Source organism: Gossypium arboreum, chromosome 1 (assembly GCF_025698485.1).
Source record: "Gossypium arboreum isolate Shixiya-1 chromosome 1, ASM2569848v2, whole genome shotgun sequence".
Taxonomy (NCBI): Eukaryota; Viridiplantae; Streptophyta; class Magnoliopsida; order Malvales; family Malvaceae; genus Gossypium; species Gossypium arboreum.
In genome coordinates this window covers 67,573,059-67,645,147 of record NC_069070.1, presented here as the reverse complement: position 1 = coordinate 67,645,147, position 72,089 = coordinate 67,573,059, and positions in this window count along the sequence as shown.

Genomic DNA, 72,089 nt, shown 5'->3' with positions numbered 1-72,089 from the left:
GATGAAACCGAACATGCCGAGCACCGAGGCTAGTGTTGCAAATTTTACGAGATAAGCGAGCTATACGCAAAGTTCAAGAAATGTGAATTTTGGTTGAAAGAGGTTAGCTTTTGGGGCGGTGGTGTCCGATCGGTGTCGGGTGGACCCGAACAAAATTTTGGCCATAGTCGATTGGAAACCTCCGCGAATGTTACCGGGTTAGGAGCTTTTGGGGCTTGCCGATTATTACCAACGATTTGTAAAAGGTTTTTCGATGATAGTCGCACCGATGACGAAACTACTCCAAAAAGATGTTAAGTTCGAATGGACGGAGAAATGTCGAAAAGTTTCAATCAATCGAAAACTTATTTGACCGAAGCCCCAATTCTAGTGTAACCCGAATCGGGCAAAGAGTTTGTCATTTATAGTGACGCATCCCTACTTGGGTTGGGTTGCGATTGATACAAGAAGGGCGAGTTGTGGCCTATGCGTCGAGACAATTAAAGCCACATGAGAAAAATTATCCGACCCATGATCTCGAATTGGCTGCCATCGTACCCGCCTTAAAGATATGGCGACATTACTTATTTGGTGAGAAGTGCCATATGTATTCGGATCACAAAAGTCTCAAATATTTGATGACCCAAAGAGACTTAAATCTGCGACAAAGACGTTGGCTTGAGCTATTAAAGGATTATGAGCTGGTCATTGACTATCACCGAAAGGCTAATGTGGTTATGACGCCTTAAGTCGTAAATCACTATTTGCTTTACGAGCGATGAATGTACACTTGTCTCCGTTTCTACCCGACAATGTGTTAGTAGCGAATTGAAAGCCAAACCATTATTGATACGTCAAATTCGTGAAGCTCGTAAAGTCGACGATGAGTTGGTTGCAAACGGGCTGAGTGTGTTCCGACAAGGACTCGAATTTCAAATCGATGATGACGATTGTTTGAGGTTCAGAAGTCGTCTGTGTGTTCCAAAAAATTCGGAACTTATTTCAATAATTCTGAACAAAGCCCATTGTAGCCAAATGGCAATCCACCCAGGGAGTACGAAGATGTACAATGATTTGAAACGTCGGTTTTGGTGGCATGGTATGAAACGAGAAATCTTTGACTTTGTTTCGAGATGTTTAATATGTCAACAAGTGAAAGCGGAGCATCAAGTGCCTTCAGGATTACTTCAGCCGATCACGATACCCAAATGGAAATGGGATCGAGTAACAATGGACTTTGTGTCTGGGTTACCATTGACTCAGAATAAGAAAGACTCGGTCTGGGTCATTGTTGATAGACTGACCAAGTCTGCTCATTTTATTCCTGTCCGCACGGATTTTTCGCTTGATAAATTGGCAGAATTATATGTCTCCCAAATTGTTCGATTGCATGGGGTACCTATTTCTATCGTGTCGGATAGAGACCCAAGATTTACATCGCGATTTTGGAAGAAATAGCAAGAGGCTTTGGGTACCAAGTGCATTTTAGCACCTTTTCACCCCAAACCGATGGTCAATCCGAACGGTAATTCAAATACTCGAGGATATGTTGAGATGTTGCATCCTTGAGTTTAGTGGTTCATGGGAACGGTATTTACCTTTGGTTGAATTCGCCACAACAATAGCTTTCAATCAAGTATTAAGATGGCACCTTACGAGGCTTTATACGATCGTAAATGCCGTATCCCATTATTCTGGACTGAACTTAGTGAAGGAAAAATCTTTGGGGTTGATTTGGTTAAGGATGCCGAGTAAAAAGTTCGAGTAATTCGTGAAAGTTTGAAAGCTACTTCGGATCGCCAAAAGTCGTATGCAGATTTGAAAAGAAAAGACATTGAATATCGTTTGGAGACAAGGTATTTCTCAAAGTCTCACCGGAAGAAGGTGCTTAGATTTGGCCGTAAGGGCAAATTGAGTCCGAGGTTCATCGGTCTGTATGAAATATCTGAACGAGTTGGGCCAGTAGCGTACCGATTAATTTTACCCCCTGAGCTCGAAAGGATCCACAACGTTTTCCATGTCTCGATGCTTCGACGATATAGGTCTGACCCGACACACGTAATTACTCCATCCGAGGTCAAGTTCACCTAATTTGAGTTATGAAGAAGAGCCGTTCGCATTCGATGTGCGAAGTAAAAGAGTTGCGTAATAAGAAAATCCCATTAGTGAAGGTGTTGTGGCATAAACACGGAATTGAAGGAGCCACTTGGGAACTTTAGTACTCTATGAAAGAGCGATACCCGAGCCTATTTACTCGGTAAGATTTTCGGACGAAAATTTCTTAAGTGGGGAGAGTTGTGACACCCTAAATTGACCCTAGTCGGAAAGTGGTTTCGGACCACTAAACCGAGTCATAAAATAATTAATTGTTATATTCTATGCTTACTATGTGTGTGCATGCATATGTGGAAGTTTCATTCTCTAATTTTACCAATTTTGTGAGAAATTATTAAATAGGGATCAATGTGAAACATGGTGAAATATGATAGGCTAATTTTAAATGGCTTATTAGTGCATGTTAACACAAAGGTGGAGTTGCATGTCAAATAACCCATTTCTTAAGGTTAGTGGCCGCCATGACATGATGATGGGCAAAGAAAACATGTCCTAGACATGTTGGCCTAGTGCATTATGGAAGGAAATAAAGAAATGAAAAAAAAGGAAAATGATGAAGAAAATGTGTGTATGGATACTCTTGTGCCGTGACAAAACAAAGAAAAAAAGGGAAGAAAATTGGTTGTTCATCCTTCCTCATTTTTGTTACAATTGCCATGACTTGAAAAGATGAAGGAATAGGGAAATCTCCTAAAGCAAATCGGCATTCTTCTTTAGCTAGCAAGAGGGTGATGAAAACAAAGCTTGGAACTTAAGCTCTTCTTGGCCGAATGTAAAGAGGAAGAGGGGAGAAAGACTTTCGGTCATGGAAGGAGAAGAAAGGTTAGTGAAAAGTGTTAGATTTGTTTTGAAATTCAAGCTTGTTTTAGGTTAATCATCTTGCTTCTTACTTAACCCAAGCCAAAAGAATCTTGAAATCTTGATGGAGGTATGGTACATTCGTTTATGGTTAATGGGAGAATAATTTGATTTTAGCCTTTAAACCTTGAGGAAGAAATTGTTGTTGCAAGAAGTTGAGCTTATTGATAGTATAAATTTCTAATGCACCTAAGGTAATAGCCGAACATGTAGTGGTTTAATGCCTTGAACAAGTGTCGTTTAGATGTTCTAAGATTGTCTAAATTAGATGTTTAATCATCTAAGGGTTCGCATGGTGCATTCTTGAGAAGAGTTTGATTTGAAATCATGAGATCTTGTTGACTTGTGTTTAAGTTGTAATCGGCCATGGGCTATGGGTGTTTGCTAATCCGGTTTTGTTGCATAGGTGTTAAATACCTTGTATTGGGAATTTGATGAATAAGTAGCAATAAATTAAGATGAGATTGAGTAAATTTTTAGCTTAGTTGTGTTAAGTATTCGGCAATAATCATAATAATGTATATGAATGCCGTATGTTTGTGTTTGATGGAGAGGTGAATTGTTTGATTTAGCTCTAGAGCAAAGGGGGACTAAATCGGACAAAGGAAAGGAGAAAGCAAACGAGTAGCCGAATTGGAACCGTTCTACACTACATAATGTAAGTCATTAAGCATATATTTGGTGTTGATGTAAATGACCATAATATATACGCAATTGTGTTTAAATGAGTTGATGTGTAAATGAAAATGTATGTGTATGGAATGATGCCATTGTTGAATGTATAAAGGCAGCAAAATGCATAAGGTATTGGTCTCGGCACTAAGTGTGCGGGTATAAATGGACACGGTGACAAGATTGGCACTAAGTGTGCGGGTTTAAAATTGTACAGCACTAAGTGTGCGAGTTTGATTATATAGCACTAAGTGTGCGAGCTGAAAATATATAGCACTAAGTGTGCGAGCTGAAAATTATATAGCACTAAGTGTGCGAGCTGAAAATATATAGCACTAAGTGTGCGGATTCACTATATGCTCTTGCATTACAATTGGCACTGAGTGTGCGACATTATCGAGTTAATCCCGGACAGCGGATCGGGTAAGTACCTTGAGGTCATGATGAATAGGCAATACGTTCATGCTCGGGGTTGAGCTTGGTAAGCTTTAAATCTATGTGATGATTGCAATTGTATGAGTGTGGTGTGAATGAGTTGGTGTGTAAAAATGCCTCAAATATCTTATTGTATAGAATATGAAATGTGGATGTATGACTTGGTATGAGATTGAACCGAAAGGTCCGAGGAATTATGGTATAGTTTCGATATGGATGAAGTACCTAGCCTCGTTTATTGTTTGATGTTGTGAAAATTTTATTAATGGATGGTTGATGAATGCTTATGACTTACTGAGTTATAAACTCACTCGGTGTTTTCTTGTCACCCATTTTAGGTCTCTTGGACTCGTATTGTTGCGTGCTCGGAACCGTCGTTGAAGTCATCACACCGGCTGGAAATCTTTTGGTATTGTCTTCGTAGTTGAACTAGGAGAACATTTGGCATGTATAGGCTATTATGTTTTGTTGAATTGTGGGTTGTAAACTTTAAGCCATGTGAAAATGGCCTATGTGGTCGTTGAGTGGGATGCTAGAACCTATAGCCACGAGTCTTAGAAACTTTAATTTTGATAAGGTGGCCATAATTTGTGTCATGTATGATGGATGATTAGTAAGGCCAAGGAAAGATTCATGAAATTGGCATAGTCTCTGCAGTAACTGTTGCGGACAGCAGCAGTGATATGAGATTGAAAAATCACTAAAAATAGTAGAAGTAGAATTAAATAGTGAATAAATTATGAAATTGAACCTTGATGAATCTATTTTCATATGGACAAAACGAAACGACCATATGAGCAGTATACTGAGAGATATTAAAGTTCTCGTGAAACAGGGCCAGAACGGTTTCTGGATCCCCTGTCTCGACTTTGAAAATTTACCATAAATTATCCAGAAGGAATTAGAAGTCGTGCCTTATATGTGAAGATTTCCCTTTGAGTCTATTTTCATTAGAAACAAACTACATGAGCATTGAATCCCTGTACGAGAAGATATCCAGGTCGTAATGCGCGAAGGTCAGTGTAGTCGACCCCTGTAACATGGGCGACTTTAACTAATAAACTGTACCAATTGGCCTGACCAAAACTTCTAGAAATAAATCCAGGGATGGATATATGAGTCTCGTTTCATATAAAATTTACGGAATTGATTTTCGAGTTCTGGAACTCGAGATATGATTTCTAAGGTGACAGTGATGCAGTTAGCTAGCCTGCCTGGAACAGAAATCAATTATTTCAAAGAGAGAAATAAGGGAAGTAAGCCCGGTAACACCATGTGGTCAAATCCGGTGACGGTCACGGGTTTGGGGTGTTACATTCTGCCTCTGAATAACAAGCAACCATCAAACCCAATCTGAAATTTTGAATCAGGATTCAACTTATATTGTTCTCGTTTATCTTGTAATTCATCATCACTCTTCTGAGCTTCATAGATTTATTGCAAGAATATTGGTCTAGCTTTTAACTCAGCTGCAATTGAACCATCATCAGACAAAGATAACCGAGTGTTCATTACTCGTAAAGAAAATAGAGACTTCCTACTCAGAGCATCTGCAACCACATTGGCTTTTCTAGATGATAGTCAATAACCAGATCATAATCTTTTAACAACTTAAGCCATCTACGCTATCTCAGATTCAAGTCTTTTTGCGACATCAGATACTTAAAACTCTTATGATCAGTGAATATGTGACATTTTCACCAAACAAGTAATGCCGCCAAATTTTCAATGCAAATACAATAGCTGCTAACTCCAAATCATGTATTGGGTAATTTCTTTCATGTGGTTTTAATTGTCTAGAAGCATAGGCTATTGCTTTGCCTTCTTACATCAAAATGCAACCTAAACCATTCAAGGATGTCACTATAAATCACAAATTCTTTACCCGATTTAGGCTAGACTAGTACTGGAGCTTAAGTCAACAAGGCTTTTAATCTGTCAAAACTCTGCTGGCAATTATCAGACCACTCAAATTTCACATCTTTTTGCAATAAACGAGTCATTGGAAAAGCTATCATTGAAAACCCTTGAACTAACCTCCATAATATCCTACTAGTCCTAGAAAACTTCTGACCTTGGACACATTCTTTGGTGGTTTCCAATTAACAATAGCTGAAATTTTATTCGGATCCACCCGAATACTTTCTAGAGATACTATATGCCCGAGAAAATCAATTTCCCTGCAGCTAAAATTCACACTTACTGAATTTGGCAGATAATTGTTTCTGATGCAGAGTTTGCAACACAATTCTCAGATGATCAGCATGTTCATTTTCATTTCAAGAATGTACCAAGATATCATTAATAAATCCACCACAAACCTGTTTAGATACGGTTTGAAAATTTTGTTCATCAAATCCATGACTACTGCAGGTGCATTTATCAAGCCAAATGACATTACAAGAAACTCATAGTGCCCATACCTAGTTCTGAAAGTTGTCTTTGGAACATCTAATTCTTTTACCCGTAGCTGATAGTAATTGGAACGAAGATCAATCTTCGAAAATATAGTGGCACATTTCAATTGATCAAACAAGTTATCAATACGAGGTAGTGGATACTTATTCTTTATTGTAACTTTGTTGAGCTGCCTGTAGTCAATACACAACCTCAATGACCCATCGTTCTTCTTTACAAAAAGAACTGGTGCACCTTAAGGTCAAAAACTAGGTCGAGCAAAGCCTCTATCAGTAAGTTCTTGCAACTGTGCTTTCAACTCTTTCAATTCGGTAGGAGCCATTCTGTAGGGTGCTATGGATATCGATGTTGTTCCTGAAACAAGATTTATAGAGAACCCACTTATCTAACTGGTGGTAAGCCTGGTAATTCCTTCGGAAATACATCAAGAAATTCACAAACAACCAGTACTGATTGAATATTTGACTCAGATACTTTACTATCCAACACATATGCAAGATAAGCATCATACCATTTTTTGATATATTTCTGTGCTGGTATTGCTGAGATTACATTAGATATAACATCCAATTTATCAGATTCAACATAGAGTAACTCACCATTCTGACACTTCAACACAATGTATTTTTGTTTACAATTCACTACTGCATCATGTTGAGTTAGCTAGTCCATTTCCAAAATCACATCAAATTCATCAAAAGGAAGTAGCATTAAATCAGTTGAGAAACAATAATCTTTTACCATCAACAAACAATATTTACAAACTTTATCCACCGTAACATACTGGCCCAGGGGATTTGAAACTTTAACCACAAATTTAGTGAATTCAATAGGTAAATTTTTAACAGACACTAATTTCGTGCATATGTATGAATGTGTTGAACCGAAACCAATCAAAGCAATAATATTAGTATCAAGTAGAGAAAATGTACTATAATGACGTCTGGTGTAGAGGCATCCTCTCTTGCACATATAACATATGTCCTTGCCGGTGTTCTTACTTTAGATTTAACTGTTGAATCTTTTGTAATACCTCAGCTACCACTGACATTGTTGGGGTGACGAGGTGGTCTGCCTCTCAAGGCGGGACTACTCGGCTTCGAAGTTTGATCAGTATCTTTTTCAATTCTTTCTAGAAAATCTTTAAGGAAATGATAAAGAGAACCACATCTATAGCAAGCCCCACTTTTCAAACGTCATTCCCCAAAATGAAATTTATTACAATTTTTACACCTTAGTTTGGGGTTACCAACACTTCCAACACTTGTTACACATGGAGACGAAGATCTCAGATTAGAGCATTGTGAGCCTCGTTCTTTTCCAGAATACCTCATAAATGTGGTAAAACGATCATGGTATTTCTTTGATTTCTTTGAAGTAAATGCTTGTGACTTCCCCATAAATCTTTTATTAGAAATCTGGGCTTCTCTCTCTACTTATCTCTTCTATTTGCTTAATTCCTCAGCTTTGTGTGCCCGGTTAGCCATACTACAAATTCTCTTAATTCAAGAATTCCTATCAATAGCTTGATGTCTTCATTTAATCCTTCTTCAAAATGTTTGCACATATCAGCCTTAGTCGGGACCTATTCTTTGGCATTCTTGCTTAACCAAACAAATTCCCGCTCGTATTCAGATACAGTCATGTTTCCCTATTTAAGATCTAAAAATTCTTCCTTTTTTTGATCCAGAAATCTTTAACTAATATACTTCTTTCTGAATTCTGTTTGGAAAAACTCCCATGTATCATTTTCCCATGGCACAATAGAAATCAAAGTATTTCACCACTGATAACCTGAATCTTTTAATAATGATACGGCACATTTCAAACAATCAGCTGGTGTACATGATAATTCATCTAAAACCCTGATAGTATTTTCCAACCAAAATTCATCCCTTTCCAGATCTTCTTCAGCAGTAGCTCTAAATTCTTCAGCTCCATACTTACGGATTTTATCTATCGAAAGCTTACCAGTTCTAGCAGGTTCAACACCTTGTGGCATGTTAGGAACTGGTTGAGGACCAAGAGGGGGAGGTTGTTATACAACAGAATTTGTTCTCAAGTATTTAGTAAACCACTCATTCATCATTTGAAAGTAGGCTTCTTTAGCTTCCTCACCTCGGCCCTTAGATGCGAGTCTTCTACTACTACTAGATATAGCCCGTTGAACAGAAGCTTGAGTAGTGCTCTCAGCTTCCACAGATTCAGCTCTAGCTTGGTTGGATGACATTACTATATGAAAAACACATTTAAAAATGGTCAGGAGATATCACACTATCAAAAATTATATAATGGCATGTATAGCTAAACTCATACTAAGAATTGACTAAACTGTAGTTTTGATACCAATAAATGTAACACTCCTAACCCGTATCCATTACCAAAACAGGATTATCGAGTATTACTAAAATTTTAAAAATAATTATAGGTAATTTAAGACATTTACTATTCATATTCGAAATTAATCATATCGTCCTTTAGATGGACCCTCGAGGCCTAATTTAAGTATTAGAAACAAGTCAAGACTAAATCGGGAACTCATAAAATATTTTGCAAAATTTCAAAAAAAAAATTATATACAGAGGTCACATGCCCGTGTGAGTAAGCGGCTTGACTCACAAACCAAGTGACTTGCCCATGTCTCAGGCCGTGTAGGCATTCGTTACTATTTTCCAGGGTGAATGATACATCTTTACCTCTTGTCGTTACTGTTTTCCACCGGACATTGTGTGGTTTTCGTGTCTTTCCTTCCCTAAGAGCAGCATAAAATTCTTGGACGAGTGGAATAACAGCATTATTCGTTGGGGTTATGCAAAAATGACCCTGTCTATGGTATCACACTAAAGACTAAACTTCATTGCACAAAACCATCGACAGTTCGAATCCTCTTTCTTGAATAAAGATTTTTCCTTGTAGTTTAAGTAAATATTTTTCGGCATTATAATTTTGGAATTTTAAAGGATTCAACACTACCGTGGTTCTTGTACATTATCTTTCCTAGATTTCCTAGGAGGCATATTTAGTACAAATCTATGCTAGAACCTAATGAAATATCAAATAATGTTTCAACTAGAATAGTGAAAAAGAAGTTTAGAACCCTTAACCTCAAGTGGAAATGCGTTGATTCCCTCGTAAAGACTTGTTCTCCTTTCCTCATGATGTAATGGGTTTGCATTGATTTATATCACAACAAAATAAACAATAGTGTGCAAAGAAAAATGAAACGAAGAAGAAGAAAGGGTTTTAGGGTTTAAGAAGAGTTTAAGGGATTTTAAAGGATTTAAAAGTTAAGAAGGTTTTAAGTATTAGTTACAAGGTTTTTTAAGTTTTAAGAAGGGTGTTTTGCGGTTTAAAACAAGCTAAAATTGAGTTCAATTAGCCAGATTGTGTATTCGGGTTAGGTTGACCCTGTAAAGATTAACAGCGATGTCACGACACCCTTGGCAAGTTACCGATGTCGTGACACTGTGGTTTTTTGTCACGACAAGAATTTGTGTCGCGACATCGAGAAAATTTTCTTGATTCTTCCAATTCTGGTTGAGGAGTCGCGACACAGGGATGTTGTTTTGCGACATTGACTCTGTTTTTGCCCAAACTTCATATTTTTAAAGTGTCTCAGCTCCTATAAAAAAATTAATAAAAATTAAATTATAATATTTCGATTAACTTAAAATAAAATAATATACATAAAATTAAAACTTAATTAAAAATTTCAAGTTTTGTAGCCGGATTCATTTGTCAGCTCTATTAGGGTATATGTAGGTGCTTTTCTTGTTTTGTTTTTGTCGGTATTAGTCCAATATCCGTCGTGCCACTTTACTTTTCCTTTTTTATCCCACTCCTTGAATCTACTCTTTCGTCCTATATTTATCACAGAAAATACTTTACACAAATTAAAGTAATTAGCCACATTTGTAAATATTCTATAACCTAATGGTTCTAAATACCTCTTGTAGCCCTGATTCTGTGGAGTATTCTTGTAGGACATAAAAAATCTTCCAAAACCAAGGATTTTTTAAAACTCACCTCGAAATCTAGAGTCATTTATTCATCCCACATCTTATACCTATCTTGTTCAATTAAGCTCTCTTTCAATAGTTTTATTAACTGAATGCTGATTTTATCATATGATTCTAATAAAAAAGTGGATGCTTTCTAATTCTCTTAACTCTAGGTCTTATGCCAAGAACTCTTTACTCTCAAAAAATGAACTTCAATGTTATGATACACACGGTTAAATTTGGTTCTTTGAGTTTGCATTTAAATCCTAACTTCACATTTGACTTTGCTTAATTAGGAAACACTTTATATGAGTTTATTTGACATTAATTCATCAGGTTTATGCAAAAATTTATGATTATATGGGAATTATATGATTGAATATAAAATAGTTTGATGTAGTGATTTGAAATAGTCTGAGTTGCTTCGGCAACATAATGTGATGACATGAAAATAGATCCGACGATCGGATCAGGTGTAGGGTGTCACATCTAAGGACTAAAATTTAAATATGTGACATCACATTACATTGTCGAACTAACTCAGAATAACCTAATTTCACAAAATTAAATTTATAATCATTATTCAAAACAATAAACTCATTTAATAAAATCAATTAAATACATTCATAGTACATAATAATTTATTTTTATCTAATTACAGGATTATGATAAATAAAACTCAAATGTAATATTTCAACTTTATGTTTTGAGACAAAAGTATGTTTATTTCGAGGCAAATAAAAATAACCTTTGAAAAACAGTAATTTTAAAATTAATATGTTTCAAGACATTAATGTTATATCTGGAGATAAAATCTTATATGATTTAATTAAACGATTTGTACATATAAATTCAATGCATCTACAACTTTATCAGATTACTTCCAATGCAACGATGAAGCTTTCCCATCATATAGTAAACTATAAATCAAACAACCTTTTTTTTCCCCTAATTACTAAAGAAAATGACACAAAAATAAACATGAACCTTTCCCGTCATCATATCTCACTTCCATCACTTCATTAATTGATAGATTCATTGAATTTGAAGATAGTAATACAATAAATTAACTTGCAAGTAGTCTTCTAAAGAGTTCATCAAGAGTAGTCAATAGTTTTTCATATCACAAAATTTTAGAGAATCCTAAACCCTAAATTATCTATCTCATCGTCCATATATGTGAAGGAGATAGAAAAGTAATAATTTTAGTTAATTTTAATTATATTGAAATAAATGTATCTTTTCTAATATTTATTATTTTATTAAATGATGAGTTAACATGCTATAATTAATTCATGGTGCATCAAATATAAGCTTTAATATAAAATAACTTTTCTATCATAATTGTATTATTAAAATTATAGTTTCATATTTAAATTATAATTATCTTTTAATACTAAATTACCCACAAATAACTCTATAAATACTATGGTGAATTTTTTTTAATTTATAACTTTCATTTTGAATTGAAGAAAATAGATAACTTCTTAAATATTTTTCATTAAAATTAAAAATATTGTCACAATAATTTTAATTCAAGAGATGAAATTAAAAATAAAATTTAATTCCAAAATTAAGAGATAAATTAAAGTTTTTAACTAAATATAAATTTTATATTATATTATAATCTAGATAGATAAATTGAGAGATAAATTTAAGAAATTTCTAAATATACATTTGTAACCTAAAATAAATTTAAATATTTCTTATCATTATAATTAAAGATATATATCAATATATTTATGTATAAATCCTAATTGTACATGAAATTTAATATTTATGTATATATTATAATCAAAATAGATGATTAAGCTTTAAATTTAAGAAAATTTTAAAAGTTTATGGTTTAAATATTTCTTATCATTTGTGATATCTTGCATAATTAATTGATATTATATCATATCTTTCTTCATTTGTATCTAATATTAGCATAATACCATATCGTATCACATCTTTCCTTATTTGTATATCTAGTTTCTATTATAAATAGGCTATGTAACCCAATGAAAATTAAGACGAAATATTATTTCTTTCTCACAGAAATTCATTCATCATTATTTTTCTTAAGTTCGTAACATGGTATGAAGAGCTTGGGTTTCCCTTTTATTTATTTATTTATTTATCAAGAGCTTGGGTTTCCCTTTTATTTATTTATTTATTTCTTTTCTTTTCTTCTCCAAGTCATTTGCTTCTAATGTTTTGCCCAATAGTGGCGATGTTAGCTTCCAAGCTAACTATCGCCTACTTTTTTATCCATCTTACCAAGCTTTTCTTTCTTTATTTTTACCATTCACTTCACATGTCTTCTCTCTTTTCAATTTGCAGATATATTTTGTGGACAGTCATTGTTGTTGCTAAAACCCCAATTTTATTTTATTTTTTACCATTTTTGGTCTTGTTTCTAGTTTTGCCCTCTGTTTCTCGTGATTTGGTTGTCTGTTACTCCAAGTCATATTCACGTTTCTCAATTTAGACAGCCAAACACTTGCTACCGATGGTTGTTCGTTGTCCTCCTTATTCTACTCTATTTTCAAATGTCATCCTCTCGATTTAATAACCCCTTTCGGGGGCCTTGTCTCCTTGTTCTGCTCTATTTTTGATGTCCTCCTCTCGGTTTAATAACCCCTTTTGGGGGCCTTGTTTGAGCTTTGGTGGCTTTTTTATTTTTTATTTTTTTTCTTCTCACAAGTGAACCTTTGTTGTGGAGAGACTGATGTGTTCCGATGCCAGTGTTCCATTTTTTGTGAGACTTTTATTACAACTCTCGAATGGTGGATGGGTGGTGGTGACTAAACTCTATAGATGCTACATTTCTTATTTTTCTATTTTCTTTCTAGATCCAATATCTCCGTCGATTTAGTCATTGTTTGGGTGTTTTTCTAAGATTGATGTTATCGATGGCTAATTTTGATCGGTCTAGGGTGGCTCCAAGCCTCCGCTCTCTTACGATGTCTTCTAATGGGTGATCAAGGACGCTCGACTCTACCTTGTGCTTTATTGTTTCTCTCTCCCTTTGTAAACAAGGTCTCATCAGCTCATATCATAGGCATTTTCCCAAAAACCCATCTTCCAACTAGATTTCTAGACTTAGTTTCCATAGTCAAGCTACGGCCCACAACACCACTTTGAGCTTGAGGAGGATGTTAATTTGATATCTTGCATAATTAATTCATACCATCTCATATCTTTCCTTATTTGTATCTAATTTATTAGCACAATATCACATTCTATCTTTCCTTATTTGTGCATCTAGTTTCTATTATAAGTAGGCTATGTAACCTAATGAAAATTAAGACAAAATATTATTTCTTTCACGCAGAAATTCATTCGTCATTCTTTAAATTAAGTTTGCAACATGGTATCAAGAGCTTTGGTTCCTATTTTATTTATTTATTTTCTTTTATTCTCCAAGTCATTTTCTTCTTATCTTTTGTTTTGCCTAGCAGCGTGGTGGTGTAAGCGTTCGGGCTGGTTATCACCCACATTTTTCTCCCTCCCACTAACCTTTTCTTTCTTTATTCTTCTCATTCACTTCACATGTCCTCTCATTTCAGTTTGCAAATATATTTTTGGATGGTGCTTGTCATCGTGAAAACTCCAATTTTATTTGATTTTTTTACCTTTTTTGGTCTTGCTTCTAGCTTTGTCCTCAATTTCTCGTACTTTGGTTATTTATTACTCCAAGCCATATTCTTGCTTCTCGATTTAGATAGCCCAATACTTGCTACCGGTGGTTGGTTGTTGTCTTTCTTGTTTTGCTCTATTTTTTTTTTTGTCCTCCTCTCTGTTTAATAAACCCTTTTGGAGGCCTTGTCTCCTTGTTCTACTCTATTTTTGGATGTCCTCTTTTCAGTTTAATAACCCCTTTGGGGAGCCTAGTCTAAGCTCTCGTGGTTCTTTTATTTATTATTTTTTTCTTCTCACAAATGAACCTTTGTTGAGGAAGGACCGATGTGTTCTGATGCCAGTGTTCCATTTTTTTGTAAGAGTTTTACTGTAACTCCTAAATGGTGGATGGGTGGCGGTGCCTAAAGCCTCCAGACGCAACTTTCTTGTTTTTCTTTTTCTTTTTGCTAGATCAAAGACCTTCATTGATTTAGTCATTGTTTGGTTGTTGTTTTAGGATAGATGTCGTCAGTGGTTGATTTTGGTCGGTCTAGTGTGGCTCCAAGCCTCTACTCTCGTACGGTATCTTCCAGTGGATGATCAAGGGCGTACAACATTGTCTCCTCCTTCATTGTTTCTCTTCCTCTTTGTAAGTAAGGTTTCATTAGCTTAGATCGTAGATATTTTCCGAAAAACCCATCTTCTGACTAGATTTCAAGACTTAGTTTCCAAAGTCAAGCTACGATCCACAACACCACCTTGAGTTTGAGGGAGATGTTAATATGATATCTTTCATAATTAATTCATACCATACCATATCATATCATATCATATCATATATTTCCTTATTTGTATCTAATTTATTAGCACAATATCATATCATATTTTTCCTTTTATGTGTATCTAGTTTCTATTATAAATAGACTATGTATCCTAATAAAAATTAAAAAGAAATATTATTTCTTCCATACAAAAATTTATTTATTTTATTTTTCTTTAAATTTGTAACAATTATAATTAAAGAGATTATATATACATGTATCTAAAAATCCTAATTATGTACAATGTGTGTCTTTCACGATAAAACTTTTATCCTAAAAGATGAATCTTTTAAATAATAAAACGGTGATATTTTTTTATGAATTTTTTTCTTTCGAATTTTATTTGCATTTTCTTACAAATTTAAGGTATTTTTATTCGCCATTGGTTTTAATTACTTTATCATACTATTTCTCCTTCAAATAATCAATATATATCATGCTTTTAACTCTATTCTATTATTTGCATTCTTAAAACTTTCAAATAAAAATTATAATAGTCTTGGTAGTGGGTAATTTAATGGATTTTGTAATCTAAAGTGACTTTTTTTTCTTTTAAAATTGGTGTTTTTCCAAAGCAGTTCATTATTGTTATTTAAATTTATATATGATATTGTTAAGAGAGATAGCCACAAACTCCAAATATGAATTATAAAATAGATATGAAAATATAAAAAAAATTGTAGATGATAAACCATTAATAGTTTACCAAACCAAATTTATAGATGTTAAAACGACATGTGTTGCCAATCATAGTTTAACCTATCAGCTATCAATTATGCAAGAAACTTATATATAAAATTTATTTGGAAATTAAGTATTTTATATATTAATGTTAAAAGAATTTGATTCTTTATATACGTGTCACGGGACTAGAGCTTTAGTCTCGCAATCTGTGCGGCCTTATACAATTTCTTCGCTACAAAAACACCTAAGTCAACCTAATTCCAAACAATTGAGGATTCAAACAGAATTCTTCTAAGGCACCAACGAAAAGCAAAGTGAAAGCAACACAAAAGTTGAAAGAACTTGAAAGATGAACAGAGCCACAAAAAAGCAAGAACACACGAGAGAATGTTTGAGTGAATGCTCTAAAGAATTCTATTACTTAATGAATGAATTACAATGAGGGAGAGAGGCATCTATTTATTGTTGAGCCTCTCCAAAATCAACGATATAAATTAAAGTACATCAATAGCTAGGATTAAAAGCTATTTACAAATCAAATCTCTAAGATTATAGAACCATATCTTCTAATATTACAAGTCATCTCTAAGATTGCATATCTTCGAAGATTACGTTCCATATTTGTCATGCTTTGTAGATGGGCCTTCAATCTCTCCAAGCAACAAGTCAGTCCCGTTAGGCCAAATGACCTCCCTTCAACATGATGAATTGCACAATTATGCCATTGTTGTGGGCTCCCATAGTAACCCATGACATTCTCCCCCACCTGTTCTAGCGACACCCTTGTCGTGTCCTTCGCATTAAACTGGTCTATCTTATTTTGGAACTTCCATAAGGGCTCGATAGGTTTCTAACTTGCTTCACTATTGGGAAGTCCCTTCCATTGAACTAAGTATTCATGTTATGCCCTATACTACTTTCGTCTAATCATAGGGTCTGGCTCAATGCTTTCAATTTCACGATCTCAGGAGACCTTCACCCCTATTGGTGCTCTTTCAGACTTGCTTCGATTTAGATCCGCATGATCCTCATGGAATGACTTAAGCATACTAACATGGAATGCTAATGAACCTTGAGTTTTGATGGAAACTTAAGTTTGTATGCCACCTTGCCTACTCTTTTCACAACTTAGAATGGGCCCTCATGCCACTGCATAAGCCTTTTGTGTAAGCCATTGTGATGAAAAATCAAATGTACCTTCACAAGGACAATATCACCAACCTAAAAATTCCATATCCCTACAATTTTGATTGGCCCACTTCTTGTTGCACTTATTTTTCTTGTGTAGAAAAGCTTTGGCTAAGTTATTCTACTATTGCCAATCCTTCCTAAAATGAGAAGTTGTTGGATTTGGTCCTATATAATGGGTCACAACAGCATTGGGTGTAAGTGGCTATTGCCCCATCACTATCTCGAACGAACTTTGGTTTGTGGCCCCACTTTGCTACAAGTTGTATGAAAATTAGGTCACATCCATCAATTTTGGCCATTCCCTCTATGTGGCACTCACATTGTGTTGAAGAAACGTCTCTAACAACGCAATCACTCTTTCAGCTTGCCCATCAATTTATGGATGCATGCTAGTAGAAAAGTTCAAATCTGAGCCTATCAACTTGAACAACTCTGTCCAGAATCGGTATGTAAATCGCCCGTCCTAATCACTGATGATAGACTATGGCACTCTCCAATATTTCACCACATGTCGAAGGAACAAATAGGCTACCTCTTCAGCAAGGCACCTCTTTTTTCCTGGAATGAATGTTTCATACTTGGAAAATCTGTCCACCACAACAAAAATACTTAGAAACCCATTAGACTTAGGCAAACCAATGATAAATTCCATGGATACACTCTTACATGGACACTCTGAAATGGGAAAACAATGTAGCAACCCGGCCGGAGTCTTTAACTCTACCTTGTCTTGTTGGCACGCTGGACAAGTTTTTACATAGGTCTCAACATCATCACCCATATGAGGCCAATAGTTGTGGTCGTCCAAAAGAGCCATAGTGCAGTGCATACCTAGATGATCAGCCCATCTTAAGTCATGACACTCATTCATGACTTCCTTGCGTAAACTCTCATATTGAAGAATATAAAGACAATGGCCTTGAGTGTATAACAATTCTCTCTAAAGCAAAAATTGCCACGTTTTTTCATCCTTGGCAAGCACGATTAAATTTATAACTGTGGGATTAGAGGAAAATCCCTCTCAAATGTGCTCCAATAGAGAGTTATCAGGCTGATTGATTGTCACTTACTCCATCAGCCATAGTGTTGGCACTCTCTGGCTTATATTTCATGCTAAAATCAAACTCTGGGAGGAAAATATGCCAACTATCTCGTTTAGAATACAATTTTTTCTGGGTTAGAAAATAAATATTTGCAACATTATCAGTGAATATCACGAACTTGAAATCCAAAAAATAGTGCCTCCAAGTACACAAACAATGCACCATAGTGATCATCTCTTTTTCTTAAATCGTATATCTCCACTTCATCTCGTTAAGCTTTCAAATATCTAAAGCAATTGGATACCCATCCTGCATCAATACTCCCTCAATCGCATAGTCCGATGCATCCGTGTGTACTTCGTATGGCTTTAAATAATCTGGCAAAGAAGTACGGATTCCCTTGTCATCATTTACTTCACTTGGTTAAAGGCGTTCTCACATTGAGGATTCCAACCCCACACCTTACCCTTTTTCAACAAGTCAATCAAGGGTGTGGTGATTTTAGAGTAGCCTTCGATGAATCATTGGTAGTAGTTAGTCAACCCAAGGAAAGATATCAGTCCTGTGACCTTAGTTGGTGGTTCTCAATCAATAATAGCCCTAATTTGCTTTCATCCATCTAGATCTTGCCACCTCCCACAATGTTTCCTAAAAAGGGTACCTCATGTTAGGTGAATTATCACTTCTCCTCTTTGACATATAGCTCATTTTTTCACAAGGTATGGAACACCTACATCAAATGTTACTATACACCACAATATCATCAAGATAAACAACCACAATATCGCCACGCCCAATTACTTCTCAATTTTGAGCCCAATGGCACGAGCAGTATCTTTGGATATGAACAAATCTGACGCACCTATGTCAACAAGCACATTCAATTTTCTACCAGGCACGGTGATGTCGACAAACATCAGCCCATGGCTCAACTTGTCTTTAACACCACCCAATATCAAGCCAAGATTCTGGTTGCCTCATCGTATGTGAACCATCACAATGGAAGTAAGTTAAAGGCCCTGTAATATCCTGATTTTGGGCCTAGTCGGAATAGTGGTTTCATGACCACAAAATCCTAGATAGAAATAATTATTTTATGATTATTTTAAGGTCTATGATATGATTGCATGATTGTGTGAAAATTTAGTGAAGAAATTTTATGCATAAAGTTCTTAAATTGAAATTAGGGACTAAATCGAATAATTTGCAAAACTTGCATTCTAGAAGTTTCTAGTATGAAATTGTTTTGAAATATTAATTAGGAGGTCTTAAATAGCAATTTTACCAATTTCTAAGTCTATGGACAAAATTGGACATGGATGGAATTTTGGAAAGTTTAGTAGTAAGGGCATTTTGGTCATTTAGGGGTAAAATGAATTAAAATACAAAATTAAAAGCCAATTTTGCTCATCTTCAACCCCATGGCCGAATATAGCAAGGAGAAACCATGGCCAGTGTTTTTCAAGCTTCCAAGCTCGATTGTAAGTCCGTTCTAGCCTCGTTTTTAATGATTTTTACGTTTTTGGAGTCCCGGTAGCTCGATTAAGCTTATGCTAGCAATAATTCAACCTAGGGTTCATATTTAGAAAAATACCCATAGGTTAAATTTGTGTATTTTGGTGTTTTATGATAGAATATGAGGTTTTAAATTATGTTAGACAACTTGTACTACTCGGTTTTAAGTGAAAACGAGCAAAAGGGCTTAATCGATAAAAATACCTAATAGTCAAAGTACATGTTAGAGTGAGAATTTGATGTTACCATAGAAGGGAAAAATTATCAGCATGTCATAAAACATAAGAAAATAGGCTGAAGTTTAATTTACGAGCTTTGAGGCAAAAGTGTAAATATGCAAAAGTTAGGGGCAAAATTGTAATTTTTCCAAAATATGATTTTGGGTCAATTTGAATAATGTGAGTCCTAATTAGACTATATTTTAAATGATAGAGCAAGGAAAACTAAAATTTGGGCTAAAATAGGGAAAATACCAAGTTGTGGACGAAATGGTAAAAGTAACCATTTTCGCATACGAGGTAAGTTCATATGTAAATGTTGGTGACATGGTTATTATTTTAAATGTTTTAATGTTATTTAAATGATATGATAATTATTATGAAATATTATACTGTGATAATTGTTTGTTAATATGTCAAATTATGTGATATACTTGGAAAATGTGAAATACTACCGAGTATCGGTAACGGCATTCCGTAGAAGATGGTTGAGACACATGATTGGGAAAAGGTCCTGTTGAACCTTAGGAATGGATTAGGATACAAGTGACATGTCACTAGGATATTTGGGCAGCCGAACTCGTTGAGTTGAGTCCGAGTTCACTTATGGATGCGAATGTCCGAACTCGTTGAGTTGAGTTTGAGTTCGAAAGATGTAACAAGGCATCCGAGCTCGTTGAGTTGAGTCCGAGTTCACTTATGGATGCGAACGCCCGAGCTCGTTGAGTTGAGTCCGAGTTCACTTATGGGTGGGTTACATGGTAGCTTGGCTACATATGTGGCACTTATGTGCAAACTTTCCATGTATCCGAATTATATTCTGATGTGTTCAACGGGTAAAATTCTACTCAAATGGAGGAATACTCGAGATGAAAGGGACGTATTGGTAAGTGTTGTGAAATGAATACTTTGAACAAGTATGTACTTAACCCTCAGGTTGAAAACTCGATATAACAACAATATTGTAAGATGATAAATGAAAATGTGATATGAATGTCTCTGTGATGATTATGCAAATGATGTTTTATGTTTGCTTATATAGTTGTGTTACTTGCTATTTGCATGTGAGCTTACTAAGCATTTATGCTTACTTCCTCCTTTTCATTCCTTGTAGTGTTGAAAAGACAACTCGGAAAACGGAAACGATCGGAGGCATGCTCACACTATCCGTATACCATCTTGGCATAATGGCTTGCATATTTTGAGTATGGCATGTATAGCATTATAATCATTTTGTATATATGGTCTTATGATATGGTTATTGAGTGGTATGAAAATTATTGGTAATGATTAGCCATTGGAATGGCTAATCATGATCATATTTGGTGTTATGTATGCTAAATTACTAGCTAATCCATGGAAACCATGAAATAGGTAAAATTTACCATAAAATAGATTCAGACAGCAGTAGTGACGTGAATTTGAAAAATCACTAAAAATAGTAGAAATAGAATTAAATAATGAATAAGTTATGGAATCTAAGCTTGATGAGTCTATTTTCATATGGAAGAAGCGAAACAGGTATATGAGCTATATTTTATGAGATGTTCAAATTTTTGTGAAACAGGGCTAGAGCAATTTCTGGATCCCCTGTTCTGACTTTGGAAATTCACCATAAATTGTTCAAAGATAATTAGAAGTCATAATTTATATGTACATATTACTTATTGAGTCTAGTTTTATTAGAATCAAACGGTATAGTCATTAAAACTCTGTACAGGGAGATATTTGATTCGTCATACACAGAGGTCAAAGCAGTCAAACTCTGAAACAGGGGAGACTTTAACTAATAAATTGTACTAATTTGCTCGACCAAAAATTCTATAAAAAAATTAGTAAATAGATATATGAGTCTAGTTTCAGGGAAAATTTACGGAATTGGATTTCAAGTTTCGTAACTCGAGATATGAATTTTTAAGCGACTATGATGCAGATTGTTAGCTTGACTGAAAATTCTAAAAATAAATTGTTTGAGCTGTTTAAGTAATGAATTAAGTCTATTAACACCTCGTGTTTGACTCCGGTGACGGTCTCGGGAACGGGGTGTTACAGGCCCCATCTTCTTTTCCCATGGGTTTTAAACCTTACCATCACCATTCATAATGGGCTTATCTTTGTCTCCCCCACCATTGCCTATTGGTTTGAATTTAGGCTTGGAAGACTCTGGCTTGTCTTTCCTTAGACCAAGCTCGACAAAAGATTCTGCTACAGTCATAGCTTTGGTAAGCTCTTGAACTCCTCAACGTTGCAATTCTTCCTTCTCCCATGGCTTCAATCCATTCATAAAGGAAAAGAGCTCTTTCTCACCCATATTCAAGATCTGAAGCTTGAGTTCACTAAACTTTCACACATACTCCCTAACAGTGCCTTGTTACGTAAGCCAGTGTAACTTTGCCCGAGCCTCATCCTCAGCATACTCCGAGTAAAACTGTGCTTTGAACTCCCTTTGGAACTCCTCCCAAGTCCCAATTTTGATTCCACCACGTCTCATATATGTGGACCTATGACACCACCACAACAAAGCAACGTCAATAAAATACATAACAATAGTATTTATCTTAGTAGCATCATCCATGATTCCTTTAGCACAGAAGTATTATTCCATTCCCCCACAAAAAATTGTCCACATCTCTTACGGACCTTGTCCTTTTGAATTCTTTGGGCTTGGGAACATCCACATTAGGCTTAGGTGTCACAGCAAACCCTCCATTGCCCAAAGCAGTCTTGTAGATTGTGAGTTCACCCTTGAGCTCCACAATCTCCTCTTTCAAGACTGTCATCACAGCCTCGAGGGCATCATCCCTTCCTGTCATCTTGTTCTCAATGAAATTGAAAGGCTCCCATACATAGTTATTGAGTTGCTCTTCATTGATTGCAACCCATCGGTGAATCCCCCTGACTTCTTCAAGCCTCCCTTTGCATCCCCCATGGACTCTATGAGAGTGACTACCTGTCCTTCTGAAGTCAATAGTATGTCCCTCAATCGGCTAGCTTTTTTGGCCCTCCCACAGGTCTCCATTGGCTCACTCTGATCAACAACTTCTTTGGATATCTTTCAACGGTGCCTTCGATACCTTAGCTCGAATACCAACTGCCACGGGGCTTGAACTTTACTCTCACAATCTGTGTAGCCTTAGGCAATTTCTTCACTACAAAAACACCTAAGTCAACCTAACTCCCAACAATTTAGGATTCAAATAGAAATCATCCAAGGCACCAAACGAAAAGGAAAACGGAAGCAACAAAAAAGTTGAAAGAACTCGAAAGATGAATAAAGCCACAGAAAAAACAAGAACACAAGAGAGAATGTTTGAGTGAATGCTCTTAAGAATTCTTTTACTCAATGAATGAATTATAATAAATGGGAGATGCCTCTATTTATAGTTGAGCCTCATTAAAATCAACAGTATAGATTAAAGTACATCAATGGCTAGGACTAAAAGCTATCTACAAATCAAATCTCTAAAATTATAGAATCATATCTTCTAAGATTACAAGTCTCTAAGATTGCATATCTTTGAAGATTACGTTTCATATTTTCTGTGCTTTATAGATGAGCTTTTAATCTCTCCAAGCAATGAGTCAATCTGGTTGGACCAAATGACCTCCTTTGAACATGATGAATCACACAATTGTGTCATGGTTGTGGGCTCCCATGAGCAACCCATTACATATGCACGTGATTCTGTTAAATTGTCTTGCAAACTAATCCTAAACTAATTACATTTGAGTTTCAAAACTTTGGTTTCTATTAAATTACTATACACACTTCATATATTAATTTGTGGGCCGGTTTTAATTTTATTTGTTTCTAATAATAGCATATTTCAATAAATAATATCAATTATAAGTAGCATATTGCCTCCAAAAATTTTAGAAATTCTACAAATGGTTCAATATAATTTTGGAAAATGAAAATAATATACGGGTTTAACTTTTAATATAATAATTTAATTTGATATATTTTTGGAATGATGGTATTTATATTTGTTAACTTTGAAATGAATTTGCTATAAATTGATTACACCAACTTTAGGTATATTTGTATTTTTCTAAAATCATTTTCAATTAACCGTTTGATTTTAGTTTCATATTTTTTTAAAAAAAATCAGTTAAACTTTATTATTTTTATTCAAGATTAAAATACAATGAAACTATCAAAATAAAGAAAAAATAATAATAATGAAACAATAACTATTTTGTAAAGAAACTGTGGAAGTATGTCTCGTGTTTTGATTAAAACAGTTTGTGACGTTGTAACGAGAAGAAACTTTTTGTCCCGACGAGTAGCCGACGTCACGGTGAGAAGAAAGTCCTCGTCCCGACGAACAGCCGACGTCACGATGAGAAGAAAGCCGTCATCCTGAGGATGCGATCCTTCTTCGTCCCAATGACCAAACGCCAAGTCATGATGTGATGACGTGGTCCTCAATTTTCTCTATCTTCTTCTCTCAAATAAACTTTGTTTTTAGTTTATCAAATAAACTCTAATTAGCTTAGGAATATTCTTCTCATAAATGCTATGAATTTCATCCTATAAAAAGGTCTTAGTTACTCTAGGTTTTATATAACAGAAATATTTAGATTGCAAGAATTTTGATATTTGTTTTGAAGGGTTTTTCTTTCAAAGTTTCGGGTTTTCTTTTGATTCTCTCTATCTTCTGTACTATCCTTTTATTATAGTGAAATCTTTTTTTACTTGTATTTTTTTATTCTCATTTGAGGAATTTTTCCACGTGAATTTGTGTGTTTGATCTTTTCAATTTCTATTTTATTTACTTATTTGTTACATACCCGAGTTATTTCCCTAAAAAAACCGATTTAATTTTTAAATTGAGATCATTTGAAATCAACATTTTGAAAAGGAGTACAAAAAAATTTAAAACAAATATAATTTATGTTATTGAAATAAGGAAAGAGAAAGGATTCTGTAGTGCAGCCAATGTCTTTAGGCCCTTTGCGCTCCACTTTAGATCCTCATGCAATAACACTATAAAAACACAAATAGTTCTAGAATTAGTGTTTATTAAAATTTTATATATGATATGCTTTTTAAATAATGAATATAATCATTTAATAATATATATTCTATTTTTTAACAAGTTTTTAAGAACCATATTTGTATCTTCTATTTTTCACTTTAATTTGTTATTTATAAACATTTTTTATAGCATTTGCGCAGACCCATATAATGGTCAAATTGATTAAATAATAATTTCTTTTTGTTCTTACAATTTTAAGAATGATGGGTATCTACCAAATTTTTATTGTTTATTAACTTCAACAAATTTATGTAAGAACATGACCGGTTAATCTTTCGACAAGAATTTCCAAAAGAATTTGGTGAAGAAGTAATAGAAAATTATAATTAATTTTGCAATTTATTGTTTATGATTTACAAAATGCAAATTAATTTCATATATTACTTATTCTGCATTTCAGTTTTAATATTGTTAAAAGAGAAAACAAGTTTTTAACTTAAATGACGAAGATTACTTCTATTAAATTGATGAATAACTCTAAATGGTTCTAGTATTTTATAGGCTTTACAATAACTAAAATTAGTGATAAGGACTCGTGCGAAAAAGGATCGTAGGTTTATCCAAGTCGAGGTTTTGACTTAGGGCTCTAAATGATCAAAAAGAAACTTAGATTTTGACACACCCTGAAACACAAACAAACTCAAGTCAGAACCAAGAATTTAAAAACTAAAGGAAACAATTAAAATAGAAAATTAAGATATAAAAATATCTCAACAATTAAAGATACATATATGATGTTAAAGGCCAAGTATTTTCATGAACTTGACAAATGATGCCAACTTGAGAGGCTTGGTAAATACATTAGCAACTTGATTCTCACTTTTGCAATACTCTAGTTCAATTGCTCCTTCATTGCTAAAATCTCGCAAAAAGTAATATTTTACATCAATATGCTTGCTTCTTCCATGCAGCATAGGATTATTCGACAACTTGATGGCTGAGTTGTTATGACATAAAATTTTAATGGCTCTTTTTGGCTTGAATTGTTGTTATTCAAGGATTCTTGTAAGCCAAATAGCTTGACAATCGCAACCTTTAGTAGCAACAAATCAACTTCTATGCTTGATAATGTGACAATGGATTGCTTCTTAGATGACCATTAAATAGCCCCTGTGCCAAGCATAAAACCAAAGCCTGAAGTGCTCCGTCTGTCATCTTGATCTCCTGCATAATCACTGTTGAAGCCAATCATGTTTGACTTTTCACCCTTCCTATAAAAAATCCCAAAATCCTTGGTTTCTTGTAAGTAACGAAGGATTCTCTTGGCAACAAATAAATTCTTTTTAGTCGAGCTTTCCATGTACCTGCTAATTGTTGGGAAATGTGTTTATATTGTAGTAAACCTGTAACTATTTTCTATGTATTTAAACGATGAATAAATGAGTAAATTTAATTTCACATTTCACTATTATATCTTTTGTGTTTCTATCTTTCATGTTTTGCATACATAGCATGTAACACCCCTTACCCGTATTCAATGCCGGAACAAGGTACGAGGCATTACCGGACTCACATCACAAACAATCATACAAATTTGAGTCATAAATTTGCATCCAAATTAAAACCATTTGAAATTAATCATAAAGTCCCTATAACGAGCCTATAAGGCCCAAAACATGCTTTGGGAGTGGTCCGGGACTAAACTGAGAACTTTAGAAATTTTCACGACACTTAGAAAATTTTTCCACTAAACAGAGGTCACACGCCCGTGTGGATATGGGACATGCCCATATGGGTAGGCCGTGTAGTCACACACGCCCATGTCCTAACCCCGTGTAACTCTCTGACTTGTAACCCATGAACAAATTGAGGTCACACGGCCAAATCACACGCCCGTGTGCTAGGCCGTATGGGAAATTAATTTTCATAAAATAGGTGCAGACTTCACACGACTAGGGCACACGCCCGTGTTCGAGGCCGTGCCATCCACACGGCTGAGACACATGCCCATGTCTCTACCCGTGTGCTCAATTCTGAGCATTCTGTTTCTCAAAATTTAGGTACAGGGGACACACGGTATATACAGATGCTTATTGGGCAGACTGTGTGTCACACACGACCTAGACACACGCCTGTGTGTCTACCCGTGTGGACAAAATAAGGGCTATTTACCAAGCTATTTGCCACTCTCATTCACACATACACCTACACCAATTCAAAGGCACAAAATATAATATACTTAGGCAATCAAAACATTCACATTTATGACGAACACATGCCAATACAATATCAACGTCTATCATACACACAACATTTATCAAACCACAATTGACTACTTTCAAGATACCTAATTGTACACAAATTTTATCATTTCATCCATAGATCATATCACCAAACATTTCTTATTCATGCCTTAAATCACAATTCCATCATTCACCAAGCATTCATAGACCACATCACACAAGGATGATTGCATATGCATTCATTCATAAGAAAATATATATAAATATGCTTACAACCATTCCAATCAAAATGAGCCAAGTTACATGGCCAAATACCACATCAACCTTTGACAATTACAAGCCAATATTTTTGGCCCAAACACAATGACACATATAACAAAATGACCAAGTCCCTATACATGCCATGTTTTCAAAATACTAAGATCATCAATACCCAAAATGAAAGTTTGATAGTGTGATTCGAATCTCCGACAATCTCTAATCCGAGCTAGCTTCGCAACACTATAAAAGCATGAAAAATAAACGGAGTAAGCTATATAGCTTAGTAAGCTCATATACAAGAAATAAGCAACCTACCTTACGTGTAACATTCAAATAATATAACATAATTAAATGTACATTTACCATAGTCTCATAATCATAGCTCATCCCATCACAAAACTTACCTCATATTCATCATTTCAAGCATTTATTAGATATGAGCTTCAAGCACATACCTGTATCATCTCGAAAGGGATTTACACATAATCTCATCTTTGACATACCCGTGAACCACTCTAATTCAAAATGTTGAATACTTGGGATTCTTGCATACTAAGTGCCACATATGTAGCTAATGCTACCTCAAATCTCATATCACATAGTTTCTCGCTCTCGAGCTATTAACGGGCCTACTCACACAAGCTGTTAGTCGAGACGTAGCTACGCTGTGCTGCTCACACAAGCTTTCAAGTATCCTCAACATATACCTGTATATTCAACCATCGATAGGACGTACAAGATGAGCACCTGGATCACATGATCACATAACACATACTAACCCTAGTGAAATGTCACTTGTATCCTACCCTATTCCTAAGGTTCAAAGAGGATTTCTTGCTTGTCAATTCATCTTTAGACTCATTCATAGGAATAAGCTCATCCACATTTATCAAACATACAATTGATGCAATATTAAAGCAATAAAGTAAAATCATATTAAAGCTTATTTTTAACATACGAACTTATCTCGGTACAAAATGGCTAATTGTTTAATTTAGTCCAGAACTTCGTTCTTTCCCTAGTCTAGGTCAAAACCTCATCTTTCTTGATCTATAATACCATATATAACTTTTCAATTATCACATTATTCAATTTAATCCCAAAAACACCTTATGGCAAAAATTACATTTTTACCCTTAACTTTTCAAGTTTTTACATTTTAGTCCCTAGGCTCGTAAATTGATTTTCATTCAATTTCTTCATTACCTATTATTAATACTCATATCAGTCCATGTTTTTCATTTATTCACATTTTTACACACATTTTACAACTTTTAGAAATAGGTCCATCACTTGGTAAATGTTGTTTATCTAACACCAAACATACATTTTCTACCATTAAACATCAAAATACAAAAATATTCAACATAGATAAAATTTTAGACTTTGATTTTATTTCAAATTAGTCCTTAGAATAGCTAAATCAAGTTACAACATTCACAAAAACGTAAAAATCATTAAAAACAGGACAAAGACGGACTTACAATCGAGCTTGAGAGCTTGGCAAACCCTAGCTATGGTTTTGTCCTTGTGAACTTCAACCATGGGGGATCAAATTAGAAAAGATGACATCTTTTTATTAGTTAATTTTGACTTTATTTACCAAATGACCAAAATACCCTTCACTTAAAATTTTGAAATTTCACCTAGCCATGTCCATTTTGGTCCAACTTAAGGTATAATGGACTAATTACCATTTAAGGACCTCCAATTTAAAATTTCATAGCAATTGGACACCTCTAGCTTCTAGAACACAAATATTGCACCTACTGCAATTTAATCCTATTAGTCAAATTGGACACCCTATCGATAAAATTTCTTAACAAAATTTTCACACAATCATTCAATCATACTGTAGACCTTAAAGAAATAATAAAATAAATATTTCTACTTCAAATTCATGGTCTCAAAACAACTATTCGGACTTGACCCTAAAACGAGTTGTTACAACTCTCCCCCTCTCAGGGATTTTCATCCCCGAAAATCTTACTGAAAAAGAGGTTTTGGTACTATTTTCTCATCACTTCTTTGGTTTCCCTTGTAGCTTTTTTGACCCCATGTCTTTACTACAGAACTGTCACTAGGGCTATATCTTTATTTCTCAACTGTTTAACTTCCCGGGCTAGGATCTTGATCGATTCTTCACCATAAGTAATATCTGGTTGAATCCCAGCCTCTATCTGTGAAATCACATGCTATGGATCTGATTGATATCTTTGCAACTTAGACACATAAAACACGTTGTGGATCCTTTCCAATTCTGACAGCATAGCTAGCCGATACGCCACTGGTCCTATCATTTCAATAACCCAATACGAACCAATAAAACGTGGACTCAATTTACCCTTGCGACCGAATCTAAGAATTTTCTTCCACGGAGACACTATCAAAAATACCTTATCATCGACTTGAAATTCAATCTCCTTTTGTTTCAAATCCGCGTATGACTTCTTTCTATTTGAAGCTGCTTTTAAACAATCACGAATAACTTTCACTTTTTCTTCAGTTTCTCTAACCAAATCAATCCCGTGAATTTGTCTCTTACTGAGCTCACTCCAGTACAATTGTAACACCCCGTTCCCGATACCGTCGCCGGAGTCGGACACGAGGGGTTCTCATACCAGCTCTCATGTGTCACACAGACTATTTTTCACATTTCTAGTCCAGCTGGCAAACTGCGTCCCTATCACCTTAAAAATCATATCTCGAGTTCCAGAACTCGAAAACCAGTTCCGTAAATTTTCCCCGAATTTAGACTCATATATCCATCCGTGGATTTATTTCTAGAATTTTTGGTCGGGCCAATTGATACATTTTATTAGTTAAAGTCACCCCTGTTTCAGGGTTTGACTACACCGACCTTTGCGCATTACGACCTGGATATCATCTCGTACAGAGCTCCAATGCTCATGTCGTTTGTTTCTAATGAAACTAGACTCAAAGGGGAATCTATGCATATAAGGAATGATTTCTAATTGTTTCTGGATAATTTATGGTAAATTTTCAAAGTCGAAACAGAGGATCCAGAAACCGTTCTGGCCCTGTCTCACGAAATCTTGAATATCTCTTAAAATATAGCTCATATGGTCGTTTCATTTCGTCCATATGAAAATAGACCCATCAAGCTTCGATTACGTAATTTTTTTTTGCAATTAATTCCTCTTCTACTATTTTTAGTGATTTTTCGATCTCATATCACTGCTGCTGTCTGCAATTCTTACTGCGATGAACTATGCCAATTTCATGAATCTTTCCTTGGCCTTACTAATCATCCATCATACATGACACAAATTATAGCCACCTTATCAAAATTAAGGTTTCTAAGACTCGTGGCTATAGGTTCTAGCATCCCACTCAAACGACCACATAGGCCATTTTCACATGGCTTAAACTTTACAACCCAAAATTTAACAAAACAAAATAGCCCATACATGCCAAATGTTCTCCTAGGTTGACTAAGAAGACAATACCAAAAATTGCTCGCCGGTGTGATGACTTTGTTGACGGTTCCGAGCACCCAAAAGGAGACGAGTCCAAGAAACCTAAAATGGGTGACAAGGAAACACCGACTGAGTTTATAACTTAGTAAGTCATAAGCACTTCATAATTATCTATAAGCAAAATTCATCACAAAGTGAATCGATGAAACGAGGCTAAGCGTTTCATCCATACCGAACTATACCATAGTTCCTTAGACCTTTCGGTTCAATCTCATACATTCACATTTCATATACTAATCAATAGGATATTTAAGGCATTTTTATACTTCAACTCATTTTCACCACCATCATACAATTTACATCATCACATAGTTTTAAAGCTTACCAAGCCCAACCCCGAGCATGAACATAGTGCCTATTCGCCATGAGCTCAAGGTACTTACCCGATCCGCTGTCCGTGATCAGCTCGATAATGTCGCACACTCGATGCCAATAGTGATGCAAATGTATATAGTGAGTCCGCACACTTAGTGCTATATAATCACTTCGCACACTTAGTGCTATATAATCAAATTCGCACACTTAGTGCTGTACAAATTTTAAACCCGCACACTTAGTGCCAATCTTGTCACCATGTCCATTTATACCCGCACACTTAGTGCCGAGACCAATACTTTAAGCATTTTACTACCTTTATACATTCAACAATGGCATCATTCCATACACATACATTTCCATTTACACATCAACTCATTAAACACAATTGCATATATATTATGATCATTTAAATCAATACCAAATATATGCTTAATGACTTACCTTATATTGGATGAAACGATTTCCAATCGGCTACTCGATTATCTTTGTTTTACCTTTGTTTGATTTTCCCCCTTTGATGTCTTGATCTAGAATAAATACATTTAGTAGTAAATTTTTTTTATTCTAATGTACAACATCATGAATCAACTCAACCGAATTATCTCTATCACCCGAACTAAAATTCGCACCTTAACTTCATCTCATTACCCCTTAAAGTCTGAATGCACACATACACAATTTATATACAAATTTCATCCTCACAATGTATATAATTCATTCGCCATTCACCACTCACCTAACAAAACTTCATATCAAATTTCCATGACCGATCACACCTATACTTACATTCCATATAGCGAACATTACTTGTATATGTACCCATAAATTAAATGTGAGAATTTAGCAAAGTTACCTTTGAAAAACTCACCCGAACAACATGGAAATGACCAGCTTTGGACAGCATTGAATTTTCAAATGAGACATGCATTAAACTTAACCGAATTTTTCATAAAATTTACAATATTGGACAGCATGTAAAAGCAAATTAAGGCACATAATAAGATAGTCACAATTGCACACGTCAACACATATTTGAGCAGCCATACCACACCATTTACTTCACCATTTAGCCACGGTTTCGTGAGCAAATTAATCCACACTCACCAAACAAAACTATCAAAATCTTACATGCATGTCGCATGCAACAACAATCTCAAGCATCGCAACACTTAAAACCGAACAGCTTAGGAAGAAAGATAAAATATTTGCAAAGAACTGAAAAAATTCCTCCAAGATGGAAATCACCTATTTGATTTGCTCCATTGTATTTCTCTATTATTGCTTCCTCTTCTTCTTCTAGTTACAACAATTGCAAAAGAAAGAAAACATGAACACTCCTTCTTCTTCTCAAGTCATGGTAATTGTAACAAAAATGAGAATGGATGAACAACAAGGATTTTTCTTTCTTCTTCCTCAACTCACGGCAATGGGGGGACATTCACCATTCTCTTCTTTTTTTTTATTTCTTTACTACTAGCTTTCTATTTTATTGTTTCCTACATACATCACTAGCCTAACATGTTGGAAACATGTTTCCCTTGCCCATCACTCTTGTCATGGCCGGCCATTAGCTAATATCAAAGGGGAATTTGACATGCAAGTCCACCCCTTTGATTACATGCACTAATAGGCCACTTACATTTGCCTAGCACATTTCTAAGTTTTCTCACATAAGTCCTAATCACAAAATTCATCTACAATTAAGCAAAATCCAAACATGAAATTTTCACACATTCATATTCACATATTCTAGACAATAAATATTACGTTCCAACATTTGGTGACTCGGTTTAGCGGTCCCAAACAACTTCCCGACTAGGGTCAATTTTGGGCTGTCACAACTCTCCCCACTTAAGAAATTTTCGTCCCAGAAAATCTTACCGATAACAGTGTTTGGGTATTGCTCTTTCATAGAGTTCTCGGGCTCCCAAGTAGCTTCTTCTATCCGTGTTTGAGCCATAACACTTTCACTAGTGGAACCTTTTGTTTCACAACTCTTTCACTTCACGTGCTAGGATACGAATCGGTTCTTCTTCATAGCTCAAATTAGGTTTGAACCTCGACCTCGGATGGAGTAATTACGTGTGTCGGTCGACCTATATCGTCAAGCATCGAGACATGAAAACGTTGTGAATCTATTCAAGCTCGGGGGCAAAATTAATCGATGGCGGCGCCCAACTCGTTCGGATACTTCATACGGCCGATGAACCTCGGACTCAATTTGCCCTTACGGCCAAATCTAAGCACCTTCTTCGTGGTGAAACTTTGAGAAATACTTTGTCTCCAACCCGATATTCAATGTCTTTTCTTTTCAAATCCGCATACGACTTTTGGCGATCCGGCGACTTTCAAACTTTCACGAATTACTCGAACTTTACGCTTCGGCATCCTTAATCAAATCAACCCAAGATTTTACTTTCATTAAGTTCAGTCCGAATAATGGGGTGCGGCATTTACGATAGTATAAAGCCTCGTAAGGCGCCATCTTAATGCTTGATTGAAAACTATTGTTGTAGGCGAATTCAATCAAAGGTAAATACCGTTCCATGAACCACTAAACTCAAGGATGCAACATCTCAACATATCCTCGAGTATTTGAATTATCCGTTCGATTGACCATCGGTTTGGGGATGAAAAGCAGTGCTAAAATGCAGCTTGGTACCCAAAGCCTCTTGCAATTTCTTCCAAAATCGTGATGTAAATCCGACACGATAGAAGTAGGTACCCCATGCAATCGAACAATTTGGGAGATGTATAATTTTGCCAACTTATCGAGCGAAAAATCCATGCGTACGGGGATAAAGTGAGCCGACTTAGTCAGTCTATCCACAATAACCCAAATCGCATCTTTCTTACTTGCCGACACTGGTAACCTAGATACAAAATCCATTGTCACTCGATCCCATTTCCATTCAGGTATCATGATTGGCTGAAGTAATCCTGATGGCACTTGATGTTCCGCTTTCACTTGTTGACATATCGACACCTTGAAACAAATTGAAATGTCTCGTTTCATCCGGGCCACCAAAATTGGCGTTTGGTCATTGTACATTTTAGTACTACCCGGGTGGACTGACATTCGACTACTGTGAGCCTCGTCCAGAATCTTCGAAACAAGTTCCGAATCCCTTGGAATACATAATCGACCCTTGAATGTCAAGCAATCATTGTCGTCAATCTGAAATTCTGATTCCTCATTCGAAACACATTCGACTCGTTTAGCGACCAATTCAGCGTCGACCTTCTGGGATTCAAGTATTTGATGAATCAATAACGGTTTGGCCTCTAATTCGACTACTAGCACCTCATCGGGTGAAATGGATAGGTGAGCATCCATCGCTCTCAAAGCAAACAGTGCCTTGCGACTTAAAGCATCGGCCACCACGTTGGCCTTTCCCGGGTGATAATCAATGATGAGTTCATAGTCTTTCAACAACTCAAGCCAACGTCTTTGTCGCAGGTTTAAATCTCTTTGAGTCATCAAATATTTAAGACTCTTGTGGTCCGAATAAATATGACACCTTTCTCCAAACAAGTAATGCCGCCATATTTTCAAGGCGAACACTATGGTCTGCTAGTTCAAGGTCATGGGTGGGATAGTTTCTCTCATGCGGCTTTAGTTGTCTCGACGCGTAAGCCACAACTCGACCTTCTTGCATCAACACACAACCTAACCCAAGCAAGGATGCGTCATCAGTATATGACAAACTCTTTCTTGGACTCATACCGTACTAATCTTGGGGCCTCGATTAAGCAGTTTTTAGTCGATCGAAACTTTCTTGACAAATGTTCCGACCACTCGAACTTAACATCTTTTGGAGTAGTTTCGTCATTGGTGCAGCTATCATCGAAAAACCTTTCACAAATCGTCGATAGTATCCGGTAAGCCCCAAAAAGCTCCTAACTTCGGTAACATTCCTTGGAGGTTTCCAATCGACTATGGTAGAAATTTTGTTCGGGTCCACCGACACACGATCACGGACACCACGTGCCCCAAAAAGCTAACCTCTCTCAGCCAAAATTCACATTTACTGAACTTTGCGTATAACTGCTTCTCTCGTAAAATTTGCAACACTAACCTCAGGTGTTCCGCGTGATCGGTTTCATCTCTTGAATAGACCAAGATGTCATCAATAAACACAACTACAAATCCATCCAAATACGGTCTAAAGATCTGATTCATCAAATCCATAAATACCGCAGGGGCATTAGTAAGCCCAAACGGCATCACTAAGAATTCGTAATGACCGTACCTCGTTCTGAAAGTAGTTTTGGGTACATCCGAATCTCGAATTCGCAACTGGTAATAACCCGATCTCAAGTCGATCTTCGAAAACACTGAGGCTCCTTTCAGTTGATCAAACAAATCATCAATACGCGGTAACGGATATTTATTCTTTATTGTTACTTTATTAAGTTGACGATAGTCGATGCACAACCTCATGGTTCCTTCCTTCTTTTTCACAAACAATACAGGTGTGCCCCAAGGTGAGAAACTTGGTCGGGCGAAACCCCTATCCGTCAACTCTTGCAACTGAGCTTTCAATTCCTTTAATTCCGTTGGTGCCATGCGATACGGAGCTATTGAAATTGGTGTAGTCCCAGGTACAAGCTCGATGCCGAACTCTACCTCCCGGACGGGTGGTAAACCCGGTAATTCTTCGGGAAAAACGTCCGGGTATTGACAAACCACCGGCACAGATTCGGGTTTCTTTTCTAACTTTTTGTCATCAAGTACATACGCAAGGTATGCTTCGCACCCCTTTCTCACATGCCTTTGAGCGGTCATTGAAGATATTATAGCTGGCACTCCGTTTAAATCGGTAGACTCAACTCGGACTATCTCATTATTCGCACTCCTCAAATCGATGGTTTTCTTTTTGCAGTTCACTACTGCCTCATGTACGGTGAGCCAATCCATTCCAAGAATAACATCAAATTCGTCAAATGGCAAAAGCATCAGATCGGCCGGAAAATAAGATTCTCGAATTGTTAGGGGGCATCTCTTGCACACTTTATCAACAAGTACGTATTGACCCAAAGGGTTTGACACCCGAATTACGAACTCAGTAGACTAAATAGGTAGAGTCTTACTGGATGCTAAGGTTTCACATACATATGAATGAGTAGAGCCAGGGTCAATCAATGCATTCACACTAGTATCAAAGAGGGTGAAAGTCCCAGTGATAACGTCAGGGGAGGATGCCTCCTCTCGTGCTCGGATAGCATATGCTCTGGCAGGAGCACGAGTCTCGGATCGAACAATCGTATCAGAGGCCCCTCTCTGATTACCACCCCTACCTCTTGAAATCCTCGGGGGTCTACCTCTAGTCGTCGTCCCACTAGATCTTGCACCTTGCATCTTATTCTTCTCATCTAGCTCCGTGCAATCTCTAATGAAGTGGTCCTTCGAACCGCATCCGTAACAGGCCCTATTAACAGACTTACCCCAACATTCACCTAGGTGTCGTCTTCCACACTGGGGGCATTCAGGTTTCTCTTGACGATTATTGCCCACACTAGCTACCGAAGTAGCTCGGGAGTCCGTCAATGGTCGAGCTCTGATGGAAATTCCCGCAGTCGCCCTCGACTTATTAGTGTCCTCCCTGAACTTCTTTACAGCCGAGAACGGAGCTTTACTCATCGATCTTTTACGATAATCTCTTGCTTCAAATTCAGCCTTCTTCTTCTCTTTTCCAAGTTCTTCTGCCTTGCAGGCTCGTTCGACTAGTGTTACGAACTCCTTTATCTCCAAAATACCCACTAGTAGCTTTAAATCTTCATTCAATCCTTCTTCAAATCTTTTGCACATAGCAACCTCATCAGCCACACACTCCCGAGCATACCGACTAAGTCTTACGAACTCATGTTCGTATTCAGATATTGTCGTACGGCCTTGCTTGAGCTCCAAGAATTCCTTACGCTTCTGATCGATAAACCGTTGACTGATATATTTCTTCCGAAATTTCGTTTGAAAGAAATCCCAAGTAACTTGTTCCTTTGGGACTATGGAAATCAAAGTCCTCCACCAATAGTAGGCTGAGTCTCGCAACAAGGATATAGCACACTTTAGACATTCATCGGGTGTGCATGATAGTTCATCGAACACCCGAATGGTGTTATCAAGCCAGAACTCGGCCCTTTCGGCATCATCAGTAATTATGGCCTTGAACTCCTCGGCCCCGCGCTTCCTAATCAAGTCCACAGGGGGTTTACTCAGCCTCACCGGATCGATGGCGATGGCATTACGGGCTGTTGGGGTGGATTATTTATATTCGGGAATGGTTGGACAGCCGGATTGGTTCGGGCATATTGCGCGACCCACTCATTCATCATGGTGAAGAAGGCTTGTTTCGCCCCTTCATCTTGATTATTTGCGGATGACTGAGGCTCAACAAGCGGTGTCCCTTGCGCAGGAGCAGCCGCTACACTTTCAACGTCATCCGCCAAGGGTCTCTCTACCCCGGGTTCCATTTGCTAATCAAAACAAAAATTTCAACCGTCAGAAGTCATCACATTTTTAAGCACTAACAATTTGGCATGTATAGCTAGACTCACACGCGCTATGGTAGTCCTAGAACCGACTAAACCATAGCTCTAACACCAATAAAATTGTAACACCCCGTTCCCGATACCGTCGCCGGAGTCGGACACGAGGGGTTCTCATACCAGCTTTCATGTGTCACACAAACTATTTTCACATTTCCAGTCCGGTGGCAAACTGCGTCCTGTCACCTTAAAATCATATCTCGAGTTCCAGAACTCGAAAACCAGTTCCGTAAATTTTCCCCGAATTTAGACTCATATATCCATCCGTGGATTTATTTCTAGAATTTTTGGTCAGGCCAATTGGTACATTTTATTAGTTAAAGTCACCCCTGTTTTAGGGTTCGACTACACCGACCTTTGCGCATTACGACCTGGATATCATCTCGTACAGAGCTCCAATGCTCATGCCGTTTGTTTCTAATGAAACTAGACTCAAAGGGGAATCTATGTATATAAGGAATGATTTCTAATTGTTTCTGGAAATTTATGGTAAATTTTCAAAGTCGAAACAGAGGATCCAGAAACCGTTCTGGCCCTGTCTCATGAAATCTTGAATATCTCTTAAAATACAGCTCATATGGTCGTTTCGTTTCGTCCATATGAAAATAAACCCATCAAGCTTCGATCACGTAATTTTTTTTTGGAATTAATTCCTTTTCTACTATTTTTAGTGATTTTTCGATCTCATATCACTGCTGCTGTCCGCAGCGATTCTGCGATGAGACTATGCCAATTTCATGAATCTTTCCTTGGCCTTACTAATCATCCATCATACATGACACAAATTATAGCCACCTTATCAAAATTAAGGTTTCTAAGACTCGTGGCTATAGGTTCTAGCATCCCACTCAAACGACCACATAGGCCATTTTCACATGGCTTAAACTTTACAACCCAAAATTTAACAAAACAAAATAGCCCATACATGCCAAATGTTCTCCTAGGTTGACTAAGAAGACAATACCAAAATTGCTCATGGTGTGATGACTTTGTTGACGGTTCCGAGCACCCAAAAGGAGACGAGTCCAAGAAACCTAAAATGGGTGACAAGGAAACACCGAGTGAGTTTATAACTCGATAAGTCATAAGCACTTCATAATTATCTATAAGCAAAATTCATCACAAAGTGAATCGATGAAACGAGGCTAAGCGTTTCATCCATACCAACTATACCATAGTTCCTTAGACCTTCGGTTCAATCTCATACATTCACATTTCATATACTAATCAATAGGATATTTAAGGCATTTTATACTTCAACTCATTTTCACCACCATCATACAATTTCCATCATCATATAGTTTTAAAGCTTACCAAGCCCAACCCCGAGCATGAACATAGTGCCTATTCGCTATGAGCTCAAGGTACTTACCGATCCATTGTCCGTGATCAGCTCGATAATGTCGCACACTCAGTGCCAATAGTGATGCAAAAGTATATAGTGAGTCCGCACACTTAGTGCTATATAATCAGCTCGCACACTTAGTGCTATATAATCAAATTCGCACACTTAGTCTTGTACAAATTTTAAACCCGCACACTTAGTGCCAATCTTGTCACCGTGTCCATTTATACCCGCACACTTAGTGCCGAGACCAATACTTTAAGCATTTTACTACCTTTATACATTCAACAATGGCATCATTCCATACACATACATTTCCATTTACACATCAACTCATTAAACACAATTGCATATATATTATGATCATTTAAATCAATACCAACTATATGCTTAATGACTTACCTTATATTGGATGAAACGATTTCCAATCGGCTACTCGATTATCTTTGCTTTGTCTTTGTTTGATTTTCCCCCTTTGATATCTTGATCTAGAATAAATACATTTAGTAGTAAATTTTTTTTATTCTAATGTACAACATCATGAATCAACTCAACCGAATTATCTCTATCACCCGAACTAAAATTCGCACCTTAACTTCATCTCATTACCCCTTAAAGTCCGAATGCACACATACACAATTTATATACAAATTTCATCCTCACAATGTATATAATTCATTCGCCATTCACCACTCACCTAACAAAACTTCATATCAAATTTCCATGACCGATCACACCTATACTTACATTCCATATAGCGAACATTACTTGTATATGTACCCATAAATTAAATGTGAGAATTTAGCAAAGTTACCTTTGAAAAACTCACCCGAACAACATGGAAATGACCAGCTTTGGACAGCATTGAATTTTCAAATGAGACATGCATTAAACTTAATCGAATTTGTCATAAAATTTACAATATTGGACAGCATGTAACAACAAATTAAGGCAACATAATAAGATAGTCACAATTGCACACGTCAACACATATTTGAGCAACCATGCCACACCATTTACTTCACCATTTAGCCACGGTTTCAGGAGCAAATTAATCCACACTCACCAAACAAAACTATCAAAATCTTACATGCATGTCGCATGCAACAACAATCTCAAGCATCGCAACACTTAAAACCAAACGACTTAGTAAGAAATATAAAATATTTGCAAAGAATCGACCGAAAATTCCTCCAAGATGGAAATCACCTATTTGATTTGCTCCATTGTATTTCTCTATTATTGCTTCCTCTTCTTCTTCTAGTTACAACAATTGTAAAAGAAAGAAAACATGAACACTCCTTCTTCTTCTCAAGTCATGGTAATTGTAACAAAATGAGAATGGATGAACAACAAGGATTTTTCTTTCTTCTTCCTCAACTTACTGCAATGGGGGACATTCACCATTCTCTTCTTTTTTTTATTTCTTTACTACTAGCTTTCTATTTTATTGTTTCCTACATACATCACTAGCCTAACATGTTGGAAACATGTTTCCTTGCCCATCACTCTTGTCATGGCTGGCCATTAGCTAATATCAAAGGGAATTTGACATGCAAGTCCACCCTTTGATTACATGCACTAATAGGCCACTTACATTTGCCTAGCACATTTCTAAGTTTTCTCACATAAGTCCTAATCACAAAAATTCATCTACAATTAAGCAAAATCCAAACATGAAATTTTCACACATTCATATTCACATATTCTAGACAATAAATATTACGTTCCAACATTTCGGTGACTCGGTTTAGCGGTCCCGAAACAACTTCCCGACTAGGGTCAATTTTGGGCTGTCACAACAATGGAGTACGACACTTACGACCATACAATGTTTCATACGGTGTCGTCTTTATACTCAACTGAAAACTGTTGTTATAAGCAAATTTGACTAAAGGTAGATATTTTTTCCAACTACCTTCGAACTCTAATACACAACAATAAAGCATATCTTTGAGAATCTGAATCGTTCTTTCTAATTGACCGTCAGTCTGCAGATGAAATGCGATACTAAAATTCAACTTTTTGCCCAAAGCTTCTTGTAACTTCTTCCAAAACCTTGAAGTAAATCTCAGATCTCTATCCGAAATAATTGAAATAGGTACTTCGTGCAATCTAACAATTTCAACTATGCACAACTCAGCTAGCTTATCAAAAGAATAGTCGATACGTACCAGAATAAAATGAGCTGATTTCATCAATCTATCAACAACGACCCAAACAACATCTTTCTTCTTCGAAGTCAGAGGTAATCTAGTTACAAAATCCATTGTAAATCTGTCCCACTTCCACTCGGTAATCATCACTGGCTGAAGTAAACCGAAAGTTACTTGGTGTTCGGCCTTTACTTGTTGGCAAATCAAACATCTCGATACGAATTCAGAAATCTCTTTTCATACCTGACCACCAATACAATTTCTTCAAACCGTTGTACATCTGTATACTTCCTGGATGAACAGACTGACACTATGTGCCTCGTGAAGAATTTTCTAAATAAGCTTGGTATCTCTCAGTACACAAATCCTACCTTGGAACATCAAACAATCATCGACCCTAATTTGAAAAACTGAATCATTAGTCGATTTGCACTGAACTCTTTTAGCTTGAAGTTCCTTGTCACATTTTTGAGCTTTGCGAATTTGCTGAAGAAATATCAGTCTAGATTTTACTCGGCTAGAATCGATCCATCATCAAACAAAGTCAGTCGTGTATTCATTACTTTCAAGGCAAACAAAGATTTCCAACTCAAAGCTTCAGCGACTACATTCGCCTTCCCAGGATGATAATCAATTACCAACTCATAGTCTTTCAACAAATCAAGCCATCTCCATTGTCGCAATTTGAAATCTTTCTGAGTCATTAAATACTTTAAATTCTTGTGATCAGTTGTAACATCCAAAATTAAGGCCTAGTCAGAACAGTGGTTTCGGGACCACAAATTTGACACAATAAAATTTGTTTTTATTATATTTTTATGGTCTAAAATTTCATGGGATGATTTCGTGAAAATTTCATTCAAAAATTTTGACGTTTGGGCACTCAATTTGGTCAAAAGGACTAAATTGTAAAAAGTAAAAAAGTTGAGTTCTACATGTTAGAGGTGTCTAATTGTTATGAAATTTTAAATTGGAGGCCCTTAAATGGTAATTAGACCAATGGATAATTTTTTGGACAAAAATGGGCATGAAATGGGTGAAATAGAATATTTTTAAGTTAGGGGCATTTTGGTAATCTAGAAATTAAAATGAATTAAAAACAAAATTAAAAGCCAATTTTTGTCCATCTTCTACCCCATGGCTGAAACTTGCATGGAGAATACATAGGTAGATTTTTCAAGCTTTCAAGCTCGATTGTAAGTCCGTTCTAGCCCTGTTTTTAATGTTTTTTACATTTTTGAAATCCTTGTAACAAGATCTACTCATTTCTACCCATATTTTGAGCTAGGGTTTGTGTTTAAAAATTTACCCATGGATGAAATGCATGTTTTTTTATGTCTAATGGTAGAATATGAATGCTTAGTGTGTAATAAACAACTTTAACTAAGTGATTTTCGGTGAAATTGTTAAAAAGGACCGTTTTGTAAAAGTTACAAAATTTGTCAAAAAAGTCTAATTTAATGGAAATTAGGGGCTGCTACAGTTATGAAAATGATTCGGATAGGCTTAAAATGCAAGGAAATTGAATAAAAATCATTTTACAAGCCTAGGGGCCAAAGTGCAAATATGTGAAAGTTTAGGGGTCAAAATGAAAACTTGTAAAAGTATGATTTTTGGACCCATATGAATAATGTGACTAATTAGTAAGCTAAATGTGGTATTATAGATCAAAGAAAATGAGATTCGGGTATAGATTGGAAATGAATGAGATTATGGACTAAAATAGAATATATAGTCGTACTCGAACCCGAGGTAAGTTCATGTGATTTTAATAATGCGATACTGTATTTGAATGCTAATGCTTCGATATTACACGAGTTGTAAGTATATATATGTGAATAATTTGATATTATGTGGATATTTTAATGATATAACCTGTTCTTGATGTTTTGCTATTATGATGAAAATGTTGCAATGCCATGTGATTATGAGATATTGCTATGTGAATGAAGCCACAATTCGAGTACGTCCAGTAAAGGTTTGGAAGTTTGATGGAATATGATGTTTCTTTGAAACGAGTAAGTTTGCATGTAAATAATATTTCGATTCTTTTTATGTTATTATCTTTTGTTACTATATGAAATGTTAATGATCAATTGATGTAAACTACGAATTGGGATTGACTAAGAACGAGTTAGTAAAATGTTGAAAAGTGAAGAATTTCCCGATTGAACCTTCGGAATAGAAGAGATACGAATGATCCGTTGTGAGAACACATGTGCAGTACTATGTGCAGGCTACTATGTGTTTAAGACAGTTTTAGGTCACGTGTGTAGTACTAAGTGCAGGCTACTATGCATACCCGATAGTTTCGATCAAGTGTGTAGTACTAAGTGCAGGCTACTACGTGTACCGGATTGATAGGTTGCATGTGTAGTACTAAGTGCAGGCTACTATGTGTACCTGTTTACTTCGATCAAGTGTGTAGTACTAAGTGCAAGCTACTACGTGTATCAGATGGATAAATCACATGTGTAGTACTAAGTGCAGGCTACTACGTGTACCAAATTGATAGGTCGCATGTGTAGTACTAAGTGCAGGCTACTATGGGTACCAAAGAACTTCGGTTACAAGGGTGGTTATGCATAGGCCACCGGGTATCTGTTATTATTCCAATGAGTTCAACGGGAAATTTACTAAGTGAAAATACATATGTACATGACTATGTGATGAATAAGTGCTAGTATATCTATGTGAAAAGTTGTGAACAATGTGCTCGATAGTTGAGTGAATCTTTTGGTAAGACAGAATGGAGTAAGTGAAATTATGTAAAAATGAAATTTTGCAATAAAACAAATTTGGACAGGAGAAGTTGTGTGACTTTTAAAAACCACCAAAAATGGTAGAAATTGAATTAGAGATTGAATAAGATATTAAATTAAATCTTAATGAGTCTATTTTCTCACAAAAGAAACGGTGAAGGCAAAAGAATTTCATATTCTGTGATAGTTAGATTTTTGTGAGACAGGGTCAGAATTATTTTGGAATCCCCTGTTCTGATTTTGGAAAATCATTTAAAATTGTAAAAACTAATTATGGATCATAATTCGCATTGTTAAAATCTTTAATGAGTCTAGTTTCTGGAAAAATTAGTGATTCTCAATTTGGAGTCCCGTACCATGAGATAAATGATTTTTAGTGAAGAGAGGTCGTAACTGTTAGATAGTGAAATAGGGGTATATTTAATGAATAAACTGTACTTATTGGCTGGATAAAAAATTCTAAAAATTTATGGTAAGAATATATATGAATCTAGTTTCATATAAAATTAACGGATCTTAATTTGGAGTTTTTTAGTTCCGGATATAAATAAATTAGTAACTATGACTCGAGAAAACAACATGACCAGAAAATCAGCAAAAGTGTAATTATGATTACATTTTCATGGAATCATGTTGATAATTTGCTTATTATTTTCATATGGACTTACTAAGCTTTAATATTACTCCCTCCTTTCCATTTCCTTAGTGTTCTCAGGTCAGCTCAGGATTGGAGACCGTCGGAGGCAGATCACACTATCAAGCCAACAACTCCGGAGTATTGTCATATGTGTATTAAATACTTTCAAGAGAGTGGCATATATAAGGACTAGTTTTTATGTTAGATGTTGTTATGATTAGCCAAATGTATAGGCTTATATTGATTTATTGTATATGGCCATGAGATGTGGCTTTAATGGTTATGGCTTGTAAGCCTAATTATTCTTGCTATGTGTTAAGGTTTGTGATGTGTTTATAATTGGTTGCTATGAATGATTAGTATAACAGATGTACATGATGAATGCTCTAAGACCATTTGAGGTGGTCATGGCCATGGAATGAATGTGTGGCATGCTAGTAAGTTGATAATGATTGAATATGGACAATTGTAGAATGTGAATTGGAATGTCTAACTTGGTGTAACATGAGTATAGGTAATAAATACAACATGTAAATGCTTTAACGAAATTTTACTAAAGTATGATTAACCATTAAATTGATGTTATAATGTGTGTCTATAATGTGTATAAGGATGGGAGAGAATTAAGGACAACATAAGGCTTGGAAAATAGCCTAAGTGTTGGCTACACGGGTAGAGACACGGCCATGTGTCTTAGCCGTGTGGAGGACACGGCCTAGCACACTGGTGTGTGGCTTGGCCGTGTGGATCAATTTGTTTTGCTAACGTCATAAACAGAGAGTTACACGGCCTAAGGACACGGGCGTGTTGAAGACACATGACTGTGTCTCTGTGTCCACACGGGCATGTGACCCTGTTTCATGAAAATTTCTCTAAGTTTTCCCAGAGCTTTCTGAAGTCCTCGGTTTAGTCCCGAACCACCCCGATGTATGTTTTAGGCCTCAAAGGCCTATATGAGGGACGATTTACATGTGTTTGAAAAGTTTTAATTTGGGTGAAATTTTATGGTCCGGTATTGCATGTTTGTGAATGTTTAAGTCTGATAACTCCTCGAACCCTGTCCCGGCTTCGGATACGGGTAAGGGATGTTACATCAGTAAAGATGTGATACTTTTCACAAAATGAATGGTGTCACCAAATTTTTAAAGCAAATACAATGACAACCAATACCAAGTTGTGCGTCGAATAATTCCTTTCGTCCAGTTTCAACTGTCTTGAGGCATAAGCTATCACTTTACCCTCTTGCATTAGCACAGAACCAAGACCGTTCAATGACGCGTCACTGTAAATCACAAACTCTTTTCCCTACTTAGGTTGCACTAATACCGGTGCCTCAGTCAACAATGCTTTTAACTGATCAAAACTCTTTTGACATTTCATAACAATTTGGTCATAGGTGTAGCAATCATCAAAAATCCCTTAACAAGACGTCGATAATAACCTACTAAGCCCAAAAAACTTCTAACCTCGGATACATTTCTCTGAGGTTTTCAATCAATAATTGCCAAAATCTTACTCAGGTTGACCCTTATACCTTCCACGAAGACAATATGTCTCAAAAATCTGACTTCTCGGAGCCAAAACTCACTTTTGCTGAACTTAGCAAACAAATTTTTATCTCTCAAAGTCTTCAACAAAATTCTTAAATGTTTGGCATGCTCAGACTCATCTGGAGAATAAATCAAAATGTCATCAATGAACACAACTACAAACTTGTCTAAATACGACTGGAAGATCCGATTCGTCAAATCCATAAAAATAGCAAGAGCATTAGTTAATCCAAAAGGCATAGAAAGAAATTCATAATGCCCATACCTCATTCTAAATGTGATTTTCGGCACATCCGAGTCTTTAACTCTCAGCTGATAATAGTCAGATCTCAAACTATCTTTGAGAACACTGTTTCCCCTTTCAACTGGTCAAACAAATCATCAACTCCCGGCAAAGGATAATATTTGTTTATTGTAACCTTATTAAGTTGACGATAATCAATACAAAGTCTCATGGATTTGTCCTTCTTCTTGATGAACATGTAACACGCCTTTCCCATATTCGATGCCGGGACAGGGTTCAAGGCATTACCGGACTTAAACATAAACATTCATACAAAATCGAGCCATAAAATTTCATTCAATTTAAAACAATTCATACATATGCATATTGTCCCTTATATGGGCCTACGAGGTCCAAAACATACATCGGAGATGATTCAAGACTAAACCGAGAACTTTCAAAAATTTTACAACACTTAAGAAATTTTCCATTTTTAAAGAGTCACATGCCCGTGTGGAGTAGGCCATGTGGTTACACATGCCTGTGTCCTCAGCCCGTGTAACTATCTATTTATGACATCATCATTCATTTAGGGGCACACGACCAAGACACACGCCCGTGGGGGCGGACCGTGCGTCACACACGGCCTAGACACACGCCCTTGGGTTTGGTCGTGTGAAAGATTGCAACGCTATTTTCCAAGCCATTTTGTCACCCTTACTTGCACAATTTCATATCACCTGACATGGAACATTATGAAGTATATAAATGCAATTTAAACTAACCACATTCATGCAATAACATGTCATTTACATATGATTAAGCATATGATTATCATAAGCCACCATTTGTGGCTATGTATATTCAAATTGAATCACAACTCATTATAGGTCAACACACTTGGCCCTAATAGTAATGACTAATATAAAAAAAGACATAATTCCTATACATGCCATAAACTCGAGTACTTGAATACTTATACCCCAGATGGTAGCTTGATTGTGTGATAGCATCTCCGGCGATTCCAACCCGAGCTAGCTAAATAAACCTATAAGAGATGGAAAGGAAGGGGAGTAAGCTTAAAGCTTAGTAAGTTCATTTGAAAACAATAAGAAATTTATTTACATGCTTTTTCCAAATTCTTATAACATGGTCTCAAGGTATCACAATCATATTTGCACATTATTCCACTATTTGCTCAAATTCCAGTTAAGTTATCTACTCAAGTCACCGTCACTAAATTATTTATATCTTGAGCTATGGAACTCAAAATTAAGTTCTGAAAATTTTCCCTAATACTAGACTCACAATCTCCTTATCATAAAATTTCAAAATTTTTTGGTTTAGCCAATAAGTATAGTTTATTCTTTAAATTTGACTCGGTTCTCTTGTCTGATAGTTCCGACCCTTCATCACTAAAGATTAATTAACTCATCATACAGGATTCAGATATGTTCCCATTTGTTTCTTTTGTAACTAAACTCATTAATGACTCTAAGCATATAAATTATGAACCATAATTATTTTTTTACAATTTTTGATGATTTTCCCAAATCAAAATAAGGGATGCCGAAAACATCATGACTCTGTCTCACGAAAACTCAAATATCTCAAATATCTCATAATCTCATATTCTTTTTCTTATACTGTTTCTTCTATGTAAAACTAGCTCAATAAAATTTAATTTCATATTTTATTCAGCCTCAAATTCAATTTCTAAAATTTTTGGTGAATTTTCAAAGTTGGACTACAGCTACTGTCCAAAATAGTTTTAGTACAAAAATGATGATAACTAAGTTCATAACACCTTCATTTCTTTTAAATTAGAAATCTATCATAGTCCTCCAAATTAACACAACATCATTTCACAATACTCATGGACTTATCATTCATAGATTTCATATTCAATTGAGTTTTTGTACATACCTGTACTCATTTGTAACATAACTCAAGTTCATTCTCCCAATGACATACCTCATTGGGACCATCATCAAATCCTTCCTTGAAATACCCGTTGAACACTCAGAATACTAATGGATACACAGAAACTTGCACATAGTGCCATATACACAGTTAGAACCAACTTATAGCTCGTAAAGTATTTAGCTAAAGATACCACATATTATGTAATGCTCGCATTTGAGCTACTCATGGGTTTTTACACAAAGTCAGCACCCAGACCTCAAAACATTATCATGTAATGCCCGCTCATTGAGCTACTCATGGGTTTATACACAAAGTTAGTACCTAGACCCACATTACATATATCACTTATCTCGTGAACTCAGACACAACTTATGAGTTCAAACCATATTATTTCTCATAACATATCTCGTATATCCTATACTATTCCTGAGGTTCAAACGGGATTTCTTGTCTAACTCAATGTCGTCGCACTTGCTCATAATGTAATTTATTCTTCCATCATGCATTTCATACTTTCATGATAGTAATAAAACATTTAAATGCACATATTATCAAAGCATTAAAATATGCTACAACATCCCATTATTTGCTTATGTACTTACTTTTGGGATCTTCATCAAGAATATTCATATAATCAATCATACAATTTATATAATAATAACAATAAAGCATTTAATATTCAATTATAACATTGCATTATTATTATCACACGAACTTACCTTGACATAAAATCGGTAATTGGACATAACCGTCATATTCTTTGATTTCCGTCGTTCTAAGTCCGAATCTTGTTTTTCTTGATCTAAAATATCACATTTAGTCTAATTATTAGTCACATTATTCAATGTGATCTGAAAATCATATTTTGGAAAAATTAAATTTTTTCCCCTAAACTTTATCATAATTACACTTTTGCCCCTAGGCTCGTAAAATGAAATGAACTCAATTTCTTTGTACTATAACCCTAGCCGAACCATTTTCATAACTATAGAAAACTACAATTTTCATCAAAACACACTTTTATACCATTTTTACAACTTTTACAAAATGTTCGTTTCGGATGTTTTCACCGAAAATCACTTAGTAAAAGTCGTTTATTCAACAACAAGGATGCATTTTCCATCATCAAGCATCAAAATACACATATATTCATCAATGGAAAATTTTACAAGCTTTAACAGTTTTGAAAACGAAGGTACAAGATAGCGAAATTGAGTTACAACGACTCCAAAAATGTAGAAATAATTAAAAACGAGACAAAAACCTTACCTAGATGAGCCATAGAAGATTGGCCGAATGTTTTCTCATCCATGGCTGCCCATTTTCTTCATAAACGATTGAAGAAGAAAGAAAGAAAGATGATAGCTTTTAAATTTTTGTCTTATTATGCTTTTATTAACTTAATTACCAATTTGTCGTTTTCTTTTCAAACAAATTTCAAAAGTGCTATAGCTATTTAATGGGCTAATTATCATATAAGGACTTATACTAAAAATCCTATAGCTATTTAATACCTCTGGCTTCTAGAACTCAAGTTTTACACTTTTTACAATTTAATCCTTTTTTTTTACGAAATTAAGCATGCAACTGTTAAAATTAATTCACCAAAATTTTTAAATATCTATAAAATCATGCTATAACACATAAAATAATATCAAAAATAATTTCTCCGATATTAGATTTGTGGTTCCAAACTACTGTTCCGATTAGGCCCAAAATCAGGATGTTACAAAACAACACTGGTGCACCCTAGGGCAAAAAACTCAGTCTCGCAAAACCCTTATCTGTCAACTCTTGCAACTGAGATTTCAATTCTTTCAACTAGGTTAGAGCCATTCTATATGGAGCTATTGATATCAATGAAGTTCCCGGCTCCAAATCAATAGCAAACTCCACCTCTTTGACTAACAGTAAACCAAACAACTCTTCTGGAAACACATCCGAATATTCACAAACTACTAGTATTGATTAGATCTTCAATTTAGACACCTTCGTATTCAGTACATATGCGAGAAATGCTTCACAACCCTTTCTTACATACCTCTAAGCCGAAAGTGATGAAATCACAATAGACAATTCACCCCATTCATCCGATTCAACCCGGAGTATTTCATTTTTTTGACACTTCAATTCAATAACTTTTCATCTACAATTCACTACTACATCATGTGGAGTTAACCAATCCATTCCAAGAATCACATCAAACTCATCAAATGGCAAAAACATTAAGTCAGCTGGAAAACAATGACCGCAAATCATTAAAGGACAACTCTTGCAAACATTATCAACTAAAACATATTTGCCTAAGGGATTCAACACCTTAATCAAAAACTCAGTGGACTCAACAGACAAATTCTTACTAGATACCAAATTCATGCAAATATAGGAATAAGTCGATCCAGGATCAATTAATGCAACTACATTAGTATCATAGAGAGAAAATGAACCAGTGATCACATTAGGGGATGACGCATCTTCGCGAGCGCAAATAGCGTAAGTTCTAGCAGGTACCCTGACCTCTAATCTTGTAGTTAACTCTTTCGTCACACCTCTGCTACTGTTCCCACTCCTAGTATTTCTCGGTGGCCTCCCTCTAGTGGCAGTTTTGCTTAGTCTTGCATTCTGAAAATTGTCTTTTTCAACCATTTTCGGGCAATCCTGAATAAAGTGATCTTAAGAGCTGTATCTAAAGTAAGCCCGGTTATTCATCCTACGTTCACTGGGATATCGTCTACCATAGTATTGGCATTCAAGCTTATTAGACCTAGCATTACCAACGCTCGCTATGGATGTAGTCTGGGCCTTAGAAACTGAATATTGCTATCCATGATCTCGTTTGGGATACCCAGATAAAGCATTCGATTGAGCATACAAATGACTCGATTTCTTTGACGAGGATTGAAATGGCTTATTCATCGGCCTCTTCCCTAAATCTCTAGTCTCAAACTCAACTTTCCTCTTTTCTTTACTCAACTCTTCGGCTTTGCAAGCTCGTCCGACTAGCACAACAAATTTATTCAGCTCTAAAATCCTAACTAACAGTTTGATGTCCTCATTCAGTCCGTCTTCAAATCACTTACGCATAATAGCCTTTGTCCACACACATTCTCGAGCATACTTACTGAGCCTAACAATTTCTCGCTCGTATTCAGTCATAGACATACGGTCCTGTTTCAACTCTAGGAACTCTTTACTTTTCTGATTAATGAACCGCTGACTGGTATATTTCTTTCTAAACTTATCTTGAAAGAATTCCCATTTAACTCTTTCCCTCGGTACCACGGATACAAGAGTATTCCACCACTGATATGCTCTGTCTCTCAAAAGCGATATAGCACATTTCAAGCACTCATCTGGTGTGCAAGAGAGCTCGTCAAATACTCTGATAGAGTTCTCAAGCCAAAACTCTGCTCTCTCGAGATCATCGTCAATATTAGTTCTAAATTCTTTGACCCTTTGCTTTGGAATCTTATCAACTGGATGCTTATTCAGTCTTACTAATTCCACACCTTGGGGAGCTACGGGAACCAGTTGAGGGTCAGGTGGGGGTGGACGAAGTTGGGCAACCAGATTTGTTCGAACAAACTCGGTAAACCACTCATTCATCCATTAGAAAAAGGCTTCCCTAACCTCTCCTCATTGACTAATCGTCGCTGGTCTACTTTTAGATGGACCAGTCCCTTGAGCGGAAGTTGACGCATTACTTTCACAGTCATTAGCCAATACTTGGTCGGGGTCCATTTACTATATGAAAACATAGTTTAAATTGTCAGGAGTCGTCACACTATCAAAATTTATATATGGCATGTAAAGCTAGAATTTTACACACGCTACATTAGATCGACTAAACCATAGCTCTGATACCACTAAATATAACACCCCTTACCTGTATTCGATGCCGAAACAGGGTACGAGGCATTATCAGACACTCATTACAAGCAATCATACATTTTCAAGTCATAAATTTGTGTCCAAATGAAAACCATTTAAAATTAATCATAAAGTCCTTATTACGAGCCTACAAGGTCCAAAACATGTTTTGGGAGTAGTCCAGGACAAAACCGAGAACTTCAAAAATTTTCTTGAAACTTAGAAAATTTTTCCACTAGACAAAGTTCATATGTCTGCGTGGATATGGGACATGCCCGGGTGGGCAGGCCGTGTTGCCACACACGCCCCTGTCCTGACCCCGTGTAACTCTCTAACTTGTAACCCATGAACAAATTGAGGTCACACGGCCAAATCACACGCCCGTATTTTGGGAGTAGTCCAAGACTAAACCGAGAACTTCAGAAATTTTCACGACACTTAGAAAGTTTTTCCACTAAACAAAGGTCACATGTTCGTGTGGATATGGGACATACCTGTATGGGCAGGCCGTATGGTCACACACGCCCTTGTCCTGACCCCATGTAACTCTCTGTCTTGTAACCCATGAACAAATTGAGGTCACACGGCCAAATCACACTCCCGTGTGCTAGGCTGTGTGGAAAATTAATTTTCATAAAATAGGTGTAGACTTCACAAGGTTAAGGCACACTCGTTTTCAAGGCCGTGCCGTCCGCAGGGCTGAGACACACTCCCGTGTCTATGCCCGTGTGCTCAATTATGAGCATTCTATTTCTCAAAATTTAGGTGTAGAGGACACACAGCCTATACAGATGCCCATGGGGTAGACTGTGTGTCACACATGGCCTAGACACAAGACCTTGTGTCTACCCGCGTGGACAAAATATGAGCTATTTACTAAGCCATTTGCCACCCTCATTCACACATACACCTGCACCAATTCAAAGGCACAAAACATAATATACTTAGGCAACCAAAACATTCACATTTATGACTAACACATGTCAATACAATATCAACGTCTATCATACCCACAACATTTATCAAACCACAATTGACTACTTTCAAGATACCTAATTGTACATAAATATTATCATTTCATCCATAGATCATATCACCAAACATTCCTCACTCATGCCTTAAATCACAATTCCATCATTCACTAAGCATTCATAGACCACATTACACAAGGATGATTGCACATGCATTTATTCATAAGAATATATATATGCTTACAACCATTCCAATCAAAATGAGCCAAGTTACATGGCCAAATACCATATCAACCTTTGACAATTACAAGCCAATATTTTTGGTCCAAACACAATAACACATTTAACAAAATGACCAAGTCCCTATGCATGCCATACTTTCAAAATACTAAGACCATCAATACCCAAAATGAAAGTTTGATAATGTGACTCGAATCTTCGACGATCTTCAATCCAAGCTAGCTTGGAGACACTATAAAAACATGAAAATTAAATAGAGTAAGCTATATAGCTTAGTAAGCTCGTATGCAAGAAATAAGCAACCTACCTTACGTGTAACATATAAATGATATAACATAATTAAATGTACATTTACCATGGTCTCATAATCATAGCTCATCCCATCACAAAACTTACCTCATATTCATCATTTCAAGCATTTATTAGATATGTGCTTCAAGCACATACCTGTACCATCTTGAAAGGGATTAACACATAATCTCATATTTGACATACCCGTAAACCACTGGGAATAAAAATGTTGAATACTCGAGATTCTTACACACTAAATGCCACATATGTAGCCAATGCTACCTCAATCTCATATTGCATAGTTGCTCGCTCTCGAGCTATTAATGGGCTTGCTCACACAAGCTACTAGTCAAGAAGTACCTACGCGGTGCTGCTCACACAAGCTGTTAAGTATCCGCAACATATGTCAGTATACTCAGCCACCAGTAGGACATACAAGACCAGTACCTGGATCACATGATCACATAACACATGCTAACCCTATTGACATGTCACCTATATCTTACCCTATTCCTAAGGTTCAAACGGGATTTCTTACTTGTCGATTCGTCTTCGGACTCGTTCATAAGATTAAGCTCATCCACATTTATCAAACATACAATTGATGCAATATTAAAGCAATAAAGTACAATCATATTAAAGCTTATTTTTAACATACGAACTTACCTCGGTACAAAATGGCTAATTGTTCGATTTAGTCTACAACTTTGTTCTTTCCCCAGTCTAGGTCAGAACCTCATTTTTCTTGATCTATAATACCACATTTAACTTATTCCATTATCACATTATTCAATTTAATCCCAAAAACACCTTATGGAAAAAATTACATTTTTGCCCTTAACTTTTCAACTTTTTACATTTTAGTCCCTAGGCTCGTAAAATGATTTTCTGTAACAGCCCAATTTTGGGCCTAGTCGAAACAGTGGATTCAGAACCACTAATCCAAAGTCAGAGAAATTATTTCAATGTTATTTTATGTGTTATAGCATGGTTATATAAATGCTTGAAAATTTTGGTGAACTAATTTTAGTGATTGCATATTTAATTTTGAAAAAGGACTAAATAGCATAAAGTGTGAAAATTTTGTTCTGCTAGCTAAAGGTGTAAAATAGCTATGAAGTATTAAATTAGAGGTATTTATTGAGTAAATAGACCACAAATTTGTTAGTGACTGAACATGGAGACAAAGAAATTGTGAGGTGAAAGTTAGGTGAAATTTGGTGACTAATTTGACTAGAAATATAATAAAATAAGGAGATGCTTTCATCTTTTTCATTCTTTCTTCTTCTCCACCGATTTTATCCAAGAAAGAACGCCATGGGAGCTTAAAATTTTTAGCAACTTTAGACTCTTCCAAATAAGTGATTTTGATGGTCTTTCTTCATGATTTTTGTACTTTTAGGTCTCTTGTAGCATAAGCTAACTAATGGGGGGACTATTTTGCAAAATAGTTGAGAGTCTAGGGTTTTTCCGTGATAGTAATCTTGTTGATTTATGAAATTTTATGGAAAAAAATGAATTATGGTTGTTAAATAAACAACTTTTGTGAAGTGGTTTTCATGAAAGCCTCTAAAAGGGACCATTTTGTAAAAGTTACAAAATAAGTAGTAAAGGTGTGAAATAATTGGATTTGTGAGTTGCAATAAGCTTAAAATAGATTCGAATTTGCTTGGTTAATGAGGAAATTTGATAAAAATTGATTTACGAGCCTTGGGGAAAAATCATAATTTTGTAAAAGTCTAAGGGCAAAGGTCATTTTGCCAAAATATGAATTATGAAACGTCTTGATTAGTGTGATGATTAAATTAGTGAACTTTATCATTATAGATTAAGAAATAAGAAATCCGGACCTAAACCGAGGGAAGACCAAGCTTGTAGACTAATTCAATCTAGTCACCCGTTTTTTGTATACCGAGGTAAGTTGTACGTAAATACTACAACTTTATTGTTTTTATGTATCGAATGATTGATTTTGTATAATATGGTTGAATACTCTTATGAGTAATGCATGGTGAAATTTAATGTGGTAAACTCCTGGTTGAACCTTTTTGGAATAGATTAGGTATCCATGCCATGACATTTGGTTGATATGGGTGCGAGTGTAAGACTATGTCTGGGACATGGCATCGGCCACATTATTAGAGCCAGTGTAAGACTATGTTTGGGACATGGCATCAGTGTTGATATGTGTGCTAGTGTAAAACCATGTTTGGTACATGGCATCGGCCACATTATGAGAGCCAGTATAAGACCATGTCTAGGACATAGCATCGGTGTTGATATGTGTGCTAGTGTAAGACCATGTCTGGGACATGGCATCGGCCATATTATGAGAGCCAGTGTAAGACCATGTTTGGGACATGGCATCAGCATTTTACCCTCTTGTGCAAGGCTTATTGGATATCCTTTAGTATTCCAAATGGTTCCAAGGGTTATTTAAAGCTTATGATTAAGTTATGAAAGAATATAATCCTGTTGTGAGTTGTACAGGTTCTTACTCGAAACTCATGAGATATAAGCTTAGTTATGATGCCTTAATGGTAAGGATGAAATTGAGTAAATTCTATCTATACGAATGATTTCGGGACGATCTTGTAATCTTTGGCTTATTCTTGTGATGCTTAAATATGTAGTAAATCTACTATTGTTAAATAAACAATGTTGTGCTGGTTTATAATATGCTATGTGATTAAAGATGCATGGTTGATGTTGTTACTTATTTACATGCAACTTACTAGGTTTTATGCTTACTCCCTCTCTTTTCCATTCACTTATAGTGCCGCCAAGCTAGCTCGGGGATCAAAGGGAGTCAGAGACTCGATCACACTATCAATCAGAATATTGGGTATAATTAGACTTAACATTTTGAGTATGGCATGTATAGGGGTTTGGCCTTTTTGTTATGATTTAGCCATAAGTGTTGGCTCATATTGATGTGATATTCCTTTTGTATAGGCCAATGATGTTGGTTAATATTGATTATTGCTAAATGCAATTGATGAGGATTTTCATGGATGTGGTTATTGCATAGGTTGTGTTGATAAGTAAGAGATGTGGCATGTGAAAAAAAATAGCTTGGAAATGATGTGTGTATGCATTGGTATTGGTTGATATGGTCATTTGTTTATGTTCGTATTAGTATTGTTTGATGTTTCATAGGTTGGTGTAAGTAAGGGTGACAAAAACGCTTGGTAGATAGCCTTGTTTTTGTCTACACGGGTAGACACATGGACGTGTGTCTAGGCCGTGTGTGACACACAGTCTGTCCCATGGGTGTCTGGTTTGGCCGTGTATCCCCTGCACCCTATTTTGGCAAAACAGACTGCTCAATAGTAACCATATAGGCAGAGACACGGCTATGTGTCTCAACCGTGTAGGGGACATGGCCATAGCACATGGGCATGTGCCCAGGCTGTGTGAAGTCTGCACCTTAAATGACAAATTAAATTCACCACACAGCCTAGCACATGAGCGTGTGCCTTGGCCGTGTGCCCCTAAATGGTTGATGACGTCAGAAATAGAATGTCAAGGTTTTAGTACACAGGCTAAGACATGAGCGTGTCATGGCTGTGTGAGGGACACGGACCACAGACACAAGTGTGTGCCAGGCCATGAGAAAACCCCTTTAGGTTTGAATTGTGAAATAAATTCAGACGGCAACACAGCCATGTTAAAAAGACACATGGGCATGTCACTCTTCCACACGGGCGTGTGCCCTTGTTGCCTTGAAATTTTTTTTTAAAGTTTTCTAAACTACTTAGTTTAGTACTGAATCAATTCCAAAGTTTTTTTGGGGCCTCATAAGCCCATAGTAGGGACATTAAAATGAATTGAGAAAATTTTTAAATTAGAACAGAATTTCATGACTCAGAAATGTATGTTTGCATGGGTTTGAAATAGGTAGCGTCTTACACCCTGTCCCAGCGTCGGGTACGGGTAAGGGGTGTTACATTTTCATTCAATTTCTTCATTACCCAAGCCTAGCCGAATATTATTAGTACTCATATCAATCTACATTTTTCATTTATTCAAATTTTTACTCACATTTTACAACTTTTTAGAAATAGGTCCCTATTTGACATTTTCATCAAAAATCACTTGGTAAATGTTGTTTATCTAACACCAAACATACATTTTCTACCATTAAACATCAAAGTACACAAATATTCAACATGGGTAAAATTTTAGACTTTGATTTTCTTTCAAATTAGTTCTTAGAATAGCTAAATCAAGTTACAATAATCACAAAAACGTAAAAATCATTAAAAACGGGACAAATACGGACTTACAATCGAGCTTGAGAGCTTGGAAAACTCTAGCTATGGTTTCTCCTTGTGAATTTTGGCCATGGGGGATCAAATTAGAAAAGATGACATCTTTTTATTAGTTAATTTTGTCTTTATTTACTAAATGACCAAAATGCCCTTCACTTAAAACTTTGAAATTTCACCTAGCCATGCCCATTTTTGTCCAACTCAAAGTATAATGGTCTAATAACCATCTAAGGACCTCCAATTTAAAATTTCATAGCAATTAGACACCTCTAGATTCTAGGACACATATTTTGCACCTATTGCAATTTAGTCCTATTGTCAAATTGGACACCCTATCGATAACATTTCTTAACAAAATTTTCATACAATCATTCAATCATACTGTAGATCTTAAAGAAATAATAAAATAAATATTTCTACTTTAGATTCGTGGCCTCAAAACTACTGTTCTGACTTGACCCTAAAACGGGCTGTGACAGCCCTAATTTGACCCTAGTCAGAAAGTGGTTTTGGGACCACAAAACCGAGTCATAAAAATAATTAACTGTTAAATTCTGTGTTTATTATATGTGTAAATGCATGTGTGAAAGTTTCATGCTTTAATCTGGTCATTTGTATGTGAAATTTATAAGATAGGACTCATGTGATAAAACTTGAAAGTGTGATAGGTAAATTTTAAAGTACCAAATAATGCATGAAATGATGACATGAGGGATTTGCATGTCAAATGGACCAATTTTGTTTAGTGGCCTGCCATAAATGATGGTTGATGTATAATATATGTTTTATTTTAGTATTATAATAAGTGATGGCTTTATTTTTGAAATAAATTAATTAGTAAAACAATAAAGATGACCAAAAAAAACTGGATGTTCATCTTTTATCTTGATTGCCAAAATTGGGGAAAGAAAATATTGAAGAAAGAAAAGGGGGAAGACTTTCGGTCATTTGAAGGCTTAAGAAGGTTAGTATATTGTGTTAAAGTTGTGAAATTTTAGCTTGTTTTAGGTTAATCATCATGGTTCTTACTTAGCCCATGCTAAATTTTAAATTTTGATGGATGGATGAGCATTCGGCTATGGTTATCAAAGAAGGAATTTGATTATTTCCTTTAAGTTTTGATGAAGAATGTGTTGAGGAAAGAAATTGATCTTGCTAAAAATATGAATTTTTAATGCTCATATATGTAATAGCTGAAAATAAAAAAAAAATGCTTGATGTCTTGAACAAATGTTGTTTCGATGTGTTGAATTGAGTAAATTAGATGATTGAACACCTAAAGATTCGGTATTGTTCATGATTCTTTTATTTAGAATGTGATTTTGAATGTTATGAGTATTGGAATGTAAGTATATGTGTGCTCGGTCATAGGAGTTTGATATGAAGCTTTGTTAGGTTTGAGTGATGAATGGCCGAATGAGCTATAGGCTATGTAAGGATGAATTCTGTATATAAGTTGTGTGTGTGGCTTTATTAGTTAATGGCATTCGGCATTATTATTATTATTGTTATTTTATATATATATACATTCGGTCTTTGGGGGTAATAAGATGAAGTTAAAATGTTAAAGAATGTTTCTAAGACTTGTTAAGTCGTTGTGACCATTGCTGAATGTATGTTTGGTTAAAGGAAATTTTTCAAATCGTTTATGTATGTGTATGTGAACTAAATATTTAATGAATATTCGGCAAAATGGGGTTAAGGGTTAAGTCATAAGAATTTTGGGTGGTATTAATATTTGGACATTAAGGTTATATGTACTTTGGCTATGTGAGTTAGGTGTTAAGTAACCTAATTATCTTGATATGCATATTACAAGGTATATATGATTTGTGTTTTGGTTGCATAACTATGTTTGGTTAATAATATGAATGTAAAGAGTTGTGAATTAGTATATTGTAATAAATCGCTTGAGACAACAATCGTAATGTGATTTTGGAAAATCACCATAAATTGAGGGAAATGAGTTAGAAGTTGAATAAATTATGTAATTAAAGCTTAATGAGTCTAGTTTCTTATAAAAGAAACTGTATAAGCAAAAGAATTTCCGATAATGAGATATTTGATGTGTATTCGGGTTAAATCCATGAGCTTCGTCTTGGTATTATATCCGTGATAAATCCCGAGCCTAGTCTTTGGTATTATATTCGCCTTCGTGCCTAGCGTGCTTAGTGCGGTGATGTGTATTCGGCCTTCATGCCTAGCGAGCTTAGTGCCGATGATGTGTATTCGGCCTTTGTGCCTAGCACCTTCGTCTTGCGGTGATGTGTATTCGCCTTCGTGCCTAGCGTGCTTCGTCTTTGGTGATGTGTATTCGACCTTCGTGCCTAGCAGCGTAATCTGGGTGAAATGATATGTTATGTGAATTTGGTGTTCCTTGTAAGACAAGGGTTTAGCCGAATGTTAAAGATGAAATGATAGTGTATTGTATCATGCTTATATGGCCTAATGGCAAGTATAACATGTTGGTAAAAATGCAATATTCTTTTATAATCGAATGATAAGTTTGAAATGAATGTGAGTGAAATGTTATGCATAAGCTATCAAATGCTAAGTGTGAAAATGAGATGAAAGAAAAGTGTTTGAGATGTATAATTATATACGTTCGAATGATGTTAGTACTTAACTGATATGAATATGTTATATGGAACTTGTTGACTTGATTATTTGGGCCTTTGAGCTTAGCAAACTATAATGCCGGTGAGATGCTATTCGGGCCTTCGAGCCTAGCAGGCTATAATGCCGGGGAACTAATATCGGGCCTCGAGCCTAACAGCCGAAATGCCGATGATTTGAGAAAAGTCCATGACTAAGGAACCTCGTGTTAGGTTGACAAATGAATACATTCAGTACGTTAAGTGGGCCAGGTACGCATTATGTACTCATATGTGAGTTTGATCTGCAATGAATCGTAAGCGCGCATTGTGATACATACGTGAATAAATGTTATAACTATATCTATGATCATGATACACCGGGTCAGGGTGTGAAAGTATGTGAAAGTATTCGATTTAATTATGTTATACGAATTCAGATTAAGTGTGATAAGAATGCTGAATGTGCATTATGTGTTTGTGTGTATTTGGCCAGATGGCAATATACCTAGAATATGGCCACTTAAGAAATTGAATAATCGAAGTATAATTACGTTTATTTGTTTGCATTGCTTAAGACATACTAAGCTTATGAAAGCTTACTCCGTTGTTACATTCCTCTGTTTTATAGATTGTTGACTTCGGTTACCTGCGCGGGTTGGAGTTCGTCGGAGATATTATCACACTGTCGAGCTCACGCTATTGGTGTAGGTAAATCCTAGTATTTCGAGTCTACGGCATGTATACGGTTTTAATGTTGAGTATGTGATATTATAATTTAGCCAAAAGTGTTGGCTAGTGATGTTTTGGGCCTCGTAAGCCTATATATGGGACAGATTGCATGTGAAAAGAAAAGTTTTAAATTGATTGAAAATTTTCGGCACTGTTTTTGTGTGATTGACTGAGTTTAAGTCGGGCAACACCTCGAACCCTGTTCCGGCGAGGGATACGGGCGAGAGGTCTTACACGGGCTATCACATAGAAAAATTTGTGACAAGCAAATATTAGCTCATTGATTGCTTAAGTTCAAGCTAATGATAAGTGGCACTGTAAGAACGTTTACATTGTGAGAAAGACAACTTACTTTAGTAGATAATCTAAACAAGTTTGTAATCCCGTAAAAAAATCAAAGTGAGCATTTCATTCAATTACTTAGAAGGATTATTATGTCGTCTACAATTCCAATTAAGGAGATGGCTAGTCTTAGCTATCGGAGCAGTCGACTCCACAAGTAGAGACATAAATATACTCATTGGAAGAATGATACATTGGACAAGACCCAAGTTGAATTAATTCACTTGTGACGTTTATGGTATGACTTACCTAAATCTTAAGCTAGTCACTAACCATTTGTATGTAACTCATGTGCTTTGATATAAATGGAGCTTATGCTCTAAATATGATCGAGCCAATAACCAATATGTTGGGTACATAACATGTGTATGGGATGACTTTACTACCAATAATTGAATTCATAGCTCAATTAAAGAGCTAACAATATTCTCCCATTGGCATTATATGGATTGATAAATATGAAATGTGGTCACGGGTTACTTAATCTTGAACGAGCAATTTATGACAGTCATTAGTTGACAATGATCATATTAGTCATTAAAAAGACACAATGATGGCAATGAGTTAAAATATGTAACGCCTTGAATTTGGGCCTAGAAGTATTGGACCTTGAGTATGGGTCTGTAAGGAAGTTGTATATAAGTATTTAATTGTGCAAGGAAATGACACAATTAAATGTCTACTTTGGTGGTTAATGGCTCTGAGAAGTGTTAGAGAAATCTTGGATTAAACACTATATCAATAGATTAACGTGACATGTTTTAAGTAAAGCAAAAATTACAGGAACTGTGGTTGAAGTGGTCATATAAAAATAAGGAATTTTCCTAATGGTTGAAAGTAATCCCACATCGGGAAGCTAACATGGGAATCAGTGAGAAGCTAGCTTTAAATAGAGCAAAGAAGATGAGTTGGTGAGGGAAAAAAGTGATTAAGACTCAATACAGGATGTGTCAAGGTTAGTGATCGTGGACTTCAGCGCGTTCTCATAAACAGGTGTGTATTCACGCCCTTCTTTGTTGGAAGTCAACAAAAGACGAAAAGAAAAAACTTCAGCATTTGAAGCCTCACGAGCGTGCAATCGCTCATGGGGTAAACCAAGCCCACGAAACATGGGCATACAACGAGGAAGGCCACCATGAGCGATCTCATGGGCCTGGGCCAAAATGGGCAGATGGGCCCAATAGGCTTATGGGCCTGTAATATCCTGATTTTGGGCCTAGTCGGAATAGTGGTTTCGTGACCACAAAATCTGAGATATAAATAATTATTTTATGATTATTTTAAGGTCTATGATATGATTGCATGATTGTGTGAAAATTTCGTGAAGAAATTTTATGCATAAAGTGCTTAATTTGAAATTTGGGACTAAATTGAATAAATTACAAAACTTGTGTTCTAGAAGTATTTTGCATAAAATTGAATTAGATTATTAATTAGAGGTCCTTAAAGAGTAATTTTACCAATTTCTAAGTCTATGGACAAAATTAGACATGGATGGAATTTTGGAAAGTTTAGTAGTAAGGGCATTTTGGTCATTTAGGGTAAAATGAATTAAAATACAAAATTAAAAGCCAATTTTGCTCATCTTCAACCCCATGGCCGAATATAGCAAGGAGGAACCATGGCTAGGGTTTTCAAGCTTCCAAGCTCGATTGTAAGTCCGTTCTAGCCTCGTTTTTAATGATTTTTACGTTTTGGAGTCCCTTAGCTCGATTTAGCTTATGCTAGCAATAATTTAACCTAGGATTTATATTTGGAAAAATACCCATAGGTGAAATTTGTGTATTTTGGTGTTTTATGATAGAATATGAGGTTTTAAATTATGTTAGACAACTTGTGCTACTCGGTTTTAAGTGAAAACAAGCAAAAGGGCTTAATCGGTAAAAATACCTAATAGTCATAAGTACATGTTAGAGTGAGAATTTGATGTTGCCATAGAAGGAAAAATGATCAGCATGTCATAAAACATAAGAAAATAGGCTGAATTTTAATTTACGAGCTTTGGGGCAAAAGTGTAAATATGCAAAAGTTTAGGGGCAAAATTGTAATTTTTCCAAAATATGATTTTGGGTCAATTTGAATAATGTGAGTCCTAATTAGACTATATTTTAAATGATAGAGCAAGGAAAACTGAAATTAGGGCTAAAATGGGAAAATACCAAGTTGTGGACGAAATGGTAAAAGTAGCCATTTTCAGCATCGAGGTAAGTTCATGTGTAAATAATGTAGCATAATGGTTATTTTTAAGTTATTGATGTTAATTATATGTTATGCTGAATTTTATTATGAAATGTATGCTTTGTGGTTAATTTCAAATAATATGTAAATTATGTGAACTACTTGTTAAATATAATTGTTACCAGTATTGATTTGGCATTCTACGGAAGGCGGCAAGGATAAGTGTTCGAGGAAAAGCCCGTTTGAACCTTAGGAATAGATTAGGATACAAGTGACATGTCACTAGGATGGTTGAGCATCCGAACTCGTTGAGTTGAGTCCGAGTTCACTTATGGATGCGAGCGTCCGAACTCGTTGAGTTGAGTCCGAGTTCGTGAGATGTAACTAGGCATCCGAACTCGTTGAGTTGAGTCCGAGTTCACTTATGGATCTGAACGCCGAGCTCATTGAGTTGAGTCCGAGTTCACTTATGGGCGGGTTACATGGTAGCTTGGCTACATATGTGGCACTTATGTGCAAACTTTCCATGTATCCGAATTATATTCCATGTGTTCAACGGGTAAAGTTCTACTCAAATGGAGGAATACTCAAGATGAAAGGGACGTATTGGTAAGTGTTGTGAAATGGATAATTTGAACAGGTATGTACTTAACCCTCGGGTTGAAAACTCGATATAACAACAATATGGTAAGATGATAAATGAAAAGGTGATATGAATGTCTTGGTGATGATTATGCAAATGATGTTTTATGTTTGCTTATATGGTTATGTTACTTGCTATTTGCATGTGAGCTTACTAAGCATTTATGCTTACTCCTCCTTTTCATTCCTTGTAGTGTTGACAAGCCAGCTCGAAATCGGAAGCGGTCGGAGGCACGCTCACACTATCCGTATACCATCTTGGCATAATGGCTTGTATATTTTGAGTATGCCATGTATAGCATTATAATCATTTTATATGTATGGTCTTATGATATGGTTATTGAGTGGTATGGAAATAGAAATGCTTGGTAATGATTAGCCATTGGAATGGCTAATCATGATCATATTTGGTATTATGTATGTCAAATTGCTAGCTAATCCATGGAAACCATGAAATAGGTAAATTTTACCATAAAATAGATTCAGACAACAGCAGTGACGTGAGTTTGAAAAATCACTAAAAATAGTAGAAATGGAATTAAATAATGAATAAGTTATGGAATCGAAGCTTGATGAGTCTATTTTCATATGGAATAAGCGAAATAGGTATATGAGCTATATTTTATGAGATGTTTAAATTTTTGTGAAACAGGGCCAGAGCGATTTCTGGATCCCCTGTTCTGACTTTGGAAATTCACCATGGATTTTACAAAGATAATTAGAAGTCATGCTTTATATGTACAGATTCCTTATTGAGTCTAGTTTTATTAGAGATAAACGGCATAGTCATTGAAGCTCTGTAAAGGGAGATATCTGATTCGTAATACACTGAGGTCAGAGTAGTTGAACCCTGAAACAGGGAGACTTTAACTAATAAACTGTACTAATTGGCCCAACAAAAATTCTAGAAAAAATTAGTAGATATATATATGAGTCTAGTTTCAGGAAAAATTTACGGAATTGGATTTCGAGTTTCGTAACTCGAGATATGATTTTAAAGCGACTGTGATGCAGTTAGCCAGCTTGTCTGGAAATTTTAAAATGAATTGTATGAGCTGTTTAATTAATGAATTAAGTCCGTTAACACCTCGTGTTCGACTCGCAATGGTCTCGGTGCGGGTGTTACATTTAGTGGTATCGAGCAGGTTTAGTCGGTTCTCGGACTAACCTAGCATGTGTAAAAGTTTAGCTATACATGCCAGCGATCCGTGATAGTGTGATGTCTTCCGACGCCGTATAAGTACCTTCTTATTTAGGCAGGTACTCTCCAACCGAGCTGCGCCAACCATGTTCAATGTTAAGTAAAGGTATTTGAGTAAAATTATGATTATGATAAGTCTTGGTTCAGAAAAGTATGAATAAAGGTTTATGATACATATGTGATAATATGTGAGATGAAAGTTCATGTTGTGATAAATATTCATATTTGCTTAATGCTCATATGATGTAGTGTATGTGGCTTACTTGATAAGATGAACGGAATAAATAGAAAGTAGTAGAGGTATGAATAAAGGTCATAATATTATGATACTGAATGAAAATGTCCTTGTCTTGATTGGATGTCGAATGTTGATGAATGTTAATGGTATATAATTTTATGAGGTAAAGGATTATAATGAAATGAACTTATCTATGTTAAATTGTTGGACTGAATTATATGATTGTAATGATATGTACATGATGATGCACGAAATGAAAGTTGTGATTGTGATGCAAATATCTATGTTTGTTTGGCCTTATATAATGTCATGAGCATGAATTAATTTAATTAATTGAATGGATAAGTAAAGCTGTCTAGAAAACATAGAATGTATGCATAAGTATATTGTCTAAATGGGACAATAGGAAAATTGGTGTAAGCCAACATGAATGAATGACATGATTTTGATGATGTTACTATGATGATGGAAGTTGTGTCATATGTGTATGTATAAGAAAGTCGAGTCGAGGTCCTACAACCCTCCCCTTACCAAAGTGGTACTTATAATGGAATTTCATGAGATTTGTATTGAATAAGTTTCTGTTGAAAACCCAAAGAGTTCAAAGATAGAATAATTATAAGTATGATCCGAGATTGAAAATGAGCTGATAAGTAAAGTCGAGCGAGAAAGTATCGATTGATATAAAGATTATTGGAATTATGCATTTGTCCCGAGTTAGAGAAGGAATTCTCTTTGGTAAATCGAATTACTCAAGTGCAAGGTCGAGAAAAGTGTAAATCGAAATTTATTCAAACCGACATTCTTTAGTGAATGATTTAATATGAAATTTGTGACGGCAGAACTAGTTGGGGAAATGATATTTCAAATGTGAATTATCCGAGTGTGACAGTTATGACCGGACAGATTTAGCAATCTCTTTTGAGATGTTCTATGTGTTCACCCGTTCTCAGAAATATTTCTATGGCTATTGATCTTCTGAAGAAATTCTTGTTATATAGGAATGTCTTCTAATTTGGTGTTGGATGAAAGCATTGGTAGTCTGACTGGTTTATAATTTATATTGCTCTATTTCATCGGGTATTCTATTTCATTTCGTCGATAAGAATTGATGAGAGAATTCATATGATATTATGATTCTGCTTTCTTCTACTTGATGCTTCATCGATATATATGTATGGGAAGATATATTGATCTTGTTATATTTGATTTCAGTGGGATTAAATGATGTTTTCTTTTGGACTTTCTTTCTTTGAAGAATTATCAGGGTATTCTGTATTTTCTCTATGAATTTGGTTTTCGATTCTCGGCATAGTATCGTATCTTGGGTTTCTTTATCCGGATCTCTTTATTCGGATTTCTTTATTCCGGTTTCTCTATCTTGGATTTCTTTATTCGGTTTTCTTGTTATCTTTGTTCCATAATTTGTCAATTATGACTCATGTTCAATCGTTCTTCACTCGTGATAATCATGTCAAATATGACTATACTTCTAATTTGATCTTGGTAATGTGGTGATTTTAGTATTGGGATTTTTCTAATTTACGTGTAAGGATTTGACATCGAAGAAGGCATAGGTGATAAAAGCGCGAGTTTTAGTCGGTATGGTAAATTATTTATTTGAAAGATTTCATGTGACAATTATGTCAGGATTATTTTTCCCAAGTCTGATAATAGAATTTCATTTTGTACATATAAAAGAGTAAATAGTTTGAACGAGAAGTGTATATTTATTAGAAAGAGTTGAATATTAGTTTAAGTCACTACGAATGATAAGGTTTCCATCTTGTGAAAGCTGAAAAGTTTATTACATGTTGACAGAGTTCGGATAGATGAGAATATTGGTAACAAAGCGTCGAACTAGACTAGTCTACATTGAGCAAAGACTTCCTGACTTTCAGTAATGTATTGTTGTATGAATTGTGATGTGTTGCAAGACAGTGAGGTAATGTGATAGTTTAGAGCATCCGATGTTACATAAAATCGGAGTTGTTAAAGGGGTTAAAGCCGAGCATTGGGATCTATCAAAACTATCCTTGTCAATGTTGATATTGGGATGGAAATGAGAAGGATTATTCTTGAGGCCATATCAGAATTATTTCTATGACGGAAAGAGGAAAATGTGATGTATCCTATTGTTAAATGTTTGGCGAGATCTATAAATCACATCTCAGATTGAATGAATTCCTACTCATCGATTCATGGAATTTCGGTCTCTTTAATTGTCGGATTTCTTGGAATTCGGTCTCCATTAAATCAAGTTGAGATCCGTGTTTTATGTCATGATATCATGGGAAATTGAGAAGGGTTGAAAATTTAAGAACAGTTGAGAGTTGAAACTGTAAGCTTTTAGATCATATGAGAAATTGAAGAGATGTATTGGAGGTGCAGTCTAAGTGCAAGTTCTTGACACCAAATATGAGATTAAAAGTGAAGACCACTTTTTGGTAATATTTTGGGGACGAAAATCCCTAAAGGGGAGAGTTGTAATATCCCGATTTTGGGCCTAGTCGAATAGTGGTTTCGTGACCACAAAATCCGAGATATAAATAATTATTTTATGATTATTTTAAGGTCTATGATATGATTGCATGATTGTGTGAAAATTTCGTGAAGAAATTTTATGCATAAAGTGCTTAATTTGAAATTTGGGACTAAATTGAATAAATTGCAAAACTTGTGTTCTAGAAGTATTTTGCATAAAATTGAATTAGATTATTAATTAGAGGTCCTTAAAGAGTAATTTTACCAATTTCTAAGTCTATGGACAAAAATTAGACATGGATGGAATTTTGGAAAGTTTAGTAGTAAGGGCATTTTGGTCATTTAGGGGTAAAATGAATTAAAATACAAAATTAAAAGCCAATTTTGCTCATCTTCAACCCCATGGCCGAATATAGCAAGGAGAAACCATGGCTAGGGTTTTCAAGCTTCCAAGCTCATTGTAAGTCCGTTCTAGCCTCGCTTTTAATGATTTTTACGTTTTTGGAGTCCGGTAGCTCGATTTAGCTTATGCTAGCAATAATTTAACCTAGGGTTTATATTTGGAAAAATACCCATAGGTGAAATTTGTGTATTTTGGTGTTTTATGATAGAATATGAGGTTTTAAATTATGTTAGACAACTTGTGCTACTCGGTTTTAAGTGAAAACGAGCAAAAGGGATTAATCGGTAAAAATACCTAATAGTCATAAGTACATGTTAGAGTGAGAATTTGATCTTGCCATAGAAGGGAAAAATGATCAGCATGTCATAAAACATAAGAAAATAGGCTGAATTTTAATTTACGAGCTTTGGGGCAAAAGTGTAAATATGCAAAAGTTTAGGGGCAAAATTGTAATTTTTCCAAAATATGATTTTGGGTCAATTTGAATAATGTGAGTCCTAATTAGACTATATTTTAAATGATAGAGCAAGGAAAACTAAAATTTGGGCTAAAATGGGGAAAATACCAAGTTGTGGACGAAATGGTAAAAGTAGCCATTTTCGCATACGAGGTAAGTTCATGTGTAAATAATGTAGCATAATGGTTATTTTTAAGTTATTGATGTTAATTATATGTTATGCTGAATTTTATTATGAAATGTATGCTTTGTGGTTAATTTCAAATAATATGTAAATTATGTGAACTACTTGTTAAATATAATTGTTACTGAGTATTGATTTGGCATTCTACGGAAGACTAGAAGGATAAGTGTTCGAGGAAAAGCCCGTTTGAACCTTAGGAATAGATTAGGATACAAGTGACATGTCACTAGGATGGTTGAGCATCCGAACTCGTTGAGTTGAGTCCGAGTTCACTTATGGATGCGAGCGTCCGAACTCGTTGAGTTGAGTCCGAGTTCGTGAGATGTAACTAGGCATCCGAACTCGTTGAGTTGAGTCCGAGTTCACTTATGGATGCGAACGCCTGAGCTCGTTGAGTTGAGTCCGAGTTCACTTATGGGCGGGTTACATGGTAGCTTGGCTACATATGTGGCACTTATGTGCAAACTTTCCATGTATCCGAATTATATTCCGATGTGTTCAACGGGTAAAGTTCTACTCAAATGGAGGAATACTCAAGATGAAAGGGACGTATTGGTAAGTGTTGTGAAATGGATAATTTGAACAGGTATGTACTTAACCCTCGGGTTGAAAACTCGATATAACAACAATATGGTAAGATGATAAATGAAAAGGTGATATGAATGTCTTGGTGATGATTATGCAAATGATGTTTTATGTTTGCTTATATGGTTATGTTACTTGCTATTTGCATGTGAGCTTACTAAGCATTTATGCTTACTCCTCCTTTTCATTCCTTGTAGTGTTGACAAGCCAGCTCGGAAATCGGAAACGGTCGGAGGCACGCCACACTATCCGTATACCATCTTGGCATAATGGCTTGTATATTTTGAGTATGCCATGTATAGCATTATAATCATTTTATATGTATGGTCTTATGATATGGTTATTGAGTGGTATGGAAATAGAAATGCTTGGTAATGATTAGCCATTGGAATGGCTAATCATGATCATATTTGGTATTATGTATGTCAAATTGCTAGCTAATCCATGGAAACCATGAAATAGGTAAAATTTACCATAAAATAGATTCAGACAACAGCAGTGACGTGAGTTTGAAAAATCACTAAAAATAGTAGAAATGGAATTAAATAATGAATAAGTTATGGAATCGAAGCTTGATGAGTCTATTTTCATATGGAATAAGCGAAACAGGTATATGAGCTATATTTTATGAGATGTTTAAATTTTTGTGAAACAGGGCCAGAGCGATTTCTGGATCCCTGTTCTGACTTTGGAAATTCACCATAAATTTTACAAAGATAATTAGAAGTCATGCTTTATATGTACAGATTCCTTATTGAGTCTAGTTTTATTAGAGATAAACGGCATAGTCATTGAAGCTCTGTAAAGAGAGATATCTGATTCGTAATACACTGAGGTCAGAGTAGTTGAACCCTGAAACAGGGGAGACTTTAACTAATAAACTGTACTAATTGGCCCAACAAAAAATTCTAGAAAAAAATTAGTAGATATATATATGAGTCTAGTTTCAGGAAAAATTTACGGAATTGGATTTCGAGTTTCGTAACTTGAGATATGATTTTTAAAGTGACTGTGATGCAGTTAGCCAGCTTGTCTGGAAATTTTAAAATGAATTGTATGAGCTGTTTAATTAATGAATTAAGTCCGTTAACACCTCGTGTTCGACTCCGGCAACGGTCTCGGGTACGGGGTGTTACAGGGCCCGCGCGGGTAAACTTCACTGTTAAGTGGGATGTATATAGACTTTTCATGTCGCATACACGACTTAGGTAGTTTTGCGGTACATTGGGCCTAGATGGGCCGTGTAGGCCCAATGGGCTTATGGGCCCCACACGGATTAAATCTGTAATTTGTGATAATTATTGGATTGGGTTGTGTAGGTCACATAGCCATATCTAAATTTGGGCTTAATAGGCCACATGAGGGTATGGGCCCACTTGGGTCAAGCAATGGGCCTTAGGCCCATTTTCACCGTTGTGTCTGTTTAGGTTACTTAAGTTGCTCAAGGCGACGGTGGACCTTCTGTTGGGTCGTTAAGACCCAGATTTGTGAAATCACCAAAATACCCTTGTAGGGAAAAAAGATCGTACTACCCCTATATGATAGATTGACGATTATGCTCTTATGTTCCGTTTAACTGATGTGCTTATGATTTACATATATGATTGTGCTGAGTATGACTTTGCGTGCATGTAATATTTATGACATGACACATTGCATGGGGTTAAGTTATTATTGACGGAGGAAGTGTACGGCCAATAGCTGAACTATACAAGGCTTTCAGCCTTTCTACGATACTTATGGCTTATAGCCGTTCTGTTAACTGGCAGCGTTGCTGTGATATTTACGGCCTGTAGTTGTCCTGTATAAGGCTTTTAGCCTTTCTGTGATACTTATGGCTTATAGATTTTCTATTAAATGGCAGCATTACTGCGATATTTACGGCCTGTAGTCGTTCTGTATAAGGCTTTCAGCCTTTTTGTGATACTTATGGCTTATAGCCGTTCTGTTAACTGGCAGTGTTGCTGCGATATTTACGGCCTTTAGCCGTCCTGTCTACAACGTTGAGTCATCCTGTCAATGACGTTAAGTCATCCTATCTACGGCGTAGAGCCGTCCTGTCGACTTAGTGCCGTAACCGGTGCTAAGCTTGGTGAGTTGGCTGGGTGGGTTGATTGTATCCCTACATGGTGAGTTGGCTGGTACGGGTGGTGTGTTAGTTGGACTGGGCTGGGAATCTGTCTGCATATCTGCATCTGATACTGATTTTGTACTGGCTTAGGCCCACCTGATTCTATTAATGGGCTAGGCCCAACTGTTACTGATTTTGAGAATGGGCTAGGCCCAATTGATTTCGATGAGGGCTGACACCCAAGTGAAATTGTACTAGCCATTGGCCCACACACATTGTTTTGCTATTATAATGGGCTTCGGCCGAAACTGATTCTGAATTCTG